Source organism: Mesocricetus auratus, unplaced genomic scaffold, assembly GCF_017639785.1.
Source record: "Mesocricetus auratus isolate SY011 unplaced genomic scaffold, BCM_Maur_2.0 Super-Scaffold_100009, whole genome shotgun sequence".
NCBI classification, from domain to species: Eukaryota; Metazoa; Chordata; class Mammalia; order Rodentia; family Cricetidae; genus Mesocricetus; species Mesocricetus auratus.
The window spans coordinates 33,533,417-33,605,505 of record NW_024429193.1 but is presented as its reverse complement, the minus strand read 5'-3'; the positions used below and the strand labels follow the sequence as shown (position 1 = coordinate 33,605,505).

General features: G+C 37.8%; 1 protein-coding gene and 1 long non-coding RNA gene across 2 annotated transcripts; one reads left to right on the top strand and one right to left on the bottom strand.

Annotated features, from left to right (window-relative positions):
- The first annotated feature begins 40,439 nt into the window (after nt 1-40,439).
- LOC121142195 lies at nt 40,440-49,382 on the top strand. Its single transcript, XR_005879175.1, has 3 exons — nt 40,440-40,879; nt 46,154-46,332; nt 47,982-49,382. It is a non-coding gene; the product is annotated as an uncharacterized LOC121142195 (long non-coding RNA).
- A 10,777-nt stretch (nt 49,383-60,159) lies between these two features.
- LOC121142194 (rho GTPase-activating protein 20-like) lies at nt 60,160-70,648 on the bottom strand. The gene is made up of 6 exons (XM_040751495.1): nt 70,528-70,648; nt 67,820-68,005; nt 66,617-66,751; nt 64,239-64,280; nt 63,550-63,644; nt 60,160-60,246 (listed from the first exon to the last, which is right to left on the bottom strand). Coding segments are annotated over exons 2-6 (423 nt in total). The 5' UTR covers nt 67,969-68,005; nt 70,528-70,648; the 3' UTR covers nt 60,160-60,244.
- Nucleotides 70,649-72,089: the final 1,441 nt, after the last annotated feature.

The following is a 72,089-nucleotide window of genomic DNA, read 5'->3' as shown; positions in this document are numbered from 1 at the left end:
AGTTGACTAGCTTTTTATGACCAGGAATTTTAAATGTGTAGTCATTTAAAAACATTTGTTTCATTTTCTTTGTAGTGGATTATATCATTATGTTGGATTGCTAGTCTTGAATCAGGCTGAGAGTAAAGTTAATTTTCCTTTGTGCTGGTTGAATTAAAAGCTATTTGCAATTGTGGGGTAAAAAATAATAAGCTTCTCTTGTATTGTCCTGAAATATGATATCAACCAAAGTCTGCAAATCACTGTTTTAAAATAATGATTATGGAAATCTTACTAAATATCATGCCTCTGCTTTGTTGCAGTATTTTTATTTGATAGTAATATAGTATAATATATATGTAAACACTGGAACTTTTTAAGAGTTTGATTTTTAGAATTTTGTTTTGTTACTTTTTAATTTAAATTTAAAACAATCTTAATTACATGACAATCCAAGTTCCCTCTTCTCCTCCCCAGTCCTCCCATCCCCCTACCATCTCCACATGCATTCCTCAGACAGGGTGAGCCCTACCATGGTGGGTAATCAATGTTTGCCACATCATTTGGGGCAGGACCATTCCCTCTGCCCCCATATCTAAACTGAGAGACTATCCCTCCATAAGGAATGGCTCCAAAAAGCCAGGTCATGCGTTGGGGATGAATACTACTTCCACTGCCAGCGGACCCATAGACTGCCCAAGTCTCCCAACTGACACCTACATTCAGGGGACCTAGTTTTGTCTAATGCAGGTTCCCCAGATGTCAGTCTGGAGTCAGTGAGTTCCCACTTGCTCAGGTCAGCTATTTCCATCAGTTTCCCCAGCATGGTCTTAACCCCTTTGTTCATCACTTGTCCCACTTTACATCTGGATTCCAGGATTTCAGTTCAGTGCTTGGCTATGAGTATCGGCTTCTGTTCCCATCAGCTACAGGACAAAGGCTCTATGATGACATTTAAGATAGTCATCAATTTCATTATAGGGCAAGGGCATTTAAGGTAGCCTTTCTACTATTGCTTAGATTCTCAGTTGGGGTAATCCTTGTGGATTCCTGGGAATTTATATCTATTTTCTAATTGATACTTGTTTTAATCAATAATTTCCCCTCAATCATATAAAATATTATTTTTCATATAGTAGATTCTACTACATATTGCTGTGTCATACCAGCCAGTATCATCTGGCATTCACACTAGATGCTGTAAAGCAATTTGTTCAACCTAATATTCAACAAGTACATTTGTGATTATGTATATATTTTTGCATAAATTAATTGTCTCACATAGTTCTCTGTATTAGATGAAAACTAGGACATAATAGAAGAAAGAGTTAGTCTATTGACTAGATGTATACTTGACAATGGAGGAGGATTTGGGTTAGATTATAGATAGTGTTTGAAAGAATTAGCAGGAACAAGGTAGAGAAAGCAATAGTGCTCAGATGTGGCCCAGGAGGGTCCCATACTAGACTTGATAAAGTGTTTTCCACTGGGCAATCTGACTGAAGTATGACTGAAATATATCTCACAAACATACTGTCACCATAGACCTAGAAAATGTTTGTAAATGCATTACTGGGAAGAGTCCTTTCATGAATTATCCTTTGGATGTAAGGTAGTCCAGCAATCATCCTCTAAGATGTTTCAAGATTACTGCAATTAAGATAGGTTCAGATAAAATGCCATCACATGATGGTATCATTTATGTGATGCTAGTCTTTCAAACAAGTTCAATGCTAGAAACATGTCAAGACACTTTCTCCCCAGATTTCAAAGGGACCTTTGAGATATGAGGTAGAGTGCTATCATGTAGAATAGTAAAACCTTTACAATAAAGAAAATTAAAGTAGTCTCAAACTTTTATAACTTACCCTAAGTGGGTACAAAGTAAAGAACTGTTAATTAGCTTTATTTAATATTTACCACACATATGTCATTTTGAAAATTAAATGTTTTATTTGAGGACAGTAAAAGATCTATATAGCTTCTGCATTTAACAGATAGTTTCATCAAATTCAAACTCTATTTTAGTGAAAACTTTAAAAGGTCTTTGCTTTTAAAGTTTTCACTCAGGGTTCAAAGAAAGGAACTACAAATAAGCAAGGGAACTAAAATCTGAGGGCAAAAAGAATTGACTCACACACAATTACTCCTCTGCATGTTCCTTTATTCTTCTTCTGCTCTCTTTATCTCTTGTGGTTCTCCTTCCCCAGCTCTTGGGTTTGTGTGTGTGTGTGTGTGTGTGTGTGTGTGTGTGTGTGTGTGTGTTTATGTATATATATATATATATATATACATATGTTTGCAACTGTAATTCATTTTACAATACAATGTGAGACTTGAGTTTCTCAGAGTCAGCAAGGCAGACAAGATGTATACACTGAGCAATAAACTAAGACTGCCAGGAGAAACTTTTATCAACAATTTATTAGGGCTGTAGGTCAAAGAGAGGTTCTAAGTTTAATTTGCACAAGAAACAAATCCTGGTGCCTTCCAGTATTCTGGCCTCAGTGGTGGTACAGGCCTTCAAGAAAGTTTACTTTTCTCTGATAATGAGCAAATGGGCTGATGACCTTTGTTGTTATCTTCTCAGGGCAAACAGGAGGGAGCAGTAAATCCCGGAACTAAAACATTGTGTTAATAAACAAGAAGTTTGAGAATCTTTTAGTGCAGGGCTATTGCTTTTCTATCTGCCAGCGAGGTAAAACCAGAACATGATTATTTTTTTTCTATCCATCTAGACAGGTTTGAATCAACAGCTTTGGGCATGCAGTAATTCTATGTCAATGGAATATTTTTCCATGGGCCCTAAACGCTGACCAAATGCCTGTTATTTAGGATAATTGCAGGAAGGCAGATCTCTGAATTGCGATGGACAGGGGAACAAGGACCTGATAGTAGGAAACAGGTCTCACACGTGGCTAAGGAATTTAATCAGTAAACTAGGACCTGCTAATGGAGAACACGTTTTACACATAGCTAGGAAGTATAATCAGTAAATTCCAAATGCATATGGGAGAATTTGTTCCTAGTAAATGATCAGATAGTGTTAAACTGTGGGAAGTAAGTTCCAAGTTTGTTGCAGAAAGGAATGAGCTGCAGGAAGATTCTACAGCAAGAAACAGTCAATTCATTCACAAGACTATAATGCTAAATACAACTTTCGTATCGGTTTATCCATAAAAAAATCCTTAATTCTTCTAAGTCATCTCATTATATGATAGTAGTATAATTACTGTGTGATCTTATAGCTTGTAGCACTATTAATTTTAAATAAATGTGATAAGCTTTCTTATTGGTAATGGACATATTTATACTCATATAAATACTATTTATTTAGTCTTCAGGAATCCTCTGAATTTAATCTAAAGCAGAGGTAGGCTTTAGAAGGCTGAAGTAATGCAGGCATTTACAGTGACATCATGTAAGCTCAGTTACTGCATCAAGACTGCTTATTTAAGTTCATCTAATACAACTGAAGAGGGGGTTAAAGATACACTTGAATGTTACATACTCATGAGATGTATAATGATGGGTAACATTACTTAACCTGTTATACTTTTATCTGGGGCAATGTTTTCATTCAACTCCCAGCATAATTTATAAATTCTGTCTTCCTTTCAAGATCGCAAATTTGCTTGCATTTGGAAAAGCGGGTGATGATGTTTTTAGAACAAGATAATTTGATCATGTGTATTGTTTCTTGTCATTGTTCTGCAGTATTTAAACAGGTTATACAGCTGAAAGAAGCAAAACAAAAACCCACGGAATTTTAATTTAAAACTATTCATGACAACGTAGGTTTTAGAAGTGTGATCTGTGTTGATTTTTTGCAACTATGAATCTGCTTATCCTCCAAGGGACTGATTTAGATAATTAATTCAATCTGGGACTGCAATGACCTCTAATGAAATTTCAATTCTTTCTCTCGACAACAAAATAATGAGATTATTCAAATAATTTTCATAGCAATAAAAACAGAAAACCAATTAGAAGCTAATAATGAAGTATATCAATAGAAGTACAAATTGGGAAAATGGTAATTCTTAACAAAACTTAATAGGTTAAACATTCAATTATTGTAAATAAAGAAATGTACAACCATGCAGATGCAAAGAACATAAATAGATAAAGCACTTCTTCAAAAATTCTTTAGACAAACATAAACATCCTAATTCCTTTTCTGAGTGATTTCTCTCAAAATCAATTTAGTCTGGTTCTTGCTATATTTTGAGGACTTTTGATTTTGTTTTTCTTGAAGTCAATGAATCAAATTTAAAGCAAATTATGTACAGCATAATTGTTCTTTACACTGTTGCATCCTGTCAGATATAAAAACATGCATGGAGAATAAATTAATTTCCTAAAAGTATCTTGATTTCTTTCATCTACAAAGATGGTATCATTTCTTTTATAGAGTTACTTTGAAAGTTAATTTACTATTATAAACACCTTATCACATTATATAAAATAATACTACATTATGAAATGCAAAGATGCCAGAATGCTTCTGAGTTAGATTATGTAAAAAGATGAATTCACAATAATTAGATGAATAATGAAAAATAACAGAATAGGTCTTAATTGTTTTAAAAAGTTGCTCTTGTTATCATATATCTGTATCTATTTCTCTCTGTATACACATATTTCTTTAGTTAATGACACAAGCTTTGGCTTTTGTTTTGTTTATTCATTCATTTCATTTGCTTTTAGTTTGTAGAAACATACTCAACATATGGAGGAAAACACTAAAGTTTGTTTTCTTTTTCTTTTCTTTTCTTTTCTTCTCATACAGGGTTTCTCGGTCTAGCTTTGGTTCTCCTGGAATTCATTTTGTAAACCAGGCTGCCTTTGAGGACCGCCCCTCGCCCCCAACTGCCTCTGCCTCTGCCTCCAGAGTGCTAGGTCTAAAGTAATGTGCCACCACCTCTCACTCAGGCATCTACGTTTGTTTTTATTGGTCACTAGTCAGTTGTTTTGATAAGTAGCCATAAGGCTTTCTAATGTTTGACATAATCTAATGCTGCTATTACAGATTGTTTATATTGTAGTTTGTATTTTATACTTAAATTAATGAGTATTTGTTGCTTATAGATTAAAATAGAACATTTTTTATGTAGCCACAATTGGGTTAGAAATTCATATTTACATTAGAAATATTCTGATTTGTTGCCTAGTTTTGTTGAAGTATAAGTTGAAAATTATTCTTCTGAACTTACTAATGTGTTATTGTTATTATTTATGAAGAAAATGTCCTGTGTCAATCTGGACTGTATTGAGAATCCTGAGAGAGCCATGCTTCCAGATGAACTTAGCTCTCAGGTCTAAGTTCTAAACATCATCATTAGTTATGGAACACAAACAGTAATTTTTTCCGGTTTTTAATATTGCTATAATAATAAATAAAAACTTTTTCATAAGCTATGTTTATTCTTACATAGAGCAGTAGGGTGGGAAATTAGCCTTCAGAAAGTACTCAATGGGCTTAGGCATTTGAAACAGAATATCATTCCTTTACTTAAGGTTTGCTTCAGTCTGGTAATTTGGTTTTTAACAGCTTAAATAAGATTAAATTTTATTTGTTTCTCAGGGTGGAGTCAGTGAACCCAAGGCTAGTCCCCTAACATATCTCCAGGGTTTAGGTGCCTTCTGTCTTCCATTTATATCTTTCTAACATTTCTATTTGCAGAAATTTTTTCCTTGGGCCAAGATGTTGGTTAGCGCTCCAGACATCTTGTCTGTTTTGTTTGGCTGTTTTATTAAATCAGAATGAGAAATCATATGCACATTTCCAAATATAGATCACTTAGTTCACTGGTTTTGGAAGTGTGATCAGCAACCATACTTCAAAGTAAAAGATTACAGTTATCGCAGAAAGGGAGTGACGAATAACTTACTAAATTCAATCTTTGTTTTACTGGTTTACATTATTAATATAATGTGGCACAATGTAGATGTGTTTATTGAGAGGAGCAGCAAATGTCTGCAGATTATCTTTTATCTAAGGATAAGATTCTAAATATAGTAAATTTGGCTAAAGAGATTTGTCAGTGGTTAAGACAGCCTGCTAGTCTTATAAGTAACTGACTTTAGTTCTGGCATTCAACATTGGCAGCTCTCAATGACCTGTGCTTTACACACACACACACACACACACACACACACACACACACGCATGCATGCAAGATGCACACAAGACAGAAGGAGAGAGAAAGAGCCATACACACACAGTTAAATAAAAATACAGTATTGGGATCAGTTTTAATTTACTTTTTAATCTTGTTTTAAACCATGCTTCATTTTATAGATAGGAATACAACAAAAGCAAAAGAACGCCAAGTTTTTGTAATCCACGTCCCAAAGGAAAACACATGCTGCATTCTCTTGAAATACAAAAATATTTCTCATCATTTAAATACACAGAAAGTTCAACTCACATATGCACCATGAAAACTAGAAAAAATTAGCTTTATGTTCTATTTTAAGACTCATGTGGCTTTTTGCCTAGCCTCATTCCTCCCCATCACCTAATATTAAATTTTCTCAGTCTGCTTTCTAAACTTTGGACTTTTTACACCCAATTATACTCTGTAAAATAGATAGACATGTGCAATGAAGTCTAGGTCCCACAAATGAAGATGTCCCTAATTTTTCTAAGTGTGACTTACTTAACATTATATTTTACTTTCCAGAACCAAGTGTTATATTTTTGCAGCTCATTGATCTGTTGCTAGGCATCTAGTTTGATCCTATATACTTGCTGCTATAAATACAGCATCAATAATGTGGCTATGAATATATCTGTGTGGTATGACATAAGATTCTTAGGGTATGTGATCACGAATGGTACAGTTGGGTAGCACAGTGATTATATTTTTAAATTTTGAGGAATAACCAAACTGATTATCAAAATAGCTATGATAGTTTCCATCCCGGCGGCTGGAGAGATGGCTCAAAGATTGAGAAGCTTTACTGAATGTTTAGACTCCTTGATTCTGATCCCAGCAAACTTCTGCACCTTAACTCCAGGGGATCCTAGGCCCTTTTCTGGTTCCAGGAGCATGGCACCCATGTGCGTAAAACACACAGGAAAATACACATAATCAAAGAAATTGCAATTTTCCCTGCCATCATCAATGAGCAAGGGTTCTTCTGTATGCTTCCTCTCCAATAGTTTGTTGCCAGATTTCCTGAAGTTAGTCATTCTGAATTTAGCTAGGTGATATATCAAAGTCTTTTGACTTTGAATTTGTCTGAGGACTAGAATGTTTAACACTTAAACACAGTTACTGGCAATTTTATTCCTTCTGATAACGGTCTGGTCATTTAATTAGCCTATTTGTTGACTGCCACTATTGTTTCTTCATGCTTAATTTTGCAGCTGTTTGTAATATCTGACTGCTAGCCCCATGTCTGAAGTGCAGTTGGCAAAGATACTCTCCCATTCTGGGAACTGTTTGTTTGCTCGGGTCAGTTCCTTATGCTGTGCAGACAGGTTTTACTTTCACGTAGTGCTATCTGTTTACAATTAAGGTAAGTTACTGCTATTAAAGTTCATATCTTCATCTATTCCTTATGTATTTCTGTAGTAGCTTCATTTCAGCTTTAGGGTCGGGGTCTACTTTGAACTGATTCTTATACAGGGATAAAGATGAATTCTTCTGTAGGGGAGTATCTGCTGCCAACACCACTTATTGAATAACTATTGTTTATTCGTTCACTGAATGCTTTTGTGAACTTAAAAAAATTATGTGGCTCTTGTTTGGTTTATTTTCATGTTCTGTATTGTATTTCTTTGGTCAAACTACTTATTTTTGTGCCAGTACCAAATTAGCTTTCAACGCCACCTCTTAAGTATCATTAGAGTTGAGATAGTGTGATACTCCCATTGTATTCTTCCTCCTCAAGGTTGCTTTGGCTAGTCCTTTGTTTTTCTCTATAAACTTTATAATTGTTTTAAGTCAAAGGAAAAATAAACAAGAAATATCTATAACTAAAATACACCATGGACCAACTAGATCTAAGATGTACATAGTACATTATATCCAAAATAGAGGGGACACTTTCTTCTCCAGGACACATCAAACCTTTGCGAAAACTGATTTCATCATAGGCCAAGGGAAAAATAAACAAGAAATATCTACAGCTAAAATACACTATGGACCAACTAGATCTAAGATGTACATAGTACATTATACCCAAAATAGAGGGGACACTTTCTTCTCCAGGACACATCAAACATTTGCGAAAACTGATTTCATCATAGGCCAAAATTAAACCTTCATACACAGAAAAATGATATGATCTCCTGTGTCCTATAAGGTCCCAATGAAATAAAAGTAGAAAACTAGGAAAAATCTTCCAGAAAGTACAAGAATACCTGTAAAATAAACATTTATTTTTGCTACATGAATCAAGTGAAAATGAGAATATAACCTACCAGACCCTCTGGGACACTGTTCTAAGAGGAATGCTTACAAATATAATCAGTTGTAATAGTAAAAAAATAACTGCAGAGATCTCAAATCCAATGATTCATATCAATATTCTAGACAAACAAGAAAGTGGCTAGCCCAAAACTCATTAATAGACAAGAAATAAAGATTAAGGAAGTATTTGATGAAATAGACTCCAAAAGAACAATAAACAAACAATGCAACAATTCCATGGTTCTTTGATAAAATGAATAATCTTGACAATCTGTTAGCCAATATTATAAATATAGTGATAGATAATACTGAAATTAATAAAATTAGTTTTAAAAGTACACTCTAACAAAAACAAACATCTTCATGTTATACTTTGAATGCTTACAAATAAGCTGGAAAATCTACAAGGACTGAATGAAATGCATTTCTAAGCTTTTTTTTTTTACAAAACTAAGCATTAATTATAAAATTAACCATATACATTCAAACAATGTCAGAAGATCCATTACAAGTATTTGAAATTCAAGCAGTAATAATGATAAATAAATAACTGCCCAGAACCAGATCAATTCATTGCTGAATTCTTTCAAACTTTCAAAGAAAGTTTAATCCTTATCTTTTTTAAATGCATTGTTCAAACTGCAAAGGCAATGAACTCTATCAAATGAATTCTTTGAAGCCAATGTTGTATGGCTGTCAAACCCAGGCTGAGGCAACAGAAATTGAACTACAAATCAGTTTCTCTACTGAACATGGATGTAAAAATTAAGAACTGCATGCTTACAAATGGATGGCCGTCCATATTGCGTAAACTTGATCATATACAATTCCAAAATATATAGATACATAGTGACAAAATGTGCGCCTAATACTTCAACTAATCTTATAATCTATTACAAAATGTTCAACAATATATAGCTCTATTTATTAATCAAGCAAGAGCACTGGATATAAGAGTCAGAAAAACTTGCAAGGAAAGAATATATACATATATATATATATTATGTATATGTACATAAAACATCCATCCACCTGTTAGAAAAGTTTAATTATAAGTAAGATAATTTCCTGTTGTATCTATGTGTGACTTAACTATTGTTGATTTTCCATTTCCCTAAGATAAGTTGATATAACTAAGGAAACATAATTCTCTTATGCTTAAATTTTCATGCCCAAAGAAGTTTAGTATTATTCTAAATTTTGATAGGTTCATTGAATTACATTTTTAGTAATTATATATGAAACCAAACTTTTGATTTTACTCTAGTTGTCTGAAGTGATGTATTTTCCCCACTTACAATATTTACTTCATGTCATAATTAAACTGTGCATCCTATCCTAAATTATTTAAATGCATTTCTACTCACTTAGAAGATTATTTTTAAAATTCTGTGTAGCATAGATTTCTTTTCCAGTCAACTTTACAGAAATACTAGTACAAAAACAAAGTTCAATAAGGGTGAAAGAATAAATTTTTGGGGGGTTGTGAGCCTAGCTAAGCTATCCCTCCAGCCCAGAAAGAATAAATTTTTATAGCTTTGGGGAGAGGTTGAAGGATTAACAGCATTTTGGAAAGTAAATGTTTTCTGATTATTTTCTCATTTACTTCAAAAAGAACATGGCAGGTGATATTCTTAGGCTATGATGATCTTATGATGAAGTAATTATGGAAATCATAAAATACAGTTTAACAAAAAAGTAACTGTACAATTCATTATTTTACTCATGTAGATGTAATATTTTAATGATTGAAGAAAAGAAAAATTGAAACATATTTTCTGAAATATAGTACATGAAAATCCACTGGTGATGCTGTTTAACTTGGCATTGTCAGCTTTATGTTCATATTCATTCTCTTCTCAGTAAAGAGAAAAAAGCAAAGAGAAGACCTCAAGGACCAAGAAGAAGATGAAAGAAGGAGACGAGGGTTGCCAGAAAGACAAGGCTATCACCATCACTTGGTGAAAGGGAGGCTACAAATACTTGGTTCTACAAAAATTTATTATTGAACACTCTATAAACACTAATGCTTGTGACCTACCAAAACTGACTGCTCTTATTATCTTGGAGTTTTGTCTAGTTTATTTTTTAATTTTTGAAATAAAATACAACTTTGTCTTTGACTTTCTTTGTGTCTACTTTTAAGAATAGCTTAGGACTAAAATGGGAGAGTCAATGGCATTATTCACCTGAGGAAAATGCCTAAGCAAGGATTCACACAAATGTATTCTCTTTTCTCTTGCAATTCCTTTCTTTCACATTAGGTGGTTTTGCTTTAAGTTTGGTAAAACACATTTTTGTCCTTTTTTTATTTTATTTTCCAGTTTAAATTTAGATAAGAAACAAGGTTGCTTCACAAGTCAGTTCCAGGTCCCTCTCCCTTTCCCTCCCCTCCTCCCATGCCCTCCCCGCAACCCTCTGCCCCCCCCGTTATCCCCTCATTCCCACAGGGAAGGTGAGGCCCTCCATGGGGATGTCCATAGTCTGTCATTTCATATAGGGCAGGGCCTAGGCCCTTCCCCAAGAGTTCAGGGTGAGAGTGCACCTCACATTGTTCTATGGAAGTCCAAAGTCCGTGTGTATACTTGGGATGGGTACTGATCTGCTGTCCAAGGCTCAATTGATTACCTAAGCCTCCTCACTGACACCCAGATTCAGGGGGTCTTGATCAGTCCCATGCTGGATTCCCAGGCTGATGCCTGGGATTCAAGAGTTAACCTTTGTCTGGTCAGCTGTTTCTGGGGGTTAAACCAGCCCAGTCTTAATCCCTTTGATCATCAGTCCTCCCTCTCTGTTACTGGCTTTCTTGAGTTCAGCTCAGTACTTAACCAAGGGAGTCTGCCTCTTCTTCGATCAGCTACTAAATGAAGTTTCTGTTTCCCAGACTCCCTGGCCATAGGATTGTAGGCTGGCACTTCCCAGATCTATGTCTAAAATCCATATATGAGAGAGTACATGCCATGTTTCTCTTTTTGTGACTGGGTTACCTCACTCAGGATGGTTTCTTCTAGTGTCATCCATTTGCCTGCGAATCTCATGATTCCATTATTTTTTTCTGCTGAATAGTACTCCATTGTGTAGATGTACCACATTTTCTCTATCCACTCTTCGGTTGAGGGACATCTAGGTTGCTTCCAAGTTCTGGCTATTACAAATAAAGCTGCTATGAACATAGTGGAACAGACATCTTTGTTGTATGAATGGGCATCTTTTGGATATATGTCTAAGAGTGGAGTTGCTGGGTCTTGTGGTAGGTTTATTCCCATTTTTCTGAGGATGTTAATTCTCTGGTATAACTGTTCTCCTGTATCTTCATGTGAGCACTTAGTGCTATAAACTTCCCCCCGTAGCACTCGAAGAAGTCTTTAATTTCTTTTTTTATTTTCTCTTTGACCCAGGGATGGTGCAGTTGAGCATTATTCAATTTCCATGAGTTTGTATGTTTTCTGCAATTTGTGTTGTTGTTGAATTCTAATTTTAAAGCATGGTGGTCTGATAAGATGCATGGAGTTATTCCAATTTTTTTGTAGCTGCTGAGGTTTGATATGTTGCCAAGTATGTGGTCGATTTTTGAGAAGGTTCCATGTGGTGGTGAGAAGAAGGTATATTCTTTTTTATGTGGATGAAATGTTCTATAGATATCTGTTAATCACAGTAGGGTCATTACTTCTATTAGACCCTTCACTTCTTTGTTGAGTTTCTGTCTGGTATTCCTGCCTAGTGGTGAGAGTGGTGTGTTGAAATCTCCCACTATAATTGTGTGGGGCTTTAGATGAGATTTAAGTTCTAATAATGTTTCTTTAACGAATGTGGATGCCTTTGTATTTGGGGCATAGATGTTCACGATAGACACTTCATCTTGGTGGGTTTCACCTGTGATGAGTATGTAATGACCTCCTTCATCTCTTTTGATTGATTTTATTTTAAAGTCCAGTTTTTTAGGTATTAGGATTGCTAGCCCTGCTTGTTTCTTGGGTCCATTTGATTGAAAAATTTTTTTCCCAACCTTTAACTCTCAGGTAATATCTGTCTTTGAGTGTGAGGTGTGTTTCTTGTATGCAGCAGAAGGAAGGGTTCTGTCTTCGAATCCATTCTGCTAGTCTGTGTCTTTTTATGGGTGAGTTAAGGCCATTAATATTGAGGGATATTAATGACCATTGATTGCTCATCCTTCTTCGATTTGCAATGGTTGTTGGTGGTGGAATTATGTGTGGAATTTCACCCCTTTGTTCTTTTGGCTGTTGGTAGAGAGGGATTCTCTAATGCCTATGTTTTTCTGGTTGTAGTTAGCTTCCTTGGATTGGAGTTTTCCTTCCAAAATTTTCTGTAGGGCTGGGTTAGAGGACACATATTGCTTGAATCTAGTTTTGTCATGGAATATCTTGTTTTCTCAGTCTATAGTGATTGAGAGCTTTGCCGGGTATAGTAGTCTTGGCTGGCATCCATGTTCTCTTAGTGTAGGTAGAATATCTATCCAGGACCTTCTGGCTTTCAGAGTTTCCATGGAGAAATCAGGTATAATTCTGATAGGTCTGCCTTTATATGTTACTTGACCTTTTTCCTTAGCTGCTCTTAATATTCTTTCTTTATTCTGTATGTTTGGCGTCTTGATTATTATGTGGCGAGGGGATTTTTTTTTTGTGGTCCACTCTATTTGGTGTTCTGTAGGTTTCTTGTACCTTCATTGGCATGTCATTCTTAAGGTTGGGAAAGTTTTCTTCTATGATTTTGTTGAATATGCCTTCTGCCCCTTTGAGGTGGATTTCTTCTCCTTCTTCTATACCTATTATTCTTAGGTTTGGTCTTTTCATGGTGTCCCATATTTCCTGGATGTTTTGTGTTAAGGATTTGTTGGATTTAAGGTTTTCTTTGGTTGATAAATCCATTTCTCCTAGTGTATCTTCAACACTTGGGATTCTCTCTTCCATCTCTTCTATTCTGTTGGTAATGCTTGTATTGGTAGTGCCTGACTGTTTGTCCAGCTGAATTTTTTTGGTTTGTTCTTTCTTCCATTTCTTGCATTTTTTGGTTTGCTTTATGTTCCATTTCTAGCATTTTGTGCTTTGTTTCTTCTTCCATTTCCTGCCTTTTTTTTTGGTTTTTTTCTTCTTCCATTTGTTTCACTTTTTGCTTTGTTTTTTCTACCATTTCTTGCATTTTTTGCTTTGTTTCTTCTTCCATTTCCTGCCTTTTTTGGTATGTTTCTTCTTCCAATTCTTGCATTTTTTGCTTTGTTTTTTCTTCCAATTCTTGCATTTTTTGCTTCGTTTCTTCTTCCATTTCCTGCCTTTTTTGGTTTGTTTTTTCTTCCATTTCTTGCATTTTTTGGTTTGTTTTTTCTTCCATTTCTTTGAGGGATTTTCCTATATCCTCTTTCAGGGCCTCTATCATTTTCATGAAAGTGCTTTTAGGGTCGTTCTCTTCTGCTTTGTTCACATTGGAATGTTGGGGTCTTGCTGGTGTGGAGTCTCTAGAATCTGGCGGTGTCATATTTGTTTTTCTGTTGCTGAGTGTGTTTTTGTATTGTCTCTTTCCCATCTCTTCTTCTAGTGGGTGCAGAAAGAGCCCCTTCCTGGTCTGGGGACCAGAGTTCCCTTTTGGTGGGTGCTAGTAAGTCCAATAATCTCATGGTTCTTCTATTCCTTGGCCAAATGCTGGTCCCATGGGTGGGGAAGAAGAACAGGAATCTGGGGCGCTTAGCCTCCTACCTGGTCCCCTGGACCCTATGCTGGGTCCTGTTGTACCTGATCCAGAACAGCTACTCCCCTGGTCTCCCTGGCTCCTCTGGTTTCCTGGTCTTGTTGGTGGGAGAGAAGATCTGGAGTCTGGGGTGCTTGGCTCCCGCCGGGATTGGGAGTTCTGTGCAGTTTCCAGGCGATCTGCAGGCACTGGAACACAGGCCGGGAAGCTGGCCTGTTTACCTGATGCTGCTGCAGGAAAGGCTGCCTCCCTGGACTCTCAGCCTCCTCTGGTTTCCTGGTCTCCTTGGTGGGAGAGAAGACCTGGAGTCTGGGGTCCTTGGCTCCCGCCAGGATTGGGAGCTCTGTGCAGTTCCCAGGCGATCTGCAGGCACTGGAACACTGGCCAGGAAGCCGGCCTGTTTAAAACACATTTTATTTAAAAACTTTTTTGAAAAATTAGAGTTTATATTGCCATCTTAGAAATTTTCTTTGTAGGAACAGAAAAATTTTATTAATAATTTTGTTTTAAAATGCTGCACATTTGTTTGTTTTTATACTTTATAGAATTATGTTTTGCATATAAATATAGATACGGAGATATAGCTCCAAGTGTAACTTAAAGAGAGTTGAAAAACCATTATTATACTTGATATCCACACAAGTAGAATACATTTCATTTTTACTTCCAATGTCACTTTCTATGCATGAACTAAATGTTCTTTGTTGCTACTAACTAAAAAATACAAATGAAGCCTAGGAGATGTCTCAGTAGTTAAAGTGCTTGAACGCCAAGTTCAGGCCTGAGTTCAGATTCCCAAAAGTCACATAAATCTCAGGTGGTCAGGGTGACTCCATTAAAATTTCTATTGGAATGGGGAAACAGGACTTCTAGAGCAAGCTAGGAGAGAGCAATCTGTGGGTTTAACCTGGACACCTTTCCACAAAACTAAAGTGGACATTGATAGGGGAAGGCATTTGCTTTCAACCTTATATCTCCATAGGACTGCCATACATTGAACTGTCTTATCCACTCACAGCTCTTAAAAAGCTAATCACACAAGAGATCATTTTTCCAACTATGTCATCATGCTAAGGACATAATTCCATATTGTTCTCTGTAAGGACCAGTTATGATGTGCAAGCATAGTCATTCAATGCTGCTGGAAGACCAACTTTCATCAGCTCAGAGAAACTTGGAAGGCGGTGTGAACCAAAGTTTACTTCTTCATTTTATCTTCCTATTTACTTGATGTTCTTTTTCTGTATTACATTTTGCCATTATTCCTTTTATGCCACATAGGACAAAGATTTTTATGTAAGAAAAGTTTATCTCATGACTACAAGTTACATGTTTTCCAAAAACCAACTGAAATATTTACATAAGAAGAAATCATATTAAGATCACAAGTTTTCCTTAGAAGCTCACAACTGTTAAATATGTTTTTGTGTTAATTTTGCCAACATAACATCTTCATCCCCAAAGCAATGATTATTTTGTTTTTGATGAACAAAGTTTTAAGCTAAATATGTTTCTGCCAGTTCTTTTAGTACTAGTAGGCAGGTGTTTGTGGTTTCAATGTGACAGATTTCTAGTATGAAGCCTACTCTAGAGAAACTTTAAATAAGTGGTCAGCTAACCATCTATATTTCTTTATGAACAATAGCGTCATTTAATTTTCTTTTACAGCTTTGTTTTCCAAGGTGCATATAGTGGCTATGATTAATTTTGTAAGTTACATAAATGAAGGAACTCAGGCCTAATCTCGGTTATAGGCACATAATTATCTGATACAGTGAATAGGAAATGTTTGCTAAATATATAGTCAAATTTCACTTTAAATACTACCAGAATGGTTATTTTTAGATATTTTTAATGCCTAAATAAGTAGACTTTTATTTATTTTATTTTTTATTTTATTTTATTTTATTTTTGGTTTTTACGAGACAGGGTTTCTCTGTATTGTTTTCAAGTCTGTCGGTCCAGCCCAGTCTCGAACTCACAGCAATCTGCCTGCCTCTGCCTCCTGAGTTCTGGGATTAAAGGCATGCGCCACCACCGCCCGGCAAGTAGACTTTTATTACTCAAATAATTTTCACAGTGTGCATCTCATCTTCATGAATAAGTAGTAGATGGTAATACTAAAGAGACATCAGGGGATGTCTTCTTCCCCAGAATACTGAGGAATTTTGTCTCAAGTCTTTCTGCAGCCTTGAGCCTAAAATCTTCGTTCTTGGCTCAAAGATGTGAAACTTCACAGTCCTCCTACACATGTACACACACACACACACACACACACACACACACACACACACTTCTCAATTCTGTTCTGTTAATCTGGAGACTCCTAAGTAATGCAGACTTTAAATAAATCGTAGCATGGGAATAAATGCCCATGCTTTCCCATTGCTATAGTGAAATGACATTTCCACTCCTTGCTACAATTAGTCACTTATTTTGTAATGTTTTTTATTTAAATTAGAAACATGAATGCTTCACATGTCAATCCCAGCTTCCTCTCCCACCCCTCCTCCTTTGTCTCTCCACCAGTCCCCCCAGATCCCCCCCAATCCCCACCTCATTCCCCAGGGAGGGTGAGGCCCTCCTTGGGGGGATCTCTAAAGTATGTCATTTCATCCACGACAGAACCTAGGCCCTTCTCCATGTGTCCAGGCTGAGAGAGTATCCCTCTATTTGGAATGGGCTCCCAAAGATCATTCTGGGATTCAAGAGCTCCCCCTTATCCAGTCAGCTATCTTTGTGGTTTCACCATCATGGTCTTGACCCCTTTGCTCATCACTCCTCCACCTCTATCACTGGGTTCCAGGAGTTCAGTTCAGTGTTTAGCTGTGAGTATCTGTCTCTGCTTCCATGAGTCACTGGATGAAGGTTCTAGGATGGCATATTAAAGTCACTTTCTAAATTAAAGAACTGAAATGTTTTAAGTTTCAATATCTTAGGGGATTTAATCTCTATTATAAACATAGGAAGTGTGGCATATCCAATATAAACATATGAACAGCTGTGTTAGAAAGAGATAGAGTAGTTCATGTCTAGAATGACTAGTTTTCTCGATTTAATTTGGCAAGGTTAAATAAATAAATGATACCTAAGCATAGAAACAAAAATCTCTACAATTTCCTTAAGATTCAGCAGTCATTGATATCTCTTTAATTATAAGTACATATATTCATCTTGGCTGTGGAATATCTTAAGTAACAACTATTAATTACCAGTCTCTGAATCTGATATTGATAAATTGACACTAAATTATACATAATCCTCAGGCAAATTCTATTTCCTTAACAGTGTCTTTATTTATGTCATTTCCAAATCCAGATTTTACGAAAGAAGCATGAATTGTGTTGTTTTTATTTGAGAGCAATTTGAGTCTATATTCAAAGTTATAAGAAGTATTCACCTACAAGGATGACAGCTTTCACATATATGAAAGATAAGTATCAGACGGTGATTTCCCCATGCCAATAAGATACGTTTTAAGTTTGATAGCAGGAAAGAATGGTTATCTATTGTGTGTTGGAGCAAAGTATGTAAGGTCAGAACTTTAAAATGATAGGAAACTTTGGAAATAGCTATTGTGAAAAAATAAGAAAGACTGCTGATGGAGGAAATGGAAAATTGTCCTACAATATTGAGGGCAGACCTAAGGTTGAACAGATGAATTTTATGGTGGTGACAATATAAAGATTGTGTGATTTACTCTGTCAGCACCTGCAGCCTTGCATTGGGAGAAAGAATGTGCCCCTGGTCTATCCCAAGATGAGTTTTTCCATAAAAGTTTGAAACACAGACACTAGGGAATGTGGACTGAAGTTTTGATGATGGCACTGTAGTAATGAACAAATAGCCATAGCCAGAAAGGCCCAAAACTAATGAAGGTGGAAAAAGATGAAAATGGAACAGATACAGGCAAATCTTCACAAAACAAGACTGCTTATATATGGATGGAAAAGAAGAGAGATAGCGCAAACACAGGACACTAGGTGCATATGAGATTCCATCTTTTAGCTTTTAGTTACTTTGAAAGGGAAGGAAGGTTAAGCAAAACAAGATATGGAGGAAGAGGATAGTGAAGAAGTTTTGAAGTTGAAGATTTTGAGCTGTGAAATTAAAAATAGTAGCACACAGTACTCCTAGCAACATATGAGGTGAAGGCAATTGGGAATGAGATGCAAAGACATGATACTGAGGACATATGCAGATAATATCAAAAATGGTTTGTAGCTGTGAGAATGGACATGGGTAACTTAGTCAATGCAACATGCATATAGAGATCAGAGGACTCTCTGAATAAATGAATAGTTTTAGAGATCACATTTGTATGCAAAATTTCTCCTTTTTACACAGAAATTTGCTTTTAGTGAAGTTTGAAATAAGAAATTTGTTTTGGAGCCTTTCAAAAACTGTTATTGAAAATAAATAAATGATGCATAATAAAATAAAATAAAATGAAATCATCAACTAAGAAAATTCCTACACTAGCACAATAAAAGAATTTGTTAAAAACATTGTCTACATGGACTGAGCAGTTGGCTTAACTTATAAAGTATTAACCATATCAGTATGAGGACCCAAATTTTATCCCCAGTGGTTAATATACGTTTCAGGCAAAATGTTAAAGTCATTATCACATAATCCTCATATAAATAACATAGAGAGATGGAGGATCCCTAGAGAGTGCAAACCTGCTAGTCTAGATAATGTGGTTAGCTCCAGGTTCAGAGAGATTTTCCTCAATCAACATGGCTGAGATCTATTGGGCTGTGCTAGTGCATGCCATGAGTGTTAGATTCTAACAATACATGAATAGTTAAACTGTATTTAATTATTTTTTGATCACCAGGATATGACATCTTGAAAACATTGAGCAAATAAACCTTATTGAGTAGACAAAATTCTTATAGTCGAGTTTTAAACACATACAAATTTCAGTTTATATGTTATGGTATAGAAAAGCAATAGTCCCCTAAACAAAAAAAGAAGTTCTGACAATAGTATGAATACAACCATTTTTCTGTTATTGTCTTGCTTACATTTTGTCTAAACATGGCAAAAAGTCTAAAAATATCTTTTAGAGGGTGACAAATAACACCTGCCAAATTTTAATGACACCGTCTCCCTTCAGTGAGCAAGTTTCATTAATTTACTTTAAACTCGGCAGAATGTTTTCTGTTGGGAATATGATGGCAGACAGTTAATTCTAAGTCCATCTGCTACACATAAGTGGTTGTCGAATCTAACTTTATGTAAATCAATTCATTTGCTTTTATAAGATTTTGTGGCAGGAAAAAATCAACTACTCATTTGTATATATATGTATATACAATCCCAAATAAAAATTAATTAGAGCCATAAAATACTAATGCACAAGAGGGTTTAAAAGATTTATTCCCAATAGAAAGCCTGTCTCTACTTTCATGAAAGAGACATACATTCAGTTTATAGCAACAAATTTTAGAGTTATATAGAAGTGCATCCATTAGGGTTCAAGTTCTACATTGCTTTGCCCTAAATATACATTTAAACCAGAATATTACATTATGACCACAAACATGTACAGTTTTTATTTGCTTTATTTTTGCATAAATTGATTTTGAATTACAGAAACCTAGCAATGAGTTTGATGAAAAAGTTACTTGGAATAATCTGTAGCTTTATTATTTAGAGTTATTAGTGTTTTGACATTGTTGAGCATAATACTAGTTAAAATCAGGCTCTATATATTTACAAATCTTCACTTAAATCTTTTGTTTTTACATTTTAATGAACATTTTAACATAATAAACTCTGATCTTGGTTTCTCCTCTCCAAAGGTCTTCCCAGTTATCCCACTTCCTACTACCCAACTCCATACTTTTTTCCCCTTCTCTATTTAGAAGACAGACAGGCAAATAAAACATACCAAAAACTCCCGAAAATTAAAAAAAAATAATAAAAAACACACAGACACTAAATCCTTTTTTTTTTTTTTTGGTTTTTTCGAGACAGGGTTTCTCTGTATTGTTTTGGAGGCTGTCGGTCCAGCCTGGTCTCAAACTCACAGAGATCCGCCTGCCTCTGCCTCCCGAGTGCTGGCATTAAAGGCATGTGCCACCACCGCCCAGGGAAGACACTAAATCTTAGAATAATTTATGTAGTAATGTAGTAATAGTATCACAGTTAAAGAGCAAATATGCTTATTTTGAAAGATAGCGAAGAGAAATCAAGGCTGCTGCATATCATAAGGACCCGAGTTTAGGCCCCTAACATCCATATGAAATATTTAGGTATTTTTGTACAGGACCATAAGCCAGTGAGCAGCCAGCCAAGCTAACCACTTAACACTGGATCCAGTGAGAGTGATTGAAATATAAACCTACTCTCTACATCTGGACTAAATAAGTATGGTCATATACAGGTATGTACACCTACACATACAAATGCACATGCACTACACACACATACACATACACATATGCTTACTTGCACACACGCACATACACATACAACACACAGAGGTACTTCTAATATTCTTTATTAATTAGCTGAAAATTTTTAGCATTTGTGAACATATTTTGTGCATCCATATGCCCAAACCTCTTCCACACTCAGCCAGCTTCCATTTTAAATTGTGCCATCACAGTTTTTCATGGTGGTGTTTGAAATGATGCTTCTTGATTCAGGAAATAGAATAACCGGTCATGTTGAGAACAAATTGTTTTTTTATCATTTTTTATTTTAATTTTAAATAGCTTGTTTTACATGTCAATCCCAGTTCCCTCTCCCTCCCCTCCTCCCGCCCTCCCCTTCCCCCCTCTCCAATGCTGAGTTCAGCTCAGTGTTTAGCTGTGGCTGTCTGCCTCTGCTTCCATCAGTCACTGGATGAAGGCTCTGTTTCCCAGACTCTCTGGCAGTGGGACTGTAGGCTGGCACTCCCATGATTCATGTCTAAAATCCATATATGAGTGAGTATATACCATGTTTCTCTTTTTGTGACTGGGTTACCTCACTCGGGATGGTTTCTTCTAGTGCTATCAATTTGCCTGCAAATTTCAAGATTCCATTGTTTATTTTCTGCTGAATAATACTCCATTGTGTGAATGTACCACATTTTCTCTATCCACTCTTCAGTTGAGGGGCATCTAGGTTGCTTCCAGTTTCTGGCTATTACAATAATGCTATGAACATAGTGGAACAGACATCCTTGTTGTATGAATGTGCGCCTTTTGGGTATATGCTTAGGAGTGGAATTGCTGGGTCTTGTGGTAGACAGATTCCCATTTTTCTGAGGAATCTCCATACTGAATTCCAAAGTGGCTGTGCAAGTCAGCACTCCCACCAGCAGTGGAGGAGTGTTCCCCTTTCTCCACATGCTCTCTAGCATAAACTGTCATTGGAGTTTTTGATTTTAGCTCTTCTGACAGGAATGAGATGGTATCTCAGAGTTGTTTTGATTTGCATTTCCAGGATGGCCAGGATGGGTAGGGATGTTGAGCCCTTTCTTATGTGTCTCTCAGCCCTTTCTCATGTGTCTCTCCTCTATTGAGAATTGTTGTAGATGCTTTCATTTTTCCATTGTATATTTTTAGCTTTTTTGTCTATTTCTTATGTTTTTTTCTAGCCTATAAAGTCCAACTTCCTCTCTGTCAAGGCAATAGCTTTGTACCTTTTCACCATACCCATCACCACCATACTGTCTGTGTCTGTTTAATCCTATCCTTGTGAATGATTTAGGCTCTATTTTTCTAATATTCTGCTACAGTAACATAGCAATATGACTCCTAATGACATTTTGATACATGCATACACACCTTGCTTGTCCATAAATAGAGGGATTTCCAACTGCAACACCTGGGAACAAATACAGAGGCCACAGATAGACAATATGCGGAGAGGGAGGGACATTAGAATACTTAATCCTAAATGAGATGCCCACATCAAATCCCTCTTCTCAGGGCTCAGAGAACCCTGTGGAAGAGGAGACAGAGAGTAGAAAAGCCAAAAAGGATGAAGGACACCAAGGTAACATAGCCTTGTATTCAGAGCAGGACTATCACATGTATGAATTCATTACACTCTGGCAGCTTGTTCAGGACCTGGACATGTCTGTTAGTACCAGATGGAGTCCCAGCACTGAGAGTATAAAGAAGCACTCACCCCTAACCTAGATGCTATATCCACTCAAAAATGAAAAATTACTTTTACCCATTAGAATCTCACTGTGGATAAAAGCCAGTCTTAAGGTCAGGTGTCACGCCCGCTGCACAGCCTGTCCGAGAATATGCGGAAGGTATTGGGATTGATGACACAGAGACCACGGTGGTGAAAGAAGGCTTCCAGAAAACTTCAAGAAGCCCCTCCCTTTATTACCCCAGCTGCCTATATGCCCTGACACCATATGCGGTTCTGAGGAGTCAGAAAGTGGCAGTTAGTCATTGGAAAGGTCAAGGTTAAGGTGTTCCCGTGGGCGAGCCCTTCTGAAAACATCATGGACTTATTGTTCCAGTAAACATGTTTTTATGGACACCATGTTGTTTTTTGGTAAACATGCCTTCTACCAGTTACAGCTGCCTGCTCCCAGGCTGATGGGGAAGTGGGCCTCTAGTCAAGGTCTGTTGTTCCCGAAGTCAGGCCCCCTGTGCAGCAGCAGATGACCAACACAAAACAGTCTCCATAGCCTTTTTGAGGGTCTTTGTCTCATGCTTGTCCTCCTCTGGCTAGAGATTGTGGACACAAGTCTTAATGCTCCCAGAACTACAGGGCTGATCTAACAGAGCTCAGAATACCTCTGGACATGCCAGCTTTCTAGGGAGAGATCTTACTAAGGTACCTATTGCATGGACCACGCCCATTTGGGCGTGGCCACAGGTGCATATGGGGCATGTGGGATTTAGGCCTGAAAAGGGGACAGGTGCTTTCTCTCAGGGTTCTGGTGAGATTTCGGAGAGCAGCTGAGATTGAATGCTTGGAGCGCCGACCCTGGGTTACTAGTTTCTCATGTAAGTGATTTCTCCCAAACAAAATTTACCTATGTCACTCCTATCCTACAAGTTTCATCTACAATGCTCTTATTTTACCAACTGGAGAGATTTATAAGTCCTTTCCACACCCACATAAAAAAGAAGGAAAGAACATCAGTTGAAGATAAAAGAACAACTATTGCAGCTACATAGCTGTGTAAGTCCCCATCATGATGGTCATGAACTCTAATCCTCTGGAATGGTAAGATTAAAATAAACACTTTTGTGACAGATTATGATTATGATTATGGTATCTTAACAGAGCAACATAAATGTAACTAAACCTTTTTTTGATAACCCACTAATAATTAGTGATACCAGTGTGCACACATATGAGAGGACATTCACTGGGGAACTACCAATAGCCACATTGTAAAATAATGATTCCCCTCCCACCAGCATGTACGAGCTAGCAATTGTTCCTCAGTCAATGTGGGGCCGGATAATCATGTTCCCTATCTGTGTGTGAGTTCTGGATAGCTTGATCTTTCATAGGATTTATGTGAGTAACCACAGCTGATATGATATCATGAGTGGAAAAGAGATGTTTTGCCTAGCAGACAGCATTTCACAACACATTTCCATATCCTCTACCTCTTGCCTGAGTGAGTCTGATAAAGATTGGGGAGTACACAGTTTTATATTTACAGAACTCTGATCATCTCTACATTGACTACTACCATTGCAAAAGAAATATCCTCTGATAAAGATTGAAAGTAGAAAAGGTGTACCTGTAAAAACATTAATATGCAGGAAGAAATTTGACAACAATAACCACTTAGCAAAATAGAACTAGTAGACTCTACCCTAGGACTTATTATCTCCTGAAACCATGGACTTTAGCAGGACTACAATACCAAGCATGAGGTTCTCTATTGAAAAAGTAGTTAGTTATTCCACAGCAGTCATGCCACTATTGCAAAAACCTAACAAAGGAAACAAATGATTTCTGCAATGAAAGTGCTAAAAAAACAAAAAAAGAAGAAATTTAGGAAGATACTAGAGGACAGAAAACCATCCCATGTTCATGGATTGGAAGAATCAGTTTGTGAAAATAATCCTACCAGAAGAATTTACAGATTCAATGCAATCCCATAAAAATTCCAAGGCCATTTTTTACTGATGAGAAAACAATCCAAAATTTATATTGAAGCACAAAGGTTTAAGGATAAGCAAAACAATGTTAGACAAAAAGAACACGGGAAAATGCCCGTACACCCACTTTCAAATTATACCTACAAGCTATAGTAGTAAGGGCAGCATGGGACTGCCGCAAAATAAATACATAGCTCAATGGAATAAATTATTAGGCTGAGATATAAGTCCATGGAATACAGTAATGCAAATTTTACATAATGCAAATATCTTACATAAATGGTGATGAAAAAGCTGTCCTTCAACATGCAGGAAAAAATGGACCTGGGTCTTTATCTAGGTTCGCTTATATTCACTCTGCACAGAATTCAGCTCCAAATGTATAAAGGATTTCAACATAAGACAAGATAGCTTGAAAACTGCAAGAGGGACTTTTAGGGTTTCTCAGGAATATTTAGGATACCTGGGAAAAGAGACCTGTGGGTTGGTGCTTATTCAGGACCCTTTGAGTTGACATAATGTATTTCATCCTTATTAAAAAGTCTAGAAAAAAGTCAAGTGTTAGATTTTCTTACATAGCATTGAAATCAGCCTTTTCTTACATAGCATTAGAATCAGCCTTATGCATATCTGTGATCATTTGAAAGAAAGAAATGCCTGGTATTGTCACAATCATATTTTGGAATAAATTCATTAGTATGCCTCCAGCTATTTTTCTTTTACATTAAACTGAATAAGGAAAAGTGAAAAAAATTGTATGAATTTTATAGTTCAGACTCTTTTATGAAAGTTTTATGTTTTTATTGAAAATAGAGTAGTTTTTTCCCAAACAATACTTTCTGATTATGTGTTCCCCCTCCTCTAACTTACCCAGATCTTTCACATTTACCCACCCACCCAAATCCATTCCATTTCTTTCTATCTCTCATTAGAATACAAATAGACATCTGAAAATTAAGATAAAAAACAAATATATCAGAACAAGACAAAAAAAGGAAATGAGAAAAGGAACTAAAAATGCATGATAAACACATTTAAATGCAGAGATACACAGAGAAATTCCATAAAAACACCAAAAGAGAACCACAATATATATATGCAAATGACCTGGGATGTTAAAAAGAAAAAAAATCTTTGACAAAGTAATATGAGACAAAGACCCTCCAAAATTGCCATTGAATTTAGTTTGGTTTTGTCATGTACTGGTGGGCATGTGTCTAGCTCTTAAGAACGGTTTGCATACCCAGTGAGACTCCTAGTGAGCAGTTATCAATTGGAGATAGCTTATGGGTTATGGATGGCAGTTTTCTTTGCACTTCCCTTCTTGGCATTGGGACCCCTGCCAGTCCTGTACAGGCCCCTTTGCTTGCTGCCACCATCTCTGTGAGTTCACATGTGCTATGGCCCCAAAATGTTGAGAAGGTCTTGTTTCCTTGGTGTCCTTCTTCCCTTCTGCCTCTTAAAATTATTCGACATCTTTTTCTTCAGAGTTCCATGAGCTGTGAGGGAAGAATTTGAAGGAAACATGTCGTGTAGGACAGAGTCTTCCATGGTCTCTCATTCTCTGAATACATCCAGTTGTGGTTCTCTGTATTTGCTCCTATCTGCTTTAGGAGGAAGCTTCTCTGATGATGCATAAGTGAGATTTTGATCTGTGAGTATGGCAGAACAGTGGAAGTGATTTTATTGCTTTGTTCCTTTGGCACAGCAGTAATATTTAGTTTTCCTCTTGTTCTTGTTCTGTCTAGTCTCAGGTTCTTAGCCACCCAAGCCATGTCATTGATTGTTTCCATCTCATGGAGTAGGCCATAAATATTATCTGATATTGGTTAATTATATCCAAAAGTTTTGTGACACTACTATAATAACACATATTACATGTAGGTAACCATTGTAGATGGAAGGGTTTGTTACTGGGGTGGTATCTATTTTTTGTCCTTTAGTAGTGTACAGAGTACCTCCCTGTACCATGAATACTAGTCAGTAGGGGTCAATACTCTAGGGAGGCTCGAGCTTAACTTCTCCATATACAATAAGTCATATTGGTATTTTCTTTAGCAACACTGCCTTGCCATTTGTGTGTGGAGAGGTTCCAATAGCCTTTACAGAGACTGGCTTGATCAGTGTTTCCCATGGGACTCCTTTGGCCAACAGCTTGATGAGACACAACTCATTCCAGGAACTACTGTCTTCATTTGGAGACAAGAGAGGATCAACTGGCATTCCATCTCTCCTATTATTTGGTGAAATAAAATTTAGATCATCATCATGCATTTGTATATTTAGGAAGCTTCTCAGGGAAGTGTTAATCTAATTAATCTTAACAATAAAAATTAGGAATCAGATATTGGGGTAAAAACCCGGAAGATCAGAGAACAGGTTGCAGTCTCCAGCTGCTTCCTACCTCTGTCCTCTGTCCCAGACCCTCTCTCTGCCCCCACCTTATCACTCCCCAACCCCTCTCTGTACAGACCTCCATGTATAACTAGTTCCTAGCTCTGCCCTCTGATTATAAGCAAACTTTATGTGTCAGATCACAAGTAAAATATCACACATCATCTCTGTATCAGGTTTCCACATAACCTGACAAATAGTCCTTAATTCTAGCTTTCCATCCTTACACTTCTCTCTTTTCCCACTCTTTCTCCTGCTTGCCAATTGATGCTCCTATCCCAATCCTCCTCCCAACTCCATGCATCCATAACTGTCTATTCTATTTCCAGTTTCTAGGGAGATCCAAGACAAGCTCTTTACTCTATTCCCAATCTCTGTGGTTGATTGGATCATAGCCTGGTTATCTCTGCTTCCTTTAATTACAAAATGTGACATTTGACTTATGGTCAAGTTTTCTTCACTCTTTTGGCCTATTAAGTTTTCATTTTACCTTAGGTGAGGAATGGACAGCATATCTGTTTTTACACCTTTCAGAAATATAACAAGAAACCACACAACTAATTTTGTATTAGAAAAGCTGAGGATAATTAAAAACCAGAATATTTTCCTGAAAAACAAAAAGAGAGTCAAGTCCAAGGCTTAAGTGACCACATTAGGACAGAAATCACAATTTTAGCTAAAAGAACTCTTCAGGCAAATGTTGAAAGTCTGTCTTCTCTTTATCATATGCCAGAGGAGATGCTGACACTGACCTTCAGGATTAGGTCTATATAACATATACATAGGGAGTTGTCTTTTAGAGAATACTTATTCATGCAGTGAACTTTAGCTGTGTTACACAGGTAGTGTTGAATTACTGAGCATCATGAATTCTTATTTTAAACATTTATTGATTTTTTGTGGAATTTACATCATACATTCCAATTCCATTCATTTCCCCATCCCTTTGTATAGTATTCTCCATCTGCCCTTGCAACCTCCCCCTCCAAATTAAATTAAATTAAGAGAAAAAAATCTTGCCATGGAGCTGTAGTGTGGTCCAGTGAATGACACAGTATAAACTTTCATCCATACATCTTTACTTGAAGTGTTCGTTGCAATGAGTCATTCAGTCTGCTTCGAGGCCTCTGGCTTCTGCTACACTATCCATACTGGGACTTCCCTGGAACAACTTTTGGATATCCTGTTACTGAGTTGTGTCATGAATATCCTGAAGTTCTGGATCTGCAGGATTGGCCCCTTCATATGCCCCAGCTGTTCGTAGTTGGGGTAGATATTGCGGTTGTCCAACTCATAGCTCTGGTTCTGAGACTGGATGGTCACCCTGCCATCTCTCCTTCATCCTCATCACCAGATCATCCTCATCCTCATCACCAGATAAAACTCTCCAGCACTGACCAAGTAGCTCATCCAAAGTGCAAGCAGCAAGGGCCAGTTCTCACGCTCTCATGCCCTTTGCAGCAAGCTCACCCACACCACTAGGACTGTGTTGCCCAGCTAAAGTGCAGGGACTGTTATCCTGAGTACTGCAGCTGGTGAGGGAAAGGATCAGATCTCCTGTTCTCATGTCCCTGAGGCTAGCTCTTCCATAACAGATGACAAGGGAAGGGGGGCATCTTTCTCTTGCCCTTTCCCACATTGCCACCACCTGGGAGATGGGTGGTGTGTTAGCTCAGGGCAGACTCGCCTGTACCCCTGCCTACAAAGTCAGCTCTACCATGCTGCACAGGCAAGGTTCAGGGCCAGCTCTTCTGTTCTCATTACCTCAGGGCCAACTCTCCATTTGCCATAGGTGGTGGTGGAGGTATGGGGGATAAGTACATCTCTCCCTTGCCCATGTCACCACATGGCAGATGAGGCATAGGACCAGCTGTCCCTTACTCAAGCTCTTGGGGCAAGCTCACAGCCCCAACCCCACCCACCCACTCCCATCAACAGAGTTAGTTTTACTGTGCTTTCCAGGTGAGGTGGAGGTCCCACTGTCTCAAGTGCCGTGGCTGGTGAGGGGTAGGGCCAGCTCTCTTATGGGCTGCAGGTGGCAAGTGGCAAAAGGTAGAGGCCATCTTTTCCTTGCTCATGAAACCACATGGTCGAGAAGTGGGGACAAGGCCAATTCTGTCACTCCCATGACCTCAGGATTGACTCAGAGCCCCTGCCAACAGGATCAGCTCTATACTGTGCTGCCCAGAGAAGGCCCAGGTCCTGCTCTCCTGAGTGTTATAGCTGGTGAGGAGCAGAGCCAGCTCTCTCTAGTGCTTCCTGCATTGAAGAGTGGGACCCTCTTATGGTAACAGAAGCCACAGTCATCACCACAGGTAGAGGCTACCTTAGGGTCCAGTAATCAGATATGACCCTTGGCAGCAGCCCAGAACCAGGTATCATTATGGCCCCGGGTAATAAGCAGGCCACCCACCTCAGTCCACTCCTTATCACCTCTTCCTCTTCAGATCTGCCTCTCTCCAAATGACATAAACTATTCTCTCTCTCATTCTCTCACTCTATGTCTCTGTCTCTCTATCTGTCTCTGTCTCTCTGTCTCTCTCTGTCTCTCTCTTTCTCTGTCTCTCTCTTTCTCTGTCTCTCTTTCTCTCTCTCTCTCTCTCTCTCTCTCTCTCTCTCTCTCTCTCTCTCTCTCTGTCTCTCTGTTTCTCCTCTCTCTCTTCCATACCCCATATATTTGCTCACCATAATGGTGTCTGACTGCCTGGAGCTGCAAGGCACAGAAATGTGTGTGTGTGTGTGTGGGGGGTTCTATAACTAGATCACAGCAGGCTGCTACAGGCCAGTGTGTGGGTCTTACTCACCTGTCTGGTCATAATCTGAATTCTTAATGCCTTCTAGTATCCAGTCATGAAAAAATATTTTCCATGGAATAATTTCATTGAACTAAATTTTATTTATAATGTGTTGAAAAATAGTTATACTACATATGATAATTAAATAATCATTGAGATTTGACAAACATACGCCATCATTATATTAGAAAATACAGAGGCATTTTTCTCTAGATACTATAAGGGCAATTCTTCAAATTAACAAGAAGATAAATTTAAGCCTTGAAACAAAATATAATATCATGTATGCTAACTTGGGTTAGGAACTATATGGTGACGACTAATCAATATGACTAAATGAATACTGATATTTTAAGACTTTTAAAATACTTTATTTATGGCTCCCTTGGAGCAAGCTGGATAATAATTTAAAAGATCAATATACTATACTGTTACGGAAATTGTAAGGTTAACGTTTTATACTTCAAATTCTTACTGTAATGAATAGCCATTATGTATTTATTACTTGATGATTTACTCATTCATTAGTTGGCAAACCTCTTCCACTTTAAAAATGGGCAATCTTAAATTATTGATTCCCTTTATGTTAGGGTATACAGACATATTTCGATGAGGAAAAGGAAATCTAGGATCATTTAGGAAAAGATCTAGTGAAGCCAAATATATAGCTTGCACCACACATTGTGAACCAATGTGACAAAGAAACAGATTAGAACATGGCAGGAGTGCTGCTCAAAGTTCTTTACTTACCATTTAGCGCAGTATATTGTGCCCATTGGTATCATAACTTATTTGTAAACAGCAGCTGTCATTCTTTCAGCCTTTAGGGAAATTTATCTTTTATTGCAATCGACTCAGCATCATAATACAGATTATTTACTTCCTTTACAGTACTTAAATTTGTTGACAGAGATTAAAAGGAACCATTCTGTGGATGTTTTCATATTGTGCCTAGAAATAAACATCAAGAACATCTAAGTCATCATAATAACTTAGATGTTAATTTTCTCAATTAAATAAAGGATAGGTGGTGGAAAGGAACAGCTGCGGGTATCAGAGAATCTGAGGGAGACAGGGCTCACCAGTGAGTGATCCTTTGCATTCTTTTCTTGGGGTTTTATATAAACAGCCTGAGATTGTTTACCTATAATTTTACTTCTCAGTTTGCAAAAGATTCATGAATTGGACAAATAAGGATGTGCTTATGTTTACTACTGACGTTATTATAGTTTATATTTCATTTGAGAAGAAACTAATTTAAAAATAGTATTTAAAATGATATCAGACAAATGAATCTTTACCATAATCATTTATTCATGGTTTTCTTTTCTTTGGTTATCTATGCATAAGCCATTTTTTTCTAAAATACCCGGTTTATATTTTTATTTTTTTGCTAATTAAAAGCAGAAGATTAGACCCTATTCCACTATGGAATATATTTTTGTTTCTGCTCCTGAGTACCCTGATTGAGTTTCTATACTGGCTTCACCTAATGATGGACTGTAAAATATAAGAGTAAACAAACCTTTCTTCCCTGATTGCTTTTTGTCCTCATGTTTATTACAATAGAAAGCAAAGTAGGACAGAGACTGGTACCAGAGACTGGGCTGTTGCTGTGACAGAGTTGACTGTGTTTTGGGGAGTGTTGTAGAAGTATTTGGAACTTTGTGTTGGAAAAGCTATTAGTATGCAGGGTTGTTCTGTGGGGGCTAGGAAAGGAAATGTGTTGAGACATACAAAAGATTTAGGACTAGCTTGTGAATTTTCAGTAGGAAATTGGTGAAACTGAGGTCATTCATTTGATATTTTGAATTGAGAATCTGTGGTTTCTGGTCAAGGAGAGGTGAAAAGTCAGTTTTGATTAATAGGAGACAATAAACCCCAAAATGGATCCCCTACTTTATATTCAATCCTTTACTGGGATAATCAACGGTGTTCAGTGCTGAAAATTCAGCTGTTTATCATCAGAAAACCATCACTGAGGCAAAATCTTCAGCAACATGTTTTTGGGGGGTCATCATACACCAGTGGTTTATGTTGGGGTCTCAAGCTTCCAGTCCTATTTGGTGTGTTTAAGAAGTTCCCTGACCTCTCTTCTCTGCATGATGAGTATAACCTGTAACAAAATAAAACCTTTCTTACTCTAAATTGTTTTTGTCATTGTTTTATCATACCAACAAAAATTTAACATCATCTAAACTGCTAGTCAACCAGGAGAAATGGCAATAGCCTGCGGCATTTGGCAGGACCCTAACCAACAGTTCCTACTGATGTTTTTTAAGCCTATCATGGAGGTTTAAGTTTAGTATCCAATTGTATCTATGGCTGGAATTATATAACTATATAGGGTATGTCTCTTTAAAGCTACCTTGATGCTTTTTAACTCGATTATAAGAAAGGTAGGTTCCCCTGTAGCTTTATTAACTCCCCTTCATTTTGGCTAACATTGTCTGCCCCATTGTCTCCCATTTCAAGATTCTAATCATATCATTATTAAATATTTGAATATATAACTCTATAAAGAAATTCATGTGCCAACCACATGTTGTAGTTCAGAATCTACAGGCAAAATAAATAATACCCTTGTGTGATACTGGCTGGGGAGGTGGTTTATCCTTGCTGGAGGAAACATCACTGGATTTGGACTTTCAGTGTTTATAATCTCACTCTAATTTCAGATTGCTTTTGAAGATATGATCTCTCAGATGCCTGCTGTGGCCACCTTTGTCCAGGCCTCCCAAGAGTATTGTGCACACTTCCTTTGAAAACATGAGTCTAAATAATTATTTTGTTCCATAATTTTCCTTGTTCATAGCATTTTTTTATCATTTTTTATTTTAATTTTAAATAGCTTGTTTTACATGTCAATCCCAGTTCCCTCTCCCTCCCCTCTTCCCGCACTCCCCTTCCCCCCTCCCTCCCACCCTATTGCCAAATCCTTCCACATAGGGGATATCTAGAGTCTGTCATTTTACTCTTGGTAGGGTCAAGGCACTCACCTAAGAGTCCAGGCTGAGAGAGCATCTCTCTTTGTGCTATAGGCACATGAAGACAGTTTGTATACCAGGGATAGACACTGATCCACAGCTCAGGGCCCCATAGGTTGCAACAAAGAAGTAATTAATAAACATTTATGTGTGATTCTGGGAAAACATATACCTTCAGAGACAGTAAAAATATTAGTGTTTAACAATGCCTTGTGGGAGTTAATGAGCAGAGAGACTGTAGACAAAGTTCAAGGGAATGGTGAGAAATATACTAGTGATACCATGAAACAATGGTGATGGGGTGTGACATCATATGGCATGTCTTTGGTGAGATCTATAGATATTTGTATGACTAGAGCAGATCCTCATATAAGTTATGGATGATAAATACAATAACATGTCAGTTGTGGATCAATTATAACATGCATACTATGGCAATGCAATAATTTAGAACAATGAAATCCAAGGGAAAGGCAATAGAGAATGTATGTGAATTCTTTCTATTGGTGGTTCCTTTTTTTTTTCTGTAACATAATGCCACTCAGGAAAGAAGCTGGCGAGATGGATCAGCAGTTAAAATTACTTGTTATGCGATCATGAGTTTTGATCCCCCATCCCTGCAGTCACATAATAAGCAGAGGCATCCTGGAAATTCCTATGACTCCAGCTATGAAAGAGTTACCACTCTCTTTGGTTTTCATAGGCAGAGACAGTGTGCACCCACATACATGTGCATAAACTCACACATAAATAAACAACTTTTAAAAACTGTACTTTTTAATTATGTAAAGGTTTTAACTATACTTTCCCTATTTGCATGTGAACCAAAAGAAGGTATTATTTTGTTTTCCAATATGAATCATTCACTTAACTGGTCTTGTAAGGTATTTGTGTTACTATTCATTTCAAACTCAGCAGACAAATAATGAAATTTTGTAAGAAACACTGTCACTTCCTTGTTAAACATTGTAAAATGGAATAGTATGCTGGGTTGTAGTCTTGGCAAATCACCGCAGTGGACAGATGGTTTTTCATTATCTGTTACACTGAAATACAAGGCTGGTGACTTGTTTGTTATGGATGCTTACTCATCTGTAAGACAGTAATGTCTGAGCAGCTTGGCCAGAGCATACCATAAATCTTCCCATCCATCTGGGCCAGAATCCGTCTAAGCAACAGGTGAATATATATATATATATATATATATATATATATATATATATATATATATGTAGTGCTGTGAAAGCACATTCAATCTTATGTCTTCCTAAAGCCAAATTGTCAGAAAAACAGCTGGATATGTATTGCACTACTGAGGGTTACTCTTTAAACATGTTTGTTTTTAAAACAAAAAATAATTGTTGTAGTTATTTTGTTTTGCTGACATATATTTCTCTAGTGCTTATCATTTCACTTTTAAGCATCCTCTAATTGGAAAAAAATGAAAGCATCCTCATAGTTATCTGAGTATATCTATGGATACAAAAATCTTAAGTAACTAATAACATTTCATATTACATATGTATAAAAAGATATCTTGCTTATTTTATATGTGCTTGATGAATATATTTTGATAAATTTCAATAACAACTTTACATATAAATAAATTAATATTCAAATAACATATTTAGAATTTTTATGTAACAAACATTCATCACAGTCAAATGTCTTCATATGTTTATTTGATTTACTTTGTTTTTCTTCTGAAGTCATATTCCTTATTTTGATAACTCGTAAAGATGAAAATGTATATATATATATAACAAAATATTGAAGTAGATTTTTTTATTTACCATAATTTAATCGATTATTTTTAAATCTGTATTGATTTATTTCTTTAGTCGCATATTAATGCTTTTTTAACTTGATAATATTCTCTGCTTGAAGTCAGAGGTAGAGAAGAGGTGATTCTCCATGTTTATAGTCATATTCATTTTCTTGCCAAATAAAAATGAGCCAAAATCACTCAGAAAAATGCTGTGGGTTTGTTATTCAGTATTGTTAGGTGTTAATGTATGAAAAATGATATTTAAAAGTTCTCCTTCTAAACCTTTACATAAGTGTTTTTAATCGCCTAGCTTGCCTGATTTTGCCATTGCAAATAAGCTATTCATATTCAAATCATACAATTACTAGGGCATCAAAGATAACACAAACTTGGTCAGTGAATTTTAATTAACTCTTATCAGAAAACAGTCAAGAGCCTTTCAACAATAGGGTCATTAGGCTATGTTTTATTTCCCCAAATAAATCAGTTCCTGTGGAAATCATGTTATTGTGTGAATTTACATTTGTCCAAATCTAAAGAAAGTTATTCTATGGTTTTCAAATGGAAAAGTCATCAAATTTTCCTCAAGAATAACATTTCAATTCATTAAGAAGGGTGACCCTGCTCATGTAAGGCTTTTGGTTTCATTGAATGCAAAGGTCACTAGGAAGTTGTTCAGTCAATACAGGTAACATCCTCCTAGTAAGAGTTATATTCATATCCTGTGTCATAATGAGATTAATTGAATTGCACAAAACACTTGATGGAAAGCTATCATAAGTATGATGGAGATTGAAAGAGAAAACAAATCTAAAGGGTGAAAAAGCAGTGTTATTTTTCATTCATATAAAATAACATTGTCAGACATTTCGATATGCAGAGCATAGCAATGTAATAGCTGATGTTTTACAGTTCTTAGATCTAAAATGTAAGTTGAAACTGATAGAGTGGTTTATGTCAATCTTTAGGTTTTTTTAAATTTTTATATTTTATTATTTTATTATTTTAATTTTAAATAGCTTGCTTCACATGTCAATCCCAGTTCCCTCTCCTTCCCCTCCTCCTGCACCCCCTCACCATCCTCCCCAGCCTCCAACCCTATCATCACTTCCTTCCACATAGGGGATATGTAGAGTCTGTCGTTTCACTCAGGGCAGGGTCCAGGCACTCCCCTAAGAGTCGAGGCTGAGAGAGCATGCCCCTTTGAGTTTTAAATTCCTTTAAAATTAGTTTTATGAGTGTAGCTTCTGACATTTCTAGGAAAGCAGAAGATATAGTTTTCCCCAGGGGAGAGCAGAACAATTGGTTATCTATTACCAAATTGTCAGCCCTGAAAACACAATAGTGTACAAACTGATCAGGTTATATTTCTTAATATATGTTTATTTTTCTTTTTTGATTTAATTTAGAAATAATCAGTCCCATTCCCTCACCATCCCATCCTCTCATTCCCCCCAACAATCCCCCAAACACCCCCCAAACACTCCCCAAGAATAATGAGCCCTTCAATAGGGGATCATCAAAATCAGTCACATCATTCAGAAGAAGGCATAGGCCTTCTTTCATGTATTTGGGCAGCAATAGTATCCCTCCATAGGGAATGGGCTCCCAAAGTCCATTTGTGCACTATGGATAGACACTAACTCCACTGTTAGAGGTCCCATAATCTTCCCAGGACTCCTAGCAGGCACCCACATTCAGAGGGCTTGGTTCAGTCCAATGCTAGTTCCCCAGCTTTACCACTAGAGTCTCTGTGCTCTCACTAGGTCAGGTCAACTGTTCCTGTGGGTTTTGCCAGCACAGTCTCATCTCCTTTGCTCATCCCTCCTCCTTCTCTATGACTGGGTTCCAGGAGTATGGCTTAGTATTTAGCTGTGGGTGCCTATTTCTGCTTCAATCAGCTATTAGATAAAGGCTCTAGGAAGGCAACCAATGTAGTCATCAATCTCATTATAGGGGAAGGGCATCAAAGGCAGCCTCTCCACCACTGCCTAGATTCTTAGTTGAGGTCATTCCTGTGGATCTCTGAACATTTCCCTAGTCGCAAACTTCTCTCTAAACCTATACTGACTCCCTCTATCAAGGTATCTCTTTTCTTGCTCTTCTGTATTCCTCCCCTGTCTCAGTCTTCCTGATCTCTTTTGTTCTCCTCCCCCCTTGTCTTCTCCCCTTCTCTTTTTCCTACCTCCCTCCTTTCTTCCTACATGCTCTCAGTTTGATCAGGTGTTCTTGTCCCTTTGCCCTTCTTCAGGGGACCATGTATTTTATCTGTTTGGGTCCTCGTTTCCTAGTTTCTCTGTTTGTGTGGATTGTAGGCTGGTAGTCCTTTGTTCTGTATCTAATATCCATATGTGAGTGAGTATATGCCATGATTACCTCACTCAGGATGTTTAATTCCACTTCCATCAATTTACGTGCAAATTTCAAGATTTCATTGTTTCTTTTTCCACTGAGTAATACTCCATTTTATAAATGTACCATATTTTCTCCATCCATTCTTTGGTTGAAGGACATCTAAGTTGCTTCCAGGTAATTTGGCTTTGTCTTGTTGTCTGTGTTTTTTGCCTTACACAAGTCTCTCAGTTTCAGGAGGTCCCATATATTAATTGCTGATCTCAGTGTCTGAGCTACTAGTGTTATGTTCAGAAACTGGTCTCCGGTACCAATTCATTCAAGGGTACCTCCAGCTTTCTTATCTAAAAGGTTCTGTTTGGTTGGATTTATGTTGAGGTTTTTTATCCATTTGGACTGAAGTTTTGTGCATGGTGATAGATATGGATCTATCTGCAGTCTTCTACGTGTCAGCATCCACTTATGCCAACACAATTTATTGAAGATGCTTTCCTTTTTCCATTGTATAACTTTAGCTTCTTTGTTAAAGATCAGGTATTCATGGGTGTGTGGGTTGATATCAGAGTTTTCAATTCAATTCCATTGGTCTATCTGTCTATTTTTGTACCAATACCAAGCTGTTTTCAGGTCTATAGCTATCTATAATAGAACTTGAAGTCAGGGATGGTAATGTCTCTGTAAGTTCCTTTATTATAAAGAGTTGTTTAGGCTATCCTAAGTTTTTTGTTTTTCCATATAAAGTTGAGCAATGTTCTCTCAAGGTCTGTGAAGAATTGTTGGGATTTTGATGGGAACTGCATTGAATCTTTAGATTGATTTGGTCATACTTTGAAAACCTGTACTTCACAAAATTTAAAAATTTAAAGGAAATGGACAATTTTCTGTATAGATATCACTTACCAAAATTAAATCAAGATCAGATTATCAATTTAAATAGACCTATAACCTCATCAAATGTCTCCCAACCAAAAAAGTTCAAGGCCAGATGGTTTCACTGCAGAATTCTACCAGAAATTCAAAGAAGAGCTAATAATACCAGTACTCCTCAAAGTATCCCACTTAATAGAAGCAGAAGGGACATTGCCAAACTTGGTACCAAAGTCACACAAAGACACATCTAATAAAGAAAACTACAGATCAATATCCCTCATGTACATTGACGCAAAAACACTCAACGAAATACTGGCAAATCAAATCCAAGAACACAAGAGAAAAATCATCCACCATGATCAAGTAGGCTTCATCCCAGGGATGCACGGATGTTTCAACATAAGAAAATCCATCAATGTAATCCATCATATAACAATCTGAAAAATAAAAACCACATGATCATCTCGCTAGATGCTGAAAAAGCCTTCGACAAAATCCAACACCCCTTCATGATAAAGGTCTTGGAGAGATCAGGAATAAAAGTAATATATCTCAACATAATAAAAGCAATATAGAGCAAACCAACATCCAACATCAAATTAAATGGAGAGAAACTCAAGGAAAATCCTCTAAAATCTGGAACAAGACAAGGCTGTCCACCCTCTCCATATCTCTTCAATATTGTACTCAAAGTTCTAGCTAGAGCAATAAGACAACAAAAGGAGATCAAGGGCATACAAATTAGACAGGAAAAAGCAAACTTTCACTGTTTGCAGATGATATGACAGTTTACATAAGTTACCTGAAAAATTCTATCAGGGAACTCCACAGCTTATAAACATCTTCAGCAAAGTGGAAGAATACAAGATTAACTAAAAAAATCAGTAGCCCTCTCTGTATAGACTATAATTGGGCAGGGAAAGAAATCAGAGTAACATCACCCTTTACAATAGCCACAAACAACATAAAATATCTCAGGGTACTTCTAATCAAACAAGTGAAAATTCTGTAAAGCAAAAGCGTTAAGTCTTTAAAGACAGAAATTAAAGAAGACACAAGAAAATGGAAAGATCTCCCATCCTCTTGAATAGGTAGGATCAACATAGTGTATATATGTTTATATACTTACACATGTGTGTGCAATACCAATTAATTAAAAGAAATGCCATTAATTTGCAAGAAATCAAGGAGGGGTTTATGGGAGGGTTTGAAAGGAGAAAAGAAAAAGCAGAAATGTAATTATATTATAATATCAAAAATTAAATAGTAATGATAATAGTGCTAAAGTATTTCACTTATTCTGTGCATGTGTCTGTGTCTGTCTGTATGTATGAACAGGGTGTTTGTTGGTGAAAGTCAGATGACAGATTCAGCTGTCACATGAGTCCATTTACTCAAAGCAAATAACAGTAAGTACTTGATTGAGTATCAAGTCAATATAAGCTGATGAAGATGATTCAGGGTTTTCATATTTATAGGAAAAGTATAGAAATTATAAAATGAACATGAAGTTGATAAACACAACAATCTAACTAGAATACTTAGGGAATTTTTTCTGTGCAATTGATGAAGTACAAGATAGGTTATTGACATTTGAATACAAAGCAGGGGAATATGACAACTTAAGCAAAGACGTCAGTGTGTCAAACTAGAATCAACAGTTTTGAACATAGTGCCTAACAGGAAAAAAATCATGTCAAATGTCCATCAACTTAGAGGAAATTCATAAAGTTATTTTCTGAAATGATTCTTTTTACTGGGATCAAACACGTTTGTCAATTAACTAGACATTTTTGTGGTTTTATAAATGACATTTTGAAACTTTGAAATATTCTATCTTTATAAGAAAATAAATGTAAAAATAGTCAAAAGCAAGAAAAATGCAAAGAATCACTTGTTCTCTTTACAGCATTTACCTGTTAGGAACATTTTCCTCCCTTTTTATTTACCATTTTCTGTGACATCATCTTTCTCTGTGCACCTGCATACCTTCTGAAGATGATCTTTTGCCTTGACCAAGGTTTTTATCCTTAGACACTTCAATATGTCCTACATATAAGGAAACCATTTCTTAGAGCCTGTTTGTAGTTATAAACATTTTATGCTCTAACATTTTTATGAGTATTTGTGTTTATTTGCAGTATATGCATGCAAGAGGACAAATCCCAAGGCTTCCTATATTCCAGTAAATTATATTCTGAGGCAAACCTTGAACCAGTACAAAAATTCAATTACTATTTTAATTCCAATGTTGTTGAAAACTGGAACAGTGTTTCAGTTTGATGGCCACTGAGGGGAAGAAAATTACATTCCTTTGTTCTCAGATGTGTGTGTGTGGGGGTCTTGATGTATATGGGGTACTATGTACTATGTTGTTATTTTCAGAGCTTTTAGTGTTTTGTGTATAGGTTAAACCAAACAGAGGACCAGTTTGGTAAAATGACATTGTCTTTGCTTGGCTGCTCTCCATGATTATGAGGGATCGTTAGATTGGATGAACTAAAGTCAGAAGATATGTGGGAGATGCCATTTCAGGGGTTAGGGTCTCATACTAACTAAATGGAGAAACTTATCTAAACAAAATATTCATTTCTCTGTTCCATACCCGCCTTTGTAACATAGCCATTCAAAGCTGCCAAGACTTTCCTATCATAACAGGCATTAACTATAACTTTGAACTTTGAACCAAATAGTCCTCCCTTCCTAAATTGCTTTTGTGAGGTATCTTATCCCAAGTACTATAATACATGCAGCACACATACTGATAACAAATTCTTTACTATAGATTTTCTCTAGGAATGCAGTATCTTATTATTATCCTTAGGAAACTTTTCTAAGCAGACAATGAACAAATCAGACATTCCCCCATGTTGATGAAAAAGGGCTAATTTCCTAAACAGAGAAATAGTAAATATTTTCTTCACTTTTATGTATGGTGTGTGTAAACCCCTTGAAGCATACTAATGGCCAGGCATCTCCGCCGAGGACCTCTAACTGTCAGGTTCCACACAGAGAATGCTCGAACTGCCCATGCTCTAACTGCCCTAACTGCTGCATACTGCCAGCACCCTCAGAGTAAAAAGCCTAGTAGTCCCTGGATGTGAAATCTCACCAATCTCCACCCTGGAATGGTCCATCCTAAAAACTTCCACTCTCTTCCCTAGAAATTGTATATAAGTCCTGTATCCTGTTCAGTTTGCTGCTGTTTCTCACCAGAGCAGAGACATCCACTCTCTTGGTTTTTAGTTCATCCAACGAATCTCTTGTGTGAGGTTTGTTGTGAGGTTTGACTGTATGGTGGTATTCCTAGGCTCCTGGCTGCAAGGAAACCTTTCCAACTGGGCTGTAGGGCTTATATTTGGTGTAATGACTCAAATAGGCTCTCCTAGTGCCTGCATTTCCCCTCATGGTCTAAGCTCCACTGGGACCCTATCCCTCATCTCCAGTCCACGTGCAACAGACTCACCTTCTGGCTGACCGATGGCTCAGCGCTCCATCCACCAGCAACAATTAAGTAAGTTTTCCTTTGGTCAATGTAAAGGTTTGCCTGGGTCTGAGGAAGTGACCACTGAGGCTCCAGCACCACTTCTGTACTCCTGGATAGGAAGGTACCTCTACCAGCAGTTTTTGGGACTACAGCTGACCCTTTTCATCTGACCCTATCCCATCCCCTTTGGACTGCAATCCTGCAGTTTCCTTAGGCCAAACCAGTCTTCTTCCAGACTCTCCACACGACACCTGACCTGAAGGGCCCTAAATGTATTTGCCTTTGCAATCAAATTTGGCTTCATTACTCCTTAGATATTTTATCCAAAGGGTCACTTAACAGCACTTTAGATTCTTATTTTATTAGAGACCTTTGTAAATACTTTGTGTGATGGAGAAATGGACAGAGATGCTCTATTCCATATTTCTCGACTCCAAGGCCTGTTTTTATTATTATTATTTATTTTTAAGTTTAAATTTCGGTTAGAAACAAGGTTGCTTAACAAGTCAGTTCCAGGTACCTCTCCCTTCCCCTCCCCTCCTCCTGTGCACTCTGCCCAACCCCTGCATTATCCCCTCATTTTCCCAGAGAGGGTGAGGCCCTCCATGAGGGTGTCCATAGTTTGTCATTTCACCCAGGGCAGGGCCTAGACCCTCCCCCAAGAGTTCAGGGTGAGAGTGCATCTCACATTGATGGATGGGAGTCCAAAGTCCATGTGTATACTCAGGATGAATACTGATCTACTGCCCAAGGCTCAGTAGATCACCTAGGCATCCTCACTGACACCCACATTCAGGGGGTCTTGATCAGTCCCATGCTGGATTCCCAGGCTGATGCCTGGGATTCAAGAGTTAACCCTTGTCAGGTCAGCTGTTTCTGGGGGTTAAACAGCCCAGTCTTAATCCCTTTTGTCATCAGTCCTCCCTCTCTGTTACTGGCTTTCTTGAGTTCAGCTCAGTGCTTAGCCTTGTGAGTGTGCCTCTTCTTCCATCAGCCACTGAATGAAGTTTCTGTTTCCCAGACTCTCTGGCCATGGGATTGTAGGCTGGCACTCCCCAGATCTATGTCTAAAATCCATATATGAGAGAGTACATGTCATGTTTCTCTTTTTGTGACTGTGTTACCTCACTGAGGATGGTTTCTTCTAGTGTCATCCATTTGCCTGCAAATCTCAGGATTCCGTTGTTTTTTCTGCTGAATAGTACTCCAGTGTGTAAATATACCACATTTTCTGTATCCACTCTTCGGTTGAGGGACATCTAGGTTGTTTCCAAGTTCTGGCTATTACAAATAATGCTGCTATGAACATAGTGGAACAGACATCCTTATTGTGTGAATGGGCATCTTTTGGATATATGCCTAAGAGTAGAGTTGCTGGGTCTTGTGGTAAGTTTATTCCCATTTTTCTGAGGAATATCCATACTGATTTCCAGAGTGGCTGAACAAGTTGGCACTCCCACCAGCAATGCAGGAGTGTTCCCCTTTCACCGCATGCTCTCCAGCATAAATTGTCATTGGTGTTTTTGATTTTAGCCACTCTGACAGGAGTGAGATGGTATCTCAGAGTTGTTTTGATTTGCATTTCCCAGATGGCTAAGGATGTTGAGCACTTTTTCAAGTGACTCTCAGCCATTTTAGACTCCTCTATTGAAAACTCTCTATTTAGTTCTGCAGCCCACTTTTTAATTGGATCCTTTGGTGTTTTGGAGACTTGCTTCTTGTGTTCTTTGTAAATTTTGGAGATCAACCCTCTGTCTGATGTGAGATTAGTGAATATTTTTCCCATTCTGTGGGCTGCCTTTTTGTGTTGCTGACTGTGTCCTTTGCCTTACAGAAGCTTCACAGTTTCAGGAGGTCCCATTTATTAATTGTTGATCTCACTGTCTGTGCTAGTGGTGTTATGTTCAGGAAGCTGTCTCCTGTACCAATTCTTTCAAGGGTACCACCCACTTTCTCTTCTATGAGGTTCAGTGTGGCTGGATTTATGTTGAGGTCTTTCATCCATTTGCACTTAAGTTTTGTGCATGGCAATACACATGGATCGATCCGCGTTCTTCTACATGCCAGCCTCCAGTTATGCCAGCACCATTTGTTGAAGATGCTTTCTTTATTCCATTGTATATTTTTAGCTTCTTTGTCAAAGATCAGATGTTCATACATGTGTTGGTTAGCATCAGGGTTTTCATTTGGATTCCATTGGTCTACCTGTCTATTTTTGTGCCAACACCAAGCTGTTTTTAGGACTATAGCTCTGTAACAGAGCTTGATGCCTTAATCACATGACCATCTCACTAGACGCTGAAAAAGCCTTTGAGAAAATCCAACACCCCTTCATGATAAAGGTCTTGGAGAGATCTGGGATAACAGGAACATACTTAAACATAATAAAAGCTATATACAGTAAACCAACAGCCCACATCAAACTAAATGGACAATTCCTCTAAAATCAGGAACAAAACAAGGCTGTCCACTCTCTCCATACCTTTTCAACATGGTACTTGAAGTTCTAGCCATTGCCATACGACAACAAAGGGGGATCAAGGGGATTCAAATTGGGAAGGAAGAGGTCAAATTTCCACTGTTTGCAGATGATATGACAGCTTACATCAATGACCCAAAGAACTCTACCAGGGAACTCTTACAGCTGATTAACACCTTCAGCAAAGTGGCAGGCTACAAGATCAACTCAAAAAAATCAGTAGCCCTACTATATATAGATGATAAAAGGGCTGAAAAAGAAATCAGAGAAACACCACCCTTTGCAATTGCCACAAACTACATAAAATACCTTGGGGTAACGCTAACCAAACAAGTGAAAGACCTGTATCGCAAGAACTTTGAATCTTTAAAGAAAGAAATTAAAGAAGCCCTCAGAAAATGGAAAGATCTCCCATGCTCTTGGATAGGTAGGCCTGGTTTTTTTTTACACTGGGTAAATATGTGTCTTTTAACTTGCCGTACATGGGTCTGTAAGTTTGTTACAAAGTAGGAGCTAGAGTGAGATCTAGTAAGATGGGGAGAAAGCAAAGGAGTCGGCCAGCTGCTGCACACACACCTTGTAGGCAATCTTCACTAGCTAGTTAGTGTGTTCTGTCATCTCTCTACCTCCTGCAGAAGCTTTTTTGGTTATTGGTTGTTTTTGAGGCAGGGTTTCTTTATTGCTTTGGAGGCTGTCCTGTAACTCTCTCTGTAGACCAGGTTGGTCTCAAACTCACAGAGATCAGCCTACCTCTGCCTCCCTAGTGCTGGGATTAAAGGCGTGTGCCACCACAACCCAGTCCCTGCAGCATTTTTTATCCATAGCCAGGACTCAAAAATTTCCCATCTTGAAGGCTTCTTTATTGTCAGCTTACTAGATTCAGTTTTACAAGGATTCTGGTGTCTTAGCAATGAGTGGCATGAGACAGTTGTTTTATGATATCCCACTTGAATTAAAATCTGGCTCTATAGTTAAAGTATGGCTCTCCCTCCTCTAAACCCAAGCACACATGTTTAAAGGTTTCCTCCAAAATCTCTGTCCCATACCAAGTGAGCCATCTGCTGTGTGACAGAGAAAGGGACAGGCTATTCCCAATAGGACTATTGCTACTAATCTTCATACTCTTATGGTTTCGGTTTAACTCGTTAAACTTGTGCAAAGGATAAAAATCTTATCTCAAGATTTATAAAACTATTATGCAAACTTCCTGTACCTCAAGATTTGTAAGCATATTTGGTCTAATGAAAACCCTATAAAATTTGCAACAAAAGGGTTAATTTAAAACTTATAATGCCAGGGTTGATAGTTAAAAATCTATACATAGGAAATCTTCATGAAAACACGTGGTTTATTGAACTGTTAGCTGCTGCCCACACCCACTGAGATGGAGGTAGCCATGTGACCAACAGCCATGTTTTCTAGGTTTGGACAGGATGACCTTTGCCATGTGACCTCAATTCAAAGTTGATAAAAGTGACCACACAATACATCTGAGGAAATCCAACTCCTCCTAGATGTAAGGCCCAAACCAGATGATTGGTCTACTATTTTCAATCACACTAACAAGCCTCAACCCACAGTCACTCCCTTCCTCTCCAGCCTTTCTGGTTTCCCTTTCTCTCTTCTCAGTGGCAGAGCTGAGGCAGTCTATGACCAGGACTCTGAATGAAATACAATATACCAGAAGTCGTCTTTCTTATGGGTTAGTTTGTAACTTGCCTCCTGGCTGACCACCCTTAGAGTGGTTAATTATGAAAAAAAAATCCAAGAGGTCATCCAGGCCAAGCATGATGGCATGTTCAACAGGAAGTAAAATAATGATAACATCATCCCTTTTCCCATGCCTCACATTATTCATCAACAATAGATAAAAGGCGGGGATATAAGCCACTTGAGCCACAGAAATAGCCAAACCCCTCTCCTGAGGACCTGTAACTCAGAATACTTTAAACTGCCCTAATTGTTGAACCCTTGCCCCCACCCTACAGAATAGAAAGCACAATCTCTGGACATGAAATCCCACCAATCTACACACTGGAAGCTCCATCCTGAAAGGTTCCACCCCATTTCCCAAGAAACTATGTATAAGTCCTGTATCCTGTTCGGTTTGATGCTGTTTCTCACCTGATCAGAGACAGCCACTCTCTTGATTTTTTCCTTTCCAATAAATCTCTTGGGTGAGCTTTGTTATATGGTACAACTTTGTGGTATTCCATGGTTCCTGACTGACAGGATATCTTTCCATCCAAGCTGTAATACTTACAATTAAGTGGGTGTGTTTGTGCTTGCGTGCATGTGTGTGTGTGTGTGTGTGTGTGTGTGTGTGTGTGTAATATAAGGTATGCAGTTATACGGTGTGTTATGTAGAGACTGAGACAATGCAGGTCAGTAGATAATATCCAGTGTTGATCTTCCATCATAGTTTAGATAGACTCTGTTATTCAGGAATAAGTAACATAAGTCAGGGTAGTTCGTTAAAAATCCTACAGTGATTCTACTATGGCTACTCTCATCACCTAATGGGAGCTTCTGATTTAGAGATGCATGCACTACATGTATACCTGTATATTATATACATACATATGCATTTGTGTTATATAATAAATTTTATATAATACATGTATTTCAGTTCACTCAGGTAAACTCACCTTTTTCACGTATGTGCTTTAATTTTTGCATCATCTTTATTTTAATTTTTTATTGAAAATAGATTGTTCTTTTATACAATACATCTGACCATAGTTTTCCTTCCTTCTTTCCAGATTCCCTCCACATCCCCACTTCCTCAGATTGATCCACTATCTCTATGGTTTTCTCTTCAGAAAAGAACAGTGATGACTGTCAAACAGGACAAACTAACATATTGTAAGAGAAGGTAAAAGTCCTCATGTCGAGATTGCACATTGCAACCCAATAGGAAGAAGAGTCCCAAGAGCAGGCAAAAGAGTCAGAGATATGCTCCCACTGTTACAAATCCCACAAAGAAGGATCATTTCTTGAGGTGAGCTTCTATATATATTCTTAAATTCTTGTTCAATTTCTAATTTCACCCTCCGCAGTAAGCTTCCTTGTCAAAAAATCTTTGGATTCCCGGCCCCCAAGTCATGACATGAAAATTTATTAGATTAGGCTTATCTCACCTAGCTCTGATAATTTAAATTAACGCATTTATATTAATCTGCATTCTGCCATGTGGCATTACCTCTCTTCCATCTCGCACCTCTCATTTCATCTCCGTGTCTCACTGTGATTCTCTCTTCTTCATTAAGTTCTCTTTCTGCCTGGAAGTTCTTCCTATATTGCCCAGCTATTGACTGACTGTTCAACTTTTTATAACACCAATCACAGCAATACATTTTCACTCAGTGTACAAATCACCCACAACAATCCTCTGTGATGGTTATTTCTGATTGCTAATTTGTTTCAGCAATCATCTATGAAACAAAACTCCTAGCACAAGTGTGAGCGATGTTAATTAACACAGGTTTTGCCCATGCATATAAGGAATTTTCTTAATTAGATTGAGATGTGAAGAGCAAGCAAAATTTGATCTGGACCATGTCTTACTCATGGTTTCTGGAATACACACAACAGAAAAATTGCTGATAAGCTTTCTTTACAGCATAATATTTGACTTTCAGAACTGTTGTAAAAGACCTATACAAAAGGAAAAAGGTTATGTTTTGTTGTTGTTTTGTTTATTTTTTAAATAATTTTAGTAAGTAGTTTTCCTTTCATAACTGCAAGTATTATTAAAAGTAGTGGAGTAATTTTGTAAAATATCTCATAATCTATTTAGAATTGAAAATATTACAAGAATATGCCTTAAACAAATTCTAGATTGAGTCATGGATTAAGAGGAATTGTTTGGGGCTGAAGAGGTGGCCCAGAAGTTAAGAGCACTGGTTGCTCTTCCAGAGGTCATGGGTTCAGTTCCTAGCAACCATATGGTGATTTACAATCATCTATAATGGGATCTGATATCCTTTCCTGGCATAAAGTTGATAGAACACTTATATAGAGAAATAAATTAAAAGAAATAAATTAGAAGGAAAGAAAAGAAGAAAGGAAGGAAGGAAAGGAGGAAGGAAGGAAGGAAGGAAGGAAGGAAGGAAGGAAGGGAGGAAGGAAGGAAAGCTTATTTAAAATAGAGGGTTTTTTTTTTTTAGATCTGGAAATGTTTCCCAGCTCCGGTATGGCAGCTTTAGAACAAAACTGTAACTTGAGAGCTATAGGATCCTGTGGCCTGCTCTGACCTCTGCAGGCACCAAGGCAATCACTCATACACATAATATAACAAAATAAATATATCTTTAAATTTAAAAGTATAGCATAAAATGCTGCCTAATATATTGTCCGAAAACATTACATATATGACAACCGGGAATATTTTAATATATGGTGTTATATAAATATATTTAACAAAAGGTTTCTCAATTGTTTATTTTAATTTTTTGAAATCATAATATATCCTCCCTCTAAATTTTCGACATTCCTCATTTTGAATTATTTCAAATCCATGTGTCTTTTTATATTAATTGTTGGTACATGAATATATGCATACATGCATATAAATAAATATTTATTTCTAAATGTATATAGATGAAACCTGCCCAAACTGTATAGTGCCAAATGTGTTTGTGTTTGCAGGGACAGACAACTTTATATCACGGATCTACCACAGCCAGGTTAAGAGAATGGAAGCCATTGATGCCTACAAATGGACTGTCTCTGCACTGTGAACCTATTGAAATTAAGGTTTCATTGGATACCTGAGCCTTTCTACTCTCCAACCCTCTATCTCATCCTGATACCTGTGTTTGGCATAAATACAGAGTTATGGTCAACTCCCACCATCCTTGGGCCTGGACTAGAAACTAATGAAGACAGAAACAGAGATGGTATTAGTTAATTTAGAGAGAGAATATTTATTGAGTGACAACCCAGGGTGACCAGTGTCTCTGCGTGTCAGTTTACCTTGAGAATATCATAAAGAAGCTCATTATAATTGGAGCAAGGAGATTGCTATTCTCTGACACCAGTCTGAGAGAACTTCCAAAGAGGTGTCCTGTGTTTGGGGATGGCAAAGTCTTGTAATCATTGTCCTGGCAAATGTCATGAAGTCATACATATAGGCAAATATAAGCAACACTTAATGGCCTCAGCAAGTTGTACTTGCGCGGATATGTATTTGTATATGTATATATATATATATATATATACATATATATACATATGTATATATATAATATCTGCTGAATAATTTCATGTCACAAGTTGAAGTCATCTGAGAGAAGGGAATTTCATACCTCCATAAATTTCATACCTGGAGACAAGATTTCAGGGCATTTTCTTTAATAGTGATTGATAGGGGAGTACCCAGTTCACTGTAGTGGTGCTATCCCTGTGCTGGTGATGCAGTCTACAGAAAGATGACTGAACAAACTATAATGAAGAAGCCAGCAAGGAGCACTCTTCAGTGGCCTGTGCATCAACTCCTGTCCTGACTTCCTTTGCCTCAGGGAACTTTGAAGAAATGACAGAAAGATTTCTGGTTCTAGAGTCCAGGAGATCTGTTGAGTTGTGTCTTCTAGAAATCACAGGAAGCCACACACATGAAATTCAATGTGACTGCCTAAATAAGACTTCAACAGGGGTATCAACAATAGACATACTGATATGTACTGAGGGATTTTTCTGTAATTAATAGTGCTTGATTCAGCACAATGAAGACCTGAGATTGCTTCATAGATTGTTTAGAAACAATACAGGCAACAAGGTAGTTGCTGACTGTGTGCATTTACGTGGTTTATATGTGTAGAGGGTGGAAACATGTTCATTTCCGAGGGGTCAAACTTGCCTCACAGAAATAAAGTGGAAAGTGATAGAGAAGATCACACTGACAGGAAGCACTCCAAACAGACATGTACATCTGAAGATTATACATGTACATGTGAGAAACCCACCTCCATATACTAACATTATTTTGGAAACTTTGACACCATGAGGGCTATTGCAAAGAAATTAAAGGAATGATGCTTATTTCTACAATTGTCCCATATGACTTGTTTATACTTCAAATTTTATTTTGTTATGATTTTTTCTAATGTAGTAGTTATTATTTCACCTGCAGTGTTCAATGATGATGTTAAAAGGATGGCCTGAATTGCAAAGGAAGTTATATATAGCATGTAGGTCTATTCACCTCAAAAGGATATTGATTAAGATATAAATTCATGAGGAACTTTCAGCTTGCCAGATTCTATCCCTCATGTCTGTTATCCATAAAGGTTAAGCATGATAAAGGAAACTGCTCATACAAATCCAGAGGCATTCTGATTGTGGATGGTGCCAGGAGAGTCCCAGACTTTAAGACAGATGCCACAATGAGAACATATTCAATGTTCAAGTTCTCTTCCTTCCCAGAATCCAGCTTTTCTTTTAGGGCTCATGATGATGCATATTGGTTGACATTCAGTGATTAGACCCTTTTCATCAGTAAGGGAGTGTGTGTCTGAAGTTGAAGGCATGGAAACCCCTGTCTCTCAAAGTCCACAGGACAGAAAATTATTACATATTCAAGAGTGGCAGAACCGTAGAGGGCAAGGGTGCGGTGTGAGAGCTGGGTAGGATGAAAGAGATTGTCAACTGGTTTGGGTTCCTCTCAATCTCATTTTCTATATCTATCTCACTAACTTTATATGAGGACATCAGGAAAATTCAACCAGATTTTCCTCCGCATTGTATTAATGATGTTTAAAACAAGTGCTCTTCTACAAGGTTTCTGGTAAATAGCACTCTGTCACATGCCTTTTGTTAAGCCAATGGTTTGAGGTACATTTCCTTACCTGGTTACTGATGAAGGAAAACATACAAGCACCAGAGATTTTGTCCTTAGGGCAGCCAGAGGGAAAAAACCAGAATCGCTGTGGGCAGATGGCCATTCTCACAAACAGTAGAAAGATCATTACCAAAAAGTTTTCCTGTCTTAGTGACTGGCAAGGCTGTGCACTCTTTGTCTTGTGAAATTTTTCATGTTCTGGAATTTGCTGGTCATTCTGTTGAATGAATATATTTTTTCCCCAAACACTACAATGTAGTTAATCCTAGAGGCCTGCTCTGAGAGTCATCCCAACAGGAACTGTCATGAGATAGTGCTGTCTAACCTCTGCATGCAGCATGAGAGCCTTGATATCTAGTTGAACAAGTTTCTTGAGTTTATGGGCAGTCAGTGGACTCCATGGTCGTAACTATTTTTATGGCTATATTCACTGGCGTTCACATCAAAGTTTTATGAGTATCAATTGTCATAGGGAGTCTCTCATTTTTTATTTCTTTTCTGTCTCCTCAAACAACCATTGTCAAATCTCATCTGCAGCATCTGCCTTTCAGAAGGTATCTTACAAAACCCCACTAGTCAGCCAGCCTCTGGTCCCTTTCCCCTATAGAATAAGTCTGAAGTTGAGGTCAAAACTTCTTCGGCTCATCTAAATTGTTTTTGTAATACAACGACAGAGTACTTTCTTAAATAAGTACTTAAAGCAAATTCATTAAAAGTTAACAGGGATTTATGTTGTAAAATAAAAATATCAGTGATTACTGAATACAGAGTATATCTGTAGTAGTCTGGACTCAGGTCTGAAAGAGAAATGTCAAGCTAGCTTCTTCTGGAGGTAGGACTGAGGGCAGAGATCCAGGTAGAAGCCTAAAGCCATTTCTGCTAAGGTCTGGAATAGATTCTATACAATAACTTAAATGACTTTTCCACAATATTTAATGATAGGAGTTTTTAAGTGCAATAATTAGGCAATTTCTTGCTCTGATACATGTACTATGAACCCTCCTGATGGGGAACATATGAGGATCTACACTGTCATGTGAACTTAGACATATGACTACAATTATATGAAAACAATACTTTGGCATACTCTATGTCACGGAAGATATCTATATAGTTGAGTACATTTTCATCCTAGACACAAGCTGAGTCTTTAAATCAAATTTTACCATTTACTTTTACTTTGGTCTGACCTGGGTAAGCATGTATACATATATATCCATTTTCCAAGCTAGAAGGGCTTTGTTATTTTAGTTCAAAATGGAGACAGAAATTGAGACAAGCCAAACGAAGGAAGTTCAAGTAGTCACTGCTCTGGTGTTGGTCTCTGACTGGGTTTCTGAACTTCAGGATGAATTTTCCCTGTGCGTCTGTGGCCAGGCGTTTCACACAGAGTGATGGCAGGCAGGGGAAAGAGATGTAAACTCATGATCCTTGAGGCCTGAATGCTGCATTTCTAAGGTTGTTATATGGATGCTCTTGCCCTATGAGGAGAAAATGTGAATATGAACTGCAGCTAATTGTGATGAGTGTGAACAAGCCTTGAGCACCCACCTGCTGTATTGCATTTATCCTCGTGCTTTATGCTTTTGAACAAAGAAGGCTGTACATCCTCAAACATCAGGAGTCTCACTGGTCAGACTCTGGTGAGGAAAGTGTGTGTAAGCCGAGAACTTTATAAACACAAGCAATAGCCTGTAGCTCTGCTTAAAGTGAAAGAGCTCATTTGGTAGTGGGGGTTTTCTGTGCTTCCCTTTTACAGTTTTAAAGCTTCCTGATTTCTATCTTCAGATCAACCAACGTTTTTTTTTGTTGGCTTTTTAATTAATGCTTTATGTATGGATGTAATTTTCTGTGAACTATGTGCTTTCCTGTAAACTTCTTGGCCAAAAGGGGACATTGGAATCACTGGGTCTGGGCACACTAACTATTGTTAGCTGCCAATATCAAATCATTTCCTATGGTAGAACATCCAGTACTCTTTGAAGATTTATAATAAAAAGGAAATATATCAATGTGTTTTGGGTGTTATTACTCTTTACGTAAATCTATTAGTCCTGCAGAACCCTGCTCTGCTCAGTGTTTTCCCACTCATGGTGCCTGTAAGATTTACAGAGATTTTACTTCCCTATTGAGTTCTGAGGCCAGAGGTCTCAGAAGCAGTACAGTGGATGCTATTTGCTTCCTTCCACTGCTGCTGGCTTTGACAATGGTCAGGGGATTCAGGAGAGTGTTGAAGATTCCAAACCTTCTGTTTGCACACCAGCGACTGTGTGCTGGTAAACCACAACTTCAAAATTGAAATTAGTATCTCAATGTTTCTCTCTCTCTCTCTCTCTCTCTCTGTCTTTCTCTCTGTCTCTGTCTCTGTCTCTGTCTCTCTCTCTCTCTGTCTCTCTCTCTCTCTGTCTTCCTCTCTCTCTGTCTTTCTGGCTTTCTGAGACATGGTTTCTCTGTATTGCTTTGGAGACTGTCCTGGAACTTGCTCTGTAGACCAGACTGGCCAGATCCACTTGCCTCTGCCTCCCCAGTGCTGTGATTAAAGGCATGTGCCACCACTGCTTGGCCACTTTTCTTTAATGTTTTAAGTTACTGATTCTCAAAAAAAATCTCAAAGATCTTGTGCTGTGACAGGTGTGGCTTTCAAGTATTGTGAAATCTTGATTCTCTACATTTCTGATTCATCACTGCTTTTTTTTTTTTCGAGACAGGGTTTCTCTGTATTGTTTGGAGGCTGTCCTGGAATTCACTCTGCAGACCAGGCTGGCCTCGAACTCACAGAGATCTGCCTCCGTCTGCCTCCCGAGTGCTGGAATTAAAGGCATGCACAACAAAGCTTGGCTCATCACTGCTTTTTAATGAACTCTTCCTTTGTTTTACCATGTGGCCCAGACACAGAGTCAGTACTACAAGAGAAAAGAGTTCGGTTAGCATTCAGATTTAGGTTCAAGAGGATTCTATTGAATCAATATGTTAAATTCAAGGTATCGGGATTCATACTTGTGATTTAAGAGTTTCCATACAAGTGCAAAATTCCTTCAGAGAACTGCCACATATGTCAAGTTCTTAGAATTTCTATTACCAATATGATGTATGAAGGTAACACAAGCTTTAAAATAAGAATAGCATGATACCAAGGTAAAACATTTTGTAAATACATACATTTTAGAATCGGGCTTATCCCTTCCCCTCATATTCCATCACTGACTGAGGTTTACACTGTCAATTGTATAAAAACGAAAATGGTTATATATTTTTGTAACATGCCTATCTATACTCCTGGCACTTAGGAGATGATCACAGGGAGGAGCAAGAGTCCCTCATAAGCCTGTGCTCCTTAGGAAAGTCCTGTGTTGAAAATGAAAGAAACAAACTTTAAACAATGCCTTACCATGACTGGGTGGATTTTTGTAGGCAACCATATACAGAGGAATAAAACTGTAAAAAATGAATTTTATACAGATACAAAAAATCTTAGTTTCTGTTTTCTTCAGCTTTTAAACGTAGAATTAAGCACTAATGTTCCACAGATTTCTGTCAGATTTCTCTGTGAGAAACCTTTGTGGAATATGTGAATGCTGTCTATCTAATCTGCATGCCTCCCCACTTTCCTGAAGTTACTATGAGATGTCGCCTATACTCTTGCATGGCTTTTCAAAGGTCAGCTTCACTGAGCACACTGGTCACACGGATGACCTCAGATTGTTAACCCATACCTGAGTTCTTCTGGTTAATACTTTCTTATTATATCTGTATTTAATAAACTTCAGAAAAATTCCAGAAGTATATAATATAAAGAATGGTAGGTGGTTAACCAAGAAAGGGTTTATGATCCTGAATGTGATCCTCTTGTGTTCAGTGTGGGTATATCACTGCTCCTAGAAAGATATGAAATGATTTTTTTACATGGATTCAGAGTCATAGCTGTTTTTTAGACCATCCTTCTAAAATCAGGGGCTACCTACTTGTAAGAAAATATGAAAGTCTTTTTTTATATAAATGTGTAGAGGACATGTGCACTTAGTTATCTTACTTCAGAAAAAAATAGCTTTTTTTCCTTCATGGGAATTCTGTTTTCAGGTAACACAGGAAATTGCTATATTATTTCTCCATTAAGACAAAATATTATTACACAAGGAACTGTTAGCATGTAACTGGACCACATTAAGTAATTGGTAACTGGATTAAACGTATGAAAGAATATTACATGAATATTACATTCATTTTATGGTTATTTAAATTTATAACTGGTTGAAACCTTTAACTCAGTGAATTTCTCTAAAGACTTGCCAGATATTTTTCTTGGAGTGAGATTGTTGTGTCTCTCTGGCTAGGGCAGAGCCACAGTTGATAAACTTGTTCATCACTCTGGGAGGCAAAAAGAATGAAGCATCAGAAATAATCTTTCACAGGTCCTTACCATTCATATATTCCTAGCATGAAAATAATTAAGAACAGTACAGATGATGTTTTATTTAATGGCTGACAAGATTTAAATCATCTTTTAATTTAAATCATCTTTTAAATTATTGAGGCTGATTTCTTTGTCCTGGAGTCTAGATCTCTTCACCCACATTATGATCTAAGTGAGCAAAGGAAAAGTAATCACATTCACACCCCATCCCTAACCAAGAGAAGTGTTATTTTGGGATCTCTGACATCTGCTTTTCCAGACTCTGTGTGGAATGATGAGCTTTGGCTTGACAAGTTTGTTCACACAGCAAAGTGCTCAGAGCCACATGATAAAAGGCCCTATAAACTCAGTGTATGCTTATTACCAAGTCATTATTGTTGCCTGGGGGTCCATCCTCCAGCAGCAGCAGCAGCAGCAGCTCAGGGATCCCACAGAGTAGGCATCATTTAGGGGAAGGCCTAGGCCCTCCTCCATGTGTCTGAACTGAGATAGTACTCCTCCTTCATAGGGATATGGGCTCGCGAAGTCCATTTGTGCACTAGGGATAAATACTGGTTCCACTGTTAGAGGTCGCATAGACTTCACCGGCCTCCTAACTGACACCCACATTCAGAGGGTTTGTTTCAGTCCAATGCTTCTTCCCCAGTTTTGATAATATTGGTTACTATTTCCAAGTTTGTTGCTTTACATACAGAGGCAAGAAATACAGAAAAATGGTTATAAAATAAAGCATACTATCACACAATTAGTTATTAGATAATTATCACTCCTCCTATACAAGCTAAGCTTCTTTTCAGGTAGTGATGACACCAGTGGGAACAGGGTCCAGGGATGGAGTCATGCGAGGAGGGTTCTGAGTGCTTGTGAGAACACTTCAGGGAAATAAGACAGCAGTCTTGAGACCCCAGTTTCTTCAAAACAGGGCATTGTTCTTGGAATGTGTTTTCTGACTTCTGCTAGGTGTAGAAGATAGAGTGAGCTCAATTCAGATTATTCAGTATTGGTTACTGTTTTTATTCAAGTAAATTTTTATGCCTCTATAGAAAAATGTGATTTTGCCCTATGTGTCTTGTCCTTGTGGGTATATAGATTGAACTCATGAGGACTTATGTGACCTTTTTAAATCCTCAGAATATAAATTACCTGAGTTCTGAATAAAGTTGGCCACTGCCATGAAACTCTAATCCACCTCATTTATTGGCTCCATTCTACCAGGTCCCAATGTCTGTAGAGCTGTGGGTGACAACAATCATGGTTTTTGAGCTTTATTGAAAGTTATCCTGGTAAGACTTTCATAACAAATTTATCTACAAATTAAAATATCTGCTGCATTAAAAGGATAACAGGTAACAGCTTGCAGAAGAAAGTGAGAGATTGGGAAGCCATATGAGCTAGAGCTCAGCACTGTGAGCTAGCTTTACAAATAGGAGAGTGGTGGATAAGAGAGAGTTCTGAGACCTTTTCTTACCCTCAGCTGTACTTTCATCACATTGTGGATTTATTTAGTTGCACAGCACATGTGCAGCTCTAGAAAAATTCAGCATACTTAGCACTGACTCCAAAGACTTTAATAGTAAAACCCATTGTGGAAAGAGATTTTCTAAGTATCAGACTTCATGAATATTAAAATCGTAATGCATAAATCCATTGAGATGATGTGTCTAGGAAGTTAGATTCAATTCTAGCAATGGAAATACCACCTCTGTCTGTGCCAAGAATGAACACAGTATCCACAGGTTTAACTTACGAATACATCTCACACTTAGGCTCTACCTCATAGAACTAGGAAGAAAATGCGCAGAAAATACCTTGAAAGGCATTGATCAAATTATGATACCACAGAGTTACTATTGTCATAGAAAAATTGTTGTATATGCGAAAAATGTTTATTATGCACCTGATTTCTGAACTATCAGATGTATCTGCAATTAGGAATATAGCCTCTTGGAGACAGTACCTGAAGGGGAAAAAAGGCCAGGAAGAGCCCCCCTCCTTATCCTTTTCAGTATTGAAGCAAATCCACAGCAAAGGACTTCATAAAACATTTCCTTTCATTGCTTGTATGACATATCACCTTACAATTTAATCCCTTCTCTCTGAAGGGGCACTTGGGTGAGCCAAGAACACATCCAGACACCAAATTCTCAGCACAAATGAGATTTTATTTACCCTTGAGGGGATAATTGAGAAGGCACCTCTGGAATGGACAAAGAAAACAGCATGTATCTCTGTAGGAGTGGTTTTTAAGGAGACAAAGAGGAGATCTGTGTTGAGATGAGTTGGTAAGTCCTGATTGGACATGTTAGTCAGTGTAGCCAAATAATGAATTTTGATTGCTGGACCTTGGTGATCAGGCTTAGGAATTAGTTAGGCATAAGGAAGTGGTCAAACAAAGGAATGGACTTGATGGCTTGATGGCTTGGTGGTTAGTTTTAGGAATGTAATCTAATGGCTTAGCAAGGGAAAGGGAAGTGAGGAGGGCAAGACCTGCTTGTGCCATGTTTGTAATTCTTGGGCCTCTTAGAGAGCTCTTCATTCCCACCGTTTTGTTTTATATTGAGTCATTGTGTGTTGGGCAAGTGTCCGTCAGTCTTTCTGTTTCTTGCATTAGTCTAAAGGGATTGAAGGTGTGGCCAGTGAGAGAGAAGGCAAGAAGATGAAGGGGTTCAAGAGGAAGTACAAATTTCATTTAGTCCTGAGTTGAGAAACTGGAAGGAGTAGGAGTGAGGTAGAATTCTCTGGCTGGGTGGGAGTCAGGTAGGTTTGGAGAAAGGACACAAGTGATTTGGCATTTGGGTGAAATGTGGGATGTAGGTAGTGAAGGACATCCTGTGTTGCAGGGGGCATTGTAGGATGAACAGGTGGAGAATAGAAAGCACTTACAGTGCTTTGAATGATGAGTCTGAGGCCTCTGAGGCTGGATAATGTTGGGGATATGGGGTTTAGAGACGGAGTCAAAGAGTCTCTAAGTGCAGTAGAAAGGTGTTTCTGATGTGCAGCAAGGGAAGATGTGGTATCACATCCAGTGAAACCGACTAAGGAAGAGGGCAGAGGACATGAGGGTTTAAGGGCGTTTGGAAAGTGAGGGTGTACAAATGGAGGCTGAAGAAAGCAGGAGAAGGTAAGCAGAGGAATGGTGGGTGAGGTTACTGGAGTAGAAGGCAAACTTCATGCCAACTTTGGAACGTATATCTCTCTATAGTAAAGGAATAGGCATGTGGAAATGAAGAGAAAGAAAAGGAAAAGCCTTTGAAGCAACAAGTTAAGAGAGGGGTGTGGAGGAGTCTAAACTGGCCATGTACTCTTACTAGGGATGAAGGAGAAGGGGAAAGGGACCCTTTAAAAGTGAATTTAAAAGTGGCACTGGTATCTAGGAGAAACAAGATGAGGTGACATGACACAAGAAGAAACTGCTGAGGCTCCAGAGAGTCATCAGTGTGTGTTTAGTACCATCAGTTAAGATCATGAGAGACCCAAGAAGGATTAATTATGGTAGGAGGTATTATCTAAGTTGTCTCTGTGTCTCTGTACCAGTTAAAATGACAGAGACACTCCCATTACCCAGATGGTTGCTCTAAGATTTCATGGTCTGGATGGCTGGGCAGTGGTGGTAGGTGTTCAGATGTATATAGGACAATATTTAATCTTTAGTTGCCACACAGAATAGTTTTTTCCTTTGGCTGTCAGTCCCAGTTTGTAGAGATTTTCCCTGTAGAGGAACTTGGACAAAATGACCTTACTTTGACTAGGCAGTGTGGGACAATTAATGACAAAATGTACATAGTTTGAGCAGAGCCCTGGTAGCAGGAATGACATAAGGCAGTTTGCCCAATAGTTAGCATTATCACAATTGAGATGAAGTTGTTGTGCCTCATCTATAGGCCTTAGTGACACAGGGTCCCTTCCAGGAATAGGCATTTGTCTCTATACTGTGAATCTACATTTTAAATGTCAGATCCAGTAGATCTCTGAACTGTTTGATGACCATCTATATAGTAAGTATACCTGATTTTAAGCTTAACATTGAAAACACATACAGAAAGCTAAATAAAGCTTATCACTAAATGGCTTATGTAATGCTTTATAAGTTAATTGTGAGAAGATTTTTTCAATGTTTTCATTTAAATTAGAATCATGAATGCTTCACATGTCAATCGCAGCTCCCTCTCCCACCCCTCCTCCCTTGTCCCTCCACCAGCACCCCTCCAGCCCCCCACCCAATCCCCATATCATTCCCCAGGAGGATCTCCAGAGTCTGTCATTTCATTCAGGGCAGGACCTAGGCCCTTCCCCATGTGTCCAGGCTGAGAGAGCATCCCTCTATTTGGAATGGGCTCCCAAAGTTCATTTATACGTCATGATAAACACTGATCTACTACCCAAGGCCCCAGAGATTTATGAGGCCTCCTCACTGACACTACATTCATGGAGTCTAGATCAGTCCCCTGTTGGCCTCTCAGCCATCAACTTGGGGTTCAAGAGCTACCCCTTGTCTGGTCAGCTGTCTTTGTGGGTTTAACCAGCCCGGTCTTGACCTCTTTGCTCATCACTCCTCCATCTCTGTAGTGAAAAGATTTTTAAGAGTTGAAAATGGAGATGAGAAGCTGTTGGATGTGAAGAATAAAGCAAGGTATAAGAGGTTTGGGGACCATTAGCTTCTGTAGTGACCATTGTTGAAGACTGCTGTGAGCCAAACCTGAGCATTGAGCTCTCCATACCAGGTTGCGCCATGCGGAGTGGACAGGCTCTAGGTGGATTGGGTATAAATGAAGAGGGAGAGAACACTGTCAGAGGCAGAGACATCTGGAAGGGTAAAGAGTGAACATGGACCTGACCTGGGCCATGAGACAGGGAGGAAGGTAGTGAGAGAGAATGAACTGGAGGTAAGATGGGTGAGAACAGGAGAGAGTGGCTATAGGGAGGGTGTTCATCCATTGGATAAAAAGTACAAAGTAAAGATTAGATTTAGGGTGGGAGGGAGTGAAAACAGTTGTAGCAGCAGTGAGCTTTGTAGCTCCCAGCACAGTGAGGAACTGTAGCAGGGAGTTCTGTCAGTAAGTTGTTCAGCTGGTGGGCCTCTGAGAGGAGGGGTCATTACCCAAGGCCACCACCAAGTGGGGGACACAATAGTCACAGGAGAAAGCCATGGACCACTTGATAGAATTTTTGGACATTTAGGAATGGACACTGGATTCCAGCTGAACATTGTCTGAAAACAAAAGGAAACCTGTCAACCAAGCCAAACTGAATGGAATGTGCCTGCCAGCCAACCAAGGGAGTCTGAAATGCTCTCTAAAGCCTGTGGTGAGGCGTATTCCTCCCAATCCACAAGACAGGATGGGGAAGCCGGACACTTGACTGTCATCATCTAATGTTGTGGGGGAATGTTTAGGATGGCTAGGAAATGGAAAACCACCAATTACCTCCTGTTGGATAAAGGGAGCAGGCACTGGACGGTTCAGAAGGCACAAAAAAAATTGGTTCGGGGTCAGGGAGATCAATCCCAGTCATGGTCTGAGATATAGCACCAAATAAAAGGGCCCCGTAGTTGACACAGAACACAGTGAGACATCAAATTCTCAGCACAAAGGAAATTTTATTTACTCTGGAGGGGACAAATGGGGTTCTTCCTCTGGATCAGGCAAAGACAGCAGCAGATGTCTCTGTATGAGTGTTTTTTTAAGGAGAAAAGGGGGAAGTCTAGGTTAGGATATGCTGGTACATCCTGATTTCTATCTCTGTCTGTCTTTCTCTCCCTTTTCTCCCTGCCTTTTTCTCCATCTTTCTGTCAGTCTCTTTTTGTCGTTCTCTATCTGTTACCTGTGTGGAGTGCCATGTATTGTTTCTTGAAACATACCACATTCCAAGACAATGCTCTTTACTGTTTATTAAAACTATGTCTATCATGCTCTTGTATGGATATAGACACCACAGCACAGATGTGTATACAGATATACACATGTGTGCACATTCATGCACACACACTGCATGCACACACAGAGCATAAGAGGGGAGGGAAGAGAAAGGAAGGTGAGCTTTTATAAATGTCTAAAATCTCTCCTATAATTTAAAGTAAAAGAATATATTCTTTACAGCAAACAAAAAGGTATATACTGAGGATTTTATAACTCTCATGGTTGAATGATAATGTGTTTTTATGGCATTTAGAACACATGAAGATCCAAATAATCATCGCAAGGATTTTTGCCTTTCTTTGTAATTGCATTCTTGTCAACAAAAGAAAGTTTCAAGATATAGGGCACTTTGAAAAACAAAAAAAAGTCTAACAAAATTCTTATGAACATATTAGAGAAAAATGAAATGGAGCTACAATTACAGTCATATGAGCTAAAGTATTAATTGGCCTATAGTGAAACAGGTAAATGAAAGTGATTCTAAAGCTTTAAGGTCAACCTCATGATAAGCATGCACATTCAAATTATCCTAATAATCAGATATTAAGTTTACACTCAATATTAGAAAGGAAATATGCTCAAAATAAACAAAAATGGGCCTAGACCAGGATATACATAGAAAAAGTACAAAAATTTAAGGTTTAAAACTAAAACAAGCATTAAATAAATAGCAAAATTGAGATGGTAATAGAGAGAGGGTACAGTGAAAGTAAATCATTTAAATGGCTTCTCTATCTGTTACCTGTGTGGAGTGCCATGTATTGTTTCTTGAAACATACCACATTCCAAGACAATGCTCTTTACTTTTTATTAAAACTATGTCTATCATGCTCTTGTATGGATATAGAGCCATTTTATTTATTTTGTGAAATACTATCTTCTGGTTTTTGTGACCCTGAGTATAATACCCTTATCATTAGCTATAGAAGTTACAAGATTAAGTAAAAATGCTCAACCAATAGATTATATCTCACTTATTGGACAAATTGCAGAGAAAGAGAGAGAGAGAGAGAGAGAGAGAGAGAGAGAGAGAGAAAGAGAGAGAGAGGAGAAGATATTAGGAGAACAGAAAGAAAGTAATCAAGTTCATTTGGGGGTATTTAGGGGAAGTGTATAGGGAGTTTTGGGAGGATATAATCAAAATTCATTGTATAATTACTTTAAATTACCAAATAAGAAACAAAAATAATGACATTATAAGTAATTACCATCTATATATAGAAAAAATTAATGGTGTTAATGACCTATGAAGAATACTAAAAAATGTATTAAGAGAAAGAAAATCAAGAAGAAATGACTGTGATTTAAAAAGCTAAAATTGTCCTAAATTTGCTCAAGGACAAAACATTACATATTTATGTTAAGTGCACTGGAATGTGGAAGCATTTCAAAGACTTGCCAAAATTGTGATAGCCAAAATACAAAAAGAAAATAATGGAGACTGATCAAAGAAAATAAAAAGTTATCATTTATTGAGACTCACGGTTTCTCACTCATGGGAAAAGAGAAACACAATGGTATGTGTATCCTAACAATGAATGAAAATCTTAGAACAATGCTTTTTGCTCATTGAAAATATCTCACTGTCTCAGGAATAAAGGAAAATAAACTCATTTCACATGAACACAAAGTTGAAGAATTAGCAGTTACCAATCACCTGTGGCACACAAAATTTTACGGAAATTATTTTAGGACAAAATATAAAAGGAAAAGATTCTAGGATAAAAATTACAAATTATGAATGTTGCTTTTAAGAAAATATATAAAGTAAATCTTCTTTTCAAGATGTCAAATTGACTTTTTTTGAACAATGCTGCACAAAAAGTATGTGACTCCGATGAAACCAAGCAAGCAGTGTCTGTCTTTGTTCCCACTGGAAACAGATCTGGTAAAGCCAAACAGGGGAGAACATTTTCATGGCCTATGGTATTTGTCTGAAAATATCTTCTATACTACCTATGGACTATACTACTTATATACTTTCTTCAGTATGATTTGGTGCAGCCTCAAGTTGTTGTGCAAGACAAAATGATGAGATAAAACTGAAGTATCATAGTATTAACATCTCCGTGAAGCAGGGCAATATCAAAAGTTAAGCATATGTTTTATACCCAAAGGCATTTTAAAATGTGTGAAACACCTGGATTGAAGCAGTGATAGTCTCTGCTCAATTTGATCCTGGTATTCTGCTAGCAAGAAAAAAGGCTATCAACATTCGGAATCTGACATAATAGCTAAATGGAATGGCAGACTGCCAGTGAAGGTAGTAGTAGAAAGAGGCCAACATGGGATAAGAATTAGAAGAATAGACTTTAATGTGTTGGAGCATAATTCAGTGTTAGGACAATTGTCTGGAGTGTATGAAGTTTTTTCTTCAACACCATGCACTCACAATCACACACACACATCACACACATAAATACACACATAAATACACACACATCACACAATAAATACACACACACACACACACACCAATGTTAAATTTATAAAGGTGATTAATAAGCAGTAGTTATATAAAAATATATCCTTATGCTTAGGAAATTTTCAAGGAGATAGTCATGTAGCTGATCTATAAAAGCATAGAGTTAAAGAGAAACAAAGAGCAGAGGGCAAGGTAAAAGGGGGAAATGCCATCAAATAGGTGAATATGTAAGAACATTATGTGGTATTCTTCTAGCTATCTTATACTTCTCTGTATACTTATAATTGTTTGAATAAACAAAATAAACTTAGCAAGAAAATTTTCTTTGCTAAATGAAATTATGTAACATTCATAATCACCTGCTACAAGCTATTTATTTTAAGTTTAGGAGCTATAGTTAACTCAACTTAATTACTTTTCACATGCAGAAAGGCAGATTGCATGCATGACAAACACATACACATTTTCCACACAATGCTCTCTCAAATCTCAATCTCTCTCTTCTCCCTCTTCCTCTTCTTTTGACTTTTCCCCTACCTTATCCCTGTTCATTTTCCCTTTCTTATGCATCCTGCCCATCTTGCCCCTCCCCTTCAGGAACTTCAAAATATCTGTCTTGGTCTTACATGCACATGCACTGGTTGAGTCTGGGATATCCTTGGTGTTTATCTGCAGTGCAATACACTTTCTCTCAGCAATCTCCTTGGCTTCATTAATGTATCTGCTCAAAAGGAGCAGAAACACACAGTACAGTAAAGTGAAATATCTATAGCTTATTTTCAAGTGAATCATTGTTAATGTTTTCATCCAGTGTCTTGTGCATACAAATGTGAACTCAGTTCTGAAATGTGAATTGAGAAATACATGAAAGTATTTCATCAAAAAGACGTGGCTTGGAAGAGAGCAGGTTTCTGTAAGATGTGAGTCTAGGAATCAAATCTTGACACCAACAGTTTGGCCTTCATAGAAAGGACGAAAACCTTAATTTCTAGGGTAGGAAGCATCAGGTACTGTGAGTGTGCATGGTAGAGTAACCTCTATTGAGGAGAATTTGTTGTGTGTGTGGAGAGAACTGTTTACTCCAATGTGTAGGCTGGAGAAGAGGAAAGGATGATCATGGAAACTAGAACCTCCTAGAAAGTGAACAATATGCATTTTAACTAGAAAACATGTGGCAGTAGTAAGAGAACATCTGATCAGCAAGATAGGGTGACAGATAATTATATCAAGGGCTGTCACTCTGGGGGTAACTAGATTGTAGAGTCTACCATTCTTTTTACCACCAAGGAATTAACGTATGAGCACTCAAAAATACCTTTGGATGAAAAAGTGCCATTGATCTTTCTGTTCACGGGAACTGTAAGGTAAAACATGAGAAAAAAATTAGATTGTAGGCAACCTTTAGGCTAAGAGTTTTGAGATTATTCCTCACAAAAATATTACATGCCAGTTGTTACCAATCGATAAGTCTAAGTAGCGTCCTTTGCATAAATGGGTTGTAATTGACCTGTTCTTTCACTGGTTACCTTACAAAACTGGAAGTTCACTAGAGTGGAGGTTGGCTGGGAATTTAAAGACTCCACTGTAGTTATGTGACAGGAGCAGTGTGATCTTGGCTGGGACAAAATTAGATCTCAGTTTTATTTTCATATGCATAAAGAGGTAATTAGTGCTCACAGTGTCTGAATACTGAAGTTGGGTTTACATAGAATGATGCCATTATTTACATTAAATCACATGTAAAGCAATTGACATTTGAATAGAGCACTCTTTGCTCTAAGGGAGACCAGTGAGAAAGAGATCCATGATTTATTTTTTCACACAAGTTACAGAATCGAAATGTTAAATATTTCAATTTAAATATTAAAACATTAATTTAAATGCCTAAGAAATGGATGTACTACTCACTAACATTTTAAAATTTTATTAAATTGCATACAGTATAAGTGTTTTCATCAGTGGCATTGGTTATATTCATGCTATCATGTAATCATCAATATGGTTTTGTTGAAGCATGTTTTTCTTATTCAAAAAGCAAAGCTTAACTCCATTCATTATTTTCTTTATTTTCCTTGTTCACACCCCTGGGGCAGGTTTCATTTGTACAGTCATGATTTCAGTATTGGAGATGTTTCCACTTTCTGAAAATAATTATTCATGCTTCTAAGAACATCCATTCACAGACCTTTCATCTCTCTTTTCCCATGGTTCTACTTCCATGATTGGGGCTGGAGAGGCATGTGGAAATCCTTTACAACTGCCTGTGGTACTATGGAGAGCCCCTTCCCCAAGGACTAGCACAATTCTTGTTTCTACCATTAGATTAGCTCTTCCTGTATTTCCCACCTCTACTCTGTTTGAAACCTGCTATATTAGAAGTGTTGACAATGCCAATGGCTCCAACTTGCATATGTACATGGACAGCACATCTAATAACACCAAGTTACAAAAGTGATATAGCTTAAACCTCAAAGACATCTGGTGATATGCATAGCTGAAAATGCCTAGAACATATTTAATTGAACGTTAACTATTCTAAATTTTGAAAGAATAACTCCACATTTTACCTCCCTCATAAAATGTTTCATGGAAATGTTCATAAGAAGCATTTCACGCATCCTTCACTAAGATTACTTCCTCTCACATGTAGCCTATGACAAACACAAATAATTATTAATCTCCAATTAATCAACCAATATATTACAAAAATATGAAGAGATCAACACAGCCATGAACTGTGGAAGTGGATCCCTTTGTGATCTGCAAAATTCTAGAAAATCATCTAACCTCAGATGTTTCTATGCTCACTAATTCAGCTCTGTGATGATGCTGGAGGTATTGGAGGGGGAAAGAGGAGAGACATTAACATGAACTCTTTATGTAGAAAACAAGAAGGAATGTTGGTGTGTGCTTGAACACAGGGTCAGGAGTAGCCACAAAGTCTTTTTGCATCCAATAGATCTGCTCAGCATCTGCAGCTAGAGTCCTTTTCATCCTGTCACCAAAGAAGGCATGTGGGAAATCTCACCTGCATAGCACAAACCAGCTCTGATACTGTCTGTTGACACCAGGCCTCATGTGTTTACTATAGACACCAAACCTGATAAGCTGCTATACAGATGTGCAAGAGTCTGAGCATTCAGTGATATGATTATTTGCATAATTCAACACTATTCTTTAGAAAATCCATTTGGGAATAAACATCAATTTGTCAAACTACATTAGACTACCTAATACCACTGGAAAAAATAAATTCATGTAGCTTTAAAGCTTAGGTAATACTAGATAATCATAGAGAATTGATTGTAGAGAGTGTGTCAACTGTTTACACAACTGTAAACAACTTTTACAGGACCCATACATCCCACACTTCCACACCAAGTGGCTTATGGGACTGTATTGTAAACCCACTGATCAAAATATAAGGAACATCTTTTAGTCGGTGCCATTGTTGATCCATTTGTACACATTAAGATACAGAAACCTGCATGGTAGAAAGTCCAGGATAAACAAGCATTAGCACATGACAGGAAAATAAGTCAACTACTATGTGCAGTCAAATTAAAATGGATTCTTATTTTTTCTAAACTTCTGAGAAATCTGTATTTTCCTTGTGTGCTAGATAGTATGAAGTTGACCCTGGATTTCCATAGTCTGCAGCTTGTAAATGCATATCCAAGCTGGAGGTCTTACCGAAAGGTGACCACGAAATTTTTCATGGGCCAAAACAGGACGATGGACTTGCCACCAGCACTGCTGTCCACATAGTCACCTATCCACAGGTAACTGAGTGGGATGACATATTTTACCTTAAACTTCTTCTTATGCCTAGGAAGGGAATCAAACAACTTTGTTAGTTTGCTTTTCAACATGGTTTGAATAGTTCTTGGTGAAACCAAGTCCTTCCTTCCACAGACCAAGGAGGATTCATCTGTCTCTAATATCTAAGCACAGCTTATTCCATGACAGAAGGGTCTCAATAAAGCTTGTTCCAAGGGAAGCTTGTATCACATTCAAACTAACTATACCTTTTCCACCACCCTCAAAATTCAGAGATTGTCTGGTATTTTATTTCTTTAGAGGGATTAATATTATTGTACTATGTATTTTTAAAAATGAAAAGTAAAGTTGCATAAATACAAGAAGCAGATTTCCTGTCCTAAACTACTCCTGAGCAACAGTCAACATATTAAGAAACAACTCAAATATTCTAGGGCCATTGTTTTCAATATTCCTCTAATAATTGCATTAACTAATATGTCCTAAACCAATACTGTACTTGAGCGGCTCTCAAAATGGTTAATAGGCTAAAAGCAATAGAGTCTGGACTGTAACTGAGGCAGCGCAATCAGCGCAATAGCAAAGCACAGTTGGGTCCTACTTCTGTCATTCCCTCTTACAGCTTCTCCTGGCAAGAACTCTGTGGAATAATTCTTCTTCTCTCTACTGGTCTCTCTTTCCTTCCCAGAGCTGTCATATTTTATACGGGATTTGTTCTTTGAGAGAAAAAGGACAGATTTCATGATTTTGTTACCAGCAGAGCAGCATGCTACATTTATGTCCATACAAGGTACATTTATATTCAGATACATACATAAAGAGGATCCCTCTCTGTCATGTTTAAAGATGCTTAAGTTTGCAGGTAATAAGTTCCTAAAACCTGTAATATTTCTTGATCAGGCAGCCTGGCATGTTTCATCATGTCTGGTTCTCTTTCTTCTTTCTTGATTGTGTTCTTTTCAGGAGTGGACAGCAGAAGACACATTTCACTATTTTTTTAGTAAGTGGGGACAAATTACCAAAACAAAAGAGTAAGAAACCTTTGTGTTTTTGAACAGTCGGCACTGTTGTACAGACAATCTTCCCTAGTGAGAGAATGACTGCATAAGTACTTACACGTTGTTAGACACTATCAGAACATCACTGAACAGGAAGAGATGGCGTTGCTTCTTTTTCCAGCCTTTTCTCAGCTCCACAGGAACTTGGAGTGGCAGGGCTTGATATCTTCCTTCCGATGGTGTGGCTTTCTCATTGATGGTTTCCATCTCAGTAAAAAAGGCTTTCCCAGGAATAGATCACACACTAACAGAACAGATATCAGTGGTCAATTGATAGCACACAATTTTATACTAAATTTAAAGTGCATCATGTAATTAAAACATAGCCCTAATTGCTGCAACAGGTCTCCACTATTGTGTTCTTGTGAGTTTGTGTGTGTGTGTGTGTGTGTGTGTGTGTGTGTGTGTGTGTGTTGAGAGAGGAGGGAGAAGACAGGGGAGGGAGAAAGAGAATATGTATGTGTATATTGGATGGGAGTGAATAAAAGTAAATTAAATTGAGACCTGTGTATCAAAGTACAACAATAAAACCCACTACTTGGAATCTTCCTGTATCTTTATTTTTTTATTTTTTTGGTTTTTCGAGACAGGGTTTCTCTGTGGCTTTGGAGGCTGTCCTGGAACTCGCTTGGTAGTCCAGGCTGGTCTCGAACTCACAGAGATCCGCCTGCCTCTGCCTCCCGAGTGCTGGGATTAAAGGCGTGCGCCACCAACGCCCGGCCCTTCCTGTATCTTTAAATGACCAAATTTGATGATAATGACACAGTAGAGTATGACATCTTCAAGCTGTATTTTTTTATTGATCTGGGGATATTTAATTTAATAAAAGTGACAACACTCTACCAAATTTAAATTTCTACATAAAGACTGCCTTTGAATGAATTCTGGTTTAAATTGTCAGGTATGTTGTATGGGGTTGGATAACAATGAAATAAAATAAGTTCTGTGAATCAAAAATACTATTATGAAATCCATTACTTTGTATACTATCTTAAATAGGTTTAAAAAATTTCTGACAATTCTTTTCCAATTTGTATTTTTAAAATTAATATTAACATGAGCAAATGTTTACTCTGCACAATCACATACTTTAAATTTCAAAGGAGATGTTGATAGATGCAATAGTTTTTATCAATAAGTAATGCATAACCAGTGAAACTAAAAGTTAAAAGAGGGACATGAGGCAGTAGTTTATTACACACATGTAAAACATTGATAGAGTTCTAATTTGGTTTCACGTAATATGACAACAGAGATAAGTGAGTATCACTGGTATTTCAAATATATCTCAGATAAAACTATATTAAGTTTTGGAAATAAATGTTAAGAAATATCTAAATGTTGCTGAAAACAAAATAATTCTTAATATATTTTCTTTAAGTCTGACCTCTTTTCAATGAGAACATAAAACTATTCTCATAACTTAGATATTTCCCTAGATATGCTCTGCCATATAGTCTTGAGCATGTGTTTCCTGATCATATATAGCCTGCTGTCTTGAGGGGAACAACACTAAACATGATTAACAATACTTTCATTTCATTAGGTTAGTGTTGATATAAATAATTAGTTCATATGATATGGAGGAAACAAATAAAAACACCTCCAGAAAGCAACCTAGATGTCCCTCAACTGAAGAATGAATGGAGAAAAGGTGGTACATTTTCATAAAGGAGTACTACTAAGCAGAAAAAAAAGTAGAATCTTGAAATTCACAGACAAACGGATTGAACTACAAGAAAACATCCCAAGTAAGGTAACCCAGTCATAAAAAGACAAACATGGTATGTACTCACTCATGTATAGATTTTAGAAGATAAAACAAGAAGGACCCTAAGAGACATATATGGTCCCCCAGAGAAGGGGAAAGGGAGAAGATCTCCTCAGCTAATTGGGAGCATGGGAGAAGGGGGGAGGGAGTTAGGAGAAAGAGAAGGGAGAAGAGGAGGGAGAGGAGATGGCATGAGAGAGCAAGAAAATTGAGTCAGGGGAAGAACAGAGGAGAGCAAGAAAAGAGATACCATGACAGAGAGAGCCATTATAGATATAGAGAGAAATCTGGCACTAGAGAAATGTGCAGAGATCTACAAGGTTGGCCCCAAATGACAATCTAAGCAATAGTGGAGAGGTTACCTTAAATGCCCTTCTCCAGTAGGGAGATTGATGACTACCTTATGTGCCATCCTAGAACCTTCATCCAGTAGCTGATGGAAGCAGAAGCAGACACCCACAGCTAAACACTGAGCTGATCTCTGGAATCCAGTTGATGAGCAAAGGGGTCAAGACCAGGCTGGAGAAATCCACAGAGACAACTGACCTGAACAAGGGGGAGCTCATGGACCCCAAACTGATAACTGGGAAACGAGCAGCGGACTGCCCCAGACCTCCCTATACATGGATGTCAGTTTGGAGGTCTGGTTAAACTATGGGGCCTCTGGTAGTGGATCAGTATTTATCTCTAGTGTATGAATGACCTTTGGGAGCCCACTCCACATAGAGGAATACACTCTTAGCTTAGACACACAGGAGAGGGTCTATGCCTTGCCCCAAATGATGTGACAGATTTTGAAGACCCTCCATGGAAGGCCTCACTCTCCCTGGGTAGCAGAAAGGGGATAGTATAGGAGGTCAGTGTGGGGTAGGGTAGGAAGGGGAAAAAGGGAACTGGAATTGACATGTACCAAGCTTGTATCTAATTTAAATAAAAAGTACTTCCTAAAACGACCAATTTCTCTAGAGACTGAAAAACAAGTAGTAAAAGAATACCTTCACAAAGAATACCCCAATGGATTGCTTTTCAGCAGACTTGAAACTCTCTGTTTCTGCCTTGGGACCAAACGATGGCTACAGCAGTTGGCAGTCCAACTGCTCAAGTGTGAGGTTCTGCTGTAGTCACGGCAACACATCAAAGTGATGTCATGATGCTAAGCCTCATGTTGTAACTGAGAAAGTGCAACATTTATTTCATTTTCATTTAAATTTTCAACTTGAGAATAATATTATTTGACAAACTTTAAGGTTCACTATAGTTATAAGGACTAACAGACTCTCCCAATATTTATAGCGATTCAAATGAATTCTCAAATTCTAGTTCATTCTCATAATCAGACATACTAGAATATCTTTTGTTGATTCCTGTTGTAATGACTCCCTCTAATTAGGGGAGTTTTGATAATGACACATCACAGTAAAATGTAATAGTGGAAGGAAAGTTTGTGAGAGCATATATATGTAATAATTTCACTATTAAAGGATTGGTGGTTGCCTCCAGTTTGGTGATATTATATATAAAGTTATTAAAATAATTTGTAAAGAGGGATTTTAGTTTTCAAATGTCATGAGTGCAAACTTTATCCCATTGCAGATGATGACCATTGTGCACATGATGATGTGTTTTCCCTTATGCGTATGTATTACTATTACATATCTATATAAACTTATTTGTTTCGGTAGGAGTAACAATGTTAGAGGAAATATCTTAAATGAAGATGGACAGTGAGAAGATTTCTCTGGATCAGAAAGAAATGATACCCCTTCTCCGTTGCCTCTCAGCTGGCCTCTTTCAGGGCTATGGATATGGACATTTCAGAAAGTATTGAAACGTGCCAGAATTGGGTGACCAAATACAGCACAAAGAAGTCTTTCCCTTCTTTGCAAGTTGAAGACGGGGTTGAGATACAGGCTTGCAGAAACATATCACTTCAACCTGGACAGTTGAAAATGTCAGGGCACTGAGCCTTCCTGGAGCCAGCACCGAGTCCTACTATTGGCCCCCAGAACAGATGCTATCTGAATCTGACCATCTTTTTCCCTTTTCACATGGAGCCCAAGTTTGGTTTGGTGGATACCATGGAGCTTCTGTGCAAAAAGTTACCGATTTCTCTGTTATAGAGTATTCTGTTTTTGACAAACTGGATGTAGCGCCGATTCCAGTTGACACAGAGCTGGGGGTGTCAGACGCACGGCAGCACCACGACTTTCTCCTAATGCGGATCACTTGTACATTTGCCACTGCTTAAAGACAAAGAGGGCTTCGCTGCAGAGCTTCCAGCAGCTCCAGCGTCCTGCTCAGCGCCCCCCCCCCATTCAGCACAGCTTCCTGCAAAGAGACACGGAGCTCCTGTCCTACAGTGGTGGTACTCAACCTTGCTAATGCTGTGACCCTGTAATACAGTTCCTCATGTTGTGGTGACCCCAAGTATAAAATAATTTTCGTTGCTACTTCATAACTGTAAATTTGCTACTGTTGTGAAGCATAATGTGAATGTCTTTGTTTTCTGATGTCTTAGGAGACCTCTGTGAAAGGGTCATTTGTCCCCAGGTTGAGA

Coding starts and splice junctions, on each gene's coding strand:
- LOC121142194 (XM_040751495.1), bottom strand. CDS start 67,968: ATGGAAACCATCAATGAGAAAGCCACACCATCGGAAGGAAGATATCAA. Junction 66,752..67,819: donor CTGATAGTGTCTAACAACGT/GTAAGTACTTAT, acceptor TTCCCTTCCTAG/GCATAAGAAGAAGTTTAAGG. Junction 64,281..66,616: donor AATTTCGTGGTCACCTTTCG/GTAAGACCTCCA, acceptor TTTACCTTACAG/TTCCCGTGAACAGAAAGATC.